A 60,948-nucleotide genomic window follows, 5' to 3' on the forward strand; every position below is an offset into this window, starting at 1 on the left:
TTGTGTGCTTTAACTGTTTATGTGGTACGTTGCTTTGAATGAGGACATTCTTAGCCCACTCCTTTTCAAAAATTTCCAAAAATTCCTACAATATCAAATACAAGTCACTACCAAAATATCCGACCAAAATTTCATGAGTCTTGAGTTTCTCAGCCATAAATAAAATCCTACTACCAAATCCTAAAACATTACTCTATCATCTCAGGAAAGGTAAAATTGCTTCTAGGATGGAAAAAGGCAAGAATGTCGAGACGGAGATGACCGAGTAGAGTCTAAGGATGAAACTGTGTCGATTCAAACAAGAAATTCGAGAGATTGGAGAAAGAAGAATAGAAGTAAAACTAGTCACTGCAGCTGCGCATGCCAAAAGTGCAGTACTAGATGTATAGTTGGCGGCTAAGAAGGCAAGATATGCTATCATAAACGAGGAGACGGTTGATATGCGGAAGGAACATGACATCTTCAAGAATGATATAACTATGAGATTTTAGAAGACACGCGGAAAATGCTCTTTCTTCAGTCAAGAAGCCAATAGTGGTCCCAAAGACACTCACCCTGGAGCTACTGAAGAAAATGCCGATGAGGAAATCATCTATATGCCTCCCTTCCTGGGACGTCTGAAAGGAGGAGACAAAAAGATCACTCTCCCGACTTATGAGCGGACACATAGCGTGGGAGCAAGAGTCGTGCCGTGTGCTCTCATTTACGAGCATCTTAAGGCGTCAGGTATGCTGAAGCCTCTCGAAGGAACCACTTTTGGGTTTGGGCATGAAAGCTCTCAAAAGACATGTGCCTACCTGTCACGACCCGAGAGCACCCCCAAGTCGTAACATGCGTATTCGACCTCTCGGAGGTCTCATACAAGCCCTTAACATTCATCACATTAGATATGTAAAATAGTGCGGAATTAAAAACTCTTTAAATAAAATCCCATAAGACTCAAAGGTCACTTTTAAAAACATCATTCAAAGTACACAAACGGAATACTAAGTCTCTTAGCCATCTTAGACATAAACGTGAAAACATACTAGGGACACGGCCCTTTACAATCAAAAGAAGTCTATTAAGTCTATTACAAGAATCTTATCATAGAACTAAAATAGAAAAGTCTTGCCCTCGACATATGAGGACATACCACAAAATCTAGGAAGAACTTCAAATCCCAAGTTACTACAAAACCCGCTCACTTGCCGGAACCTACACTTGTAGAAAATAGAGAAATATGGAATTAGCACAATTAAGTACTAAGTATGATGACCATGCAAAAACATGCCAAAACGGATATTTACAAGGAATAAATGCTTTCATATTATTTTGATAAAACCTTCACTTCACAAGTATAAGAGACATAATACAAGTCAATGTTCACATATAAAACCATAGCCAACAATATACATACTCAACATATATTCATATACAACCCATGCTTAACTTTAAAAGAGCACACACCATTTCATTACCGTAGGACCTCTACCTAATATAACCTTAAGACACACTTGAGTGAGACAAGAAGTGACCGCCCATACAACCTCTTCAAGCACACTTAAGTGTTCCTCAAGATTACCTTAGATAAAGACATTTCCTTTATAACATAACATCAATAGACCAACATTCTTTAAGGAACCATTTAGGAGACATTCAAGCACATAAGGGGACTTTCACATAATAGTCGTTAGACTTAGGGAATTCACTTTAGTATTTTCAAAGCCTACTCGTGCCATGTGTAGATAGCATCCCATACTACTACCTCCACGTTGTAGAACCTATCCAATAACTAGATTGCACATCCCACATGATGGGAATATGCATAACCGACATAGACCATACTAGCTAGGCATGGAATCCGGAGTCTATCCTACTCCGTAGAGGTTGTTCTACTTGCCAAAGGTAGAACTAGTAAGCAACCCATGTAGGCACATGGTTTAGGGGATGTCCAAGGAAGTTCATTGTGCCTAATCTCATACTCAACTAGGCCACCTTCCTAACCACATCCACTCGATGCTAGCCTTGTTTCCCATAGAGTATTCAATCACATATGTACTTAGAGAGGGTTCCTTTTCTAGTTCAACCAACTCATAGTACCTCTTCCCAAGAAAGGCCCCATCTCTAAGTCATGGCCAATCAAGGTTCATAAGGATAGCTCATTTGACTTTCTTCGATAAGGATTTTCATGCCGTTCCGGCTCCATCCATCTCTAAGTCTATCATTTCACTCAAGAAGGTAACTTCGCCCTAAGGCCCATCCTTCAAGGGTATACATTTACTTAGGAAAGCTAGACTTATGAAAGGGTACCATTTCTTAGTTTTTCCGATTCAAGTCTTGGCCTAGAATTCCTCTTTTAGCATTTATAGAAATGGCACCATTTCTTAGTTCTAGCCCACTTCACACATTCATGCATTTAAGACTTTAAGTAACAAGGAGAGACACTTTAGTCTACCAACCAAGTCACAACATTATCATCTAAGGATACTTCATAATCCAACATCATTTCATATATACATCATGAGAAAAATCATACTTTAAATCACAATGCTATCCACTTTACATAGGATCATCACAAGATCACATAAACTCATTCACATCATACCTTCACACACAAAGATTCACATAAAACTTTACATATAGCTTCATATAGGACTTTACATATAGCCTCATTTATATATATAATATACAATACAATAACACTTTGTACAAGATCACCTTATAACCATAAGAATACCTTCACATAGTACAATAACATTTCATAACTTGATAACACTTTAATTCAATAGATAATGCATTCAAGTCCATGTTCATAATACATTCCATAATTAAACACCTCCACCATACGTGGATCAAACTAAGCAAGAACAATTTTATCCATAATAAGAGATTAAGCCAACTTACCATCCTCCAAAGCCATAATCAACAACACTCAAGTCCCAACCATTTTACTTACCACAAGAGAATTCATCCATAACTTGCCCATAAGGCCACAACTTTCAATTCATCCATACATCATCAATTCATCATAGATAGATGTAGAAAATCATAAGAGTCACTAATACAATCCAATCCAAATACAATTTCATAAACTTTGAATCATTAGCAAAAGACCCACTTCATAAGCAAATTTAGGAATTTAGGGAAAGCATGGGTTCTTCAAGGAAGTCCATACGAAATCATCTTTAAAAAAATATTAATTCATCAATATAATGGCTTAGAAAACGTTTTGCCAATGAACCCATGCTTAGATTAGAATTTGAGATTTTGTTCTTTGAAACCCTTTTGATTGGACTCCTTGAAAGAAAGATTGATCAAGGATCAAGGGTCACCATACCTCTAAGTTGAAAGCCCATGAAAAATTGAAGAAGAAAGAACTCAAAATCTTCAACCCTAGCTCCAACTTCTTGTTCTTCTTCTTCCTCTCTTCTTCTCTTCTTCACTCAAGAACCCTTACTCTTACTCTTTTAAAATGGAACAAAAATGATCCACAATCAGCCTAACACAATAATATAACCTCAAAAGAAAAGATTTGTGAAATGACCAAAATGCCCTTAAATTTTCGGACGGACTCCTTGCCAACTGCCCAACTTTCAAAGGGCCTAACTCACTCATATGAACTCGGAATCGAGCAAACTCGGTGGCGTTGGAAAGATCGTTCCAAGGGCTTTCCAAACATAACTGGAACTACTCCTGGATCATCCTGAGCTAGGAGTTATGACTGCTCAAAGTTGGCCAAAAACTCACTGATTTCCCATACTTAACCAAATTTCCAGATTCAGAACTTTTTTTTCCAAAAGTGACTACTTCCAATTTATGCTTAAACTTTAAAAATTCATACGTTAGGCTCTAGTTTCACCTATCTATTTTTAGGGTCGCTACACTACCACCCGAACCAAAGAGGATATACTATAGAAGAATGTGTGGAGCTTAAGGCAGCAATCCGCAACCTGATCAACGTTGGGGAGATCTCGTATATGTGGGGTGGGAACACCGTCCTTACCTGTGACCAACATGAGCCTAGTATGCTGGTCACTGAGCACACTTTGTTTTATTGTCACTACTTCACGACTTTCAAGAAAACGTTAATGAATATCTACAGGTTGTTAGTTCGAAAAGGAGTCTTGGCCTCTATCGGAAAGGATGACGAAACAATCGATCCAGTTGGAATTGAGATCTGGAAACCCTGTGTTGACACCCAATTTTGACCCTTTACAATATAAATTAATCATATCGAGCTTCTCCAATTTCAAACGATTTAAAATAACTAGTTTTATAAAAATTCCAAAAAAATAATAATATAGTTTGCTAGATATTTAAATAGTTTTGTCACTTTTCATAATTTTTAGATGATATATATGTTTTACATAATTATGTATATAATTAGTATATTTTATGATTATTCGAAAATCGTCTCAAAAAAGATTTTATATTTTAAATATTAGGGATGGTTATAATTTTGAATTAATGAGTTTTATGAAATTCAAAATACTTTCAAGTTATTTTTAAAGCAATTTTATCATTTTTTAATAATAAATATGTATATTTTTGCAATCACACTATTTTATGAATATTTGAAAATCATCACAAAAGATTTTACATGTTAGTTAAATATTTTATTAATTTACTTTAAGTTATAGTTATAATTTCGAGTTAATTAGTTTTGTAATTGAATTAATTAGTTTATAATTAAGTTAATTATTTTTTTTACTTCGTTAAAATTCAGAAGCTCATTAATTAATTTATGCTAATTCATCTTATTTAGTTTTAACCACCAATTAAATTTAATTTGGCTAACTACTTAATTCCCATTGGCCAAGTTTGAGATCCATTTATTTATTTCTTAAAATCCAAATATAACCAAACTTTGCTCCTTGATTGGGCCAAATTTAATATCAAATTTGGCCCAAATTCCACTCTATTCTCAAAGCCTACTCAGTAGCCCACCTAAAGAAACCCATTTCAATAATATTCTACATACATTACAATGATCCAAACATACGAACAGCAGCCCAAACAAAATGACCCCTGCGTTCTCTTTCTTCTTCACCAACACGTGAATGCACTGAAAAACCCAGAAGCGTCAACAACAACTTGCAAACGTCAACAATAGTTGCCCTCACCAAACCGTTCCAGCAGCTCCCACATCCTTTATCTACAACAGCCGCCCACTCTGCCTGTCGTTTGGATTTTGTGGGATTTGGGTTGATTTCTTGTACAAACGAGTAGCTCTTTGGTTCTTGGGAAATTTCGAATTGAGGATAGAGTGAGAGAATTCCGATTCTACCCTCGTTCTCACTTGAACTTTTGTCCCTTTCCCCCCAAGAACGAACCCCATTTTTTCCGTCTATATAAACCTCTTCTTATTCACCGTGGAGGAGGGGGCCTGTTGAAAAAAAATATAGATATATTCTCGAGGACTAGTGTTCAAAATACAAGAAAAATATACTTCGAAAGCAGGGGATACAATAGTTTTCAACGTTTGGGTTCGATTTTCTGCCCAGATCTCTTGACCATCGTTTGTAATCGAGTTCTCGTGGTGTGGAATCGCTGCTCCCCTGCTTGTGTCGTCCCCGTTTCGCTGCTTGAAAAAAGGTACCGTCTTCTTTTCATAATGTTCTTTCCACCTTTTCTTCTATTTCAAAATGACTTGTTAATGTTTGAAAAACTTTTATTTTATGTTTATTGGCTGTTAGTTACCATTTAGTTTATAATATTTCGATATGATGTATATGTGCTTAGTTGTTTCATCGAATTAGTCGCAATATCGAATTAAAGCTTTGTGAATTTGTACTGATACCATTTTTCGGTGCGGAACTGGTAGTTGGGGGATTCATGGAAGTGGTAGTGTGGTAGGTGGTATGCGGTAGGTGAGTAATTTATTTTAAAGATTTTATTATAATATTCTTTTGCTAGGTGTCTTAAGCTTGATATTTCTTTAATGTTATAGTGCGAAATTCATGGTAAAATATAATATTTATTGTAATATTCTTCTGATAGTTGTTGTAATCTGAATATTTCATTAATATTATTTATGATATATTCTAGGTATAACATATCTTGGGTTCTTTGGTACATATATAAATTTTCTTCCATTAATTGTTCCAATAGTTTTATATTTTCCATAGATTCTGTCCAATATTGTAAATATTCGTAGTTCATTTTAGTCTGAATTTATTTCTAAATCGTACCATTCTATTCTTTCGTAGTCTAAATCATGTAAGTCTATTTCATACCATTGTTTGTTTAATATATCTTTCGATTCTTTATCATTAAATATTTTTTCCCATATGATCCTCCTTAATTCAATTATTTTTATATCTTTAAGTATATATAATATTAAAGTTTCGTAGTTTTTTATCATTTCATTATGAACGTAAGTAGTCATGTTCTTTATCATGCAGATTTTTTATTTCAAATTATTCCTTCCTATCATATTTTCAATTGATTAAATTCATATTAGATCATTATGAACTAGATTATCTTTATCATGTTTTCCTGTCACTACTAGCATCGTACTTTAGCGGATACTTCCTTCTTATCAGCGCCTCAACTTTGTTTACTCCCTAAACGGCTTCCTCGCCTACCGGTTTCAACATTAGGATGACACAGTATATAAGTTTTCTCTCTGTTTCCAGTGTGCTAATAAACTAGAAATCATGATTCAAATAATTTTAATACATAATAACTAACATAAATTTATTCAATCATATATATGATATTCAGGAATATATGAAATTAGTTTCGCATATTTTTTTAACAATATACATTTGCCTCTTGATTAGCCATGCTATCTAAAATATCTGATTGGATTTCAGATTTATCCATTAACTTTTAAGTATTTAGTATCTTAAGAGAGTTTTTGAAAGGAGAGTTTTTATTTAGGCGTTGCCTGCCTTTCAAAGTTTTACAACTGCGTCTATATATAGACATACACACTCTAATACACTTTTTACATCTGTCCACTACTATTCATGACTGCTATTCATGAATAGTTCTTATTTTGTCTACCACTATCCTATATACGACATATTAATAATGTATACACACTTGTCTTCTTAATAATACACACTACCTACCATACTTTACACTTGTCAACATATCTTTAATAATGCACATGCATATGTTGACTAAGTTTTTCTACTAACTTGTACCTAATAATGTGACTACTATATATTTCAAGACTTTTACATATCTACTGTTGGCTTTGTGTAGCACGTTTTTGTGTTTCCTTTTATCTTCATCTTTATCTTCTCATCATCTTCCGTTTTTATCTCTTATTCCAGCTAGACGTCTGAGATTATATTATCTTCTCCGTTGCATTTTGAACATATGTGGTCAGGGTATTTGTGACCAATTAGCTTGCAATATCTCGTTAATAACTCTGTCGAAATAAATCCTACTTTTAGTGCTCGTGTTGTAGGTTGTTCTTCTGGCTTAAGTAATGATAAAATCCATCTCTGGACTTCATCCATATCTGCTTTCCTTAGCTCCCTTGAATTGGAATAAATCACTAACTGATCTCTTGCATAGTAGCTCCGTATAGCGTTTCCGTTTAAATAATTATTTGCTAGCTTCTGTATGATAGTTGATATACCAATTATTCTTTTGTTAGCATAAAAGCTTGGTATCTCTATTTTACATATCTCTTCTTGTTGTCCGATGTCCTCGGGTATAATCATATATTTAGTTAGTCCTATCTTGATAACTTGTATTGGAGGTTTTATTTCCTTGTATAATATCTCCGCTGGTGCTGTATAGAATTTTTTATAAAATAAATTTCCTTTTGTAACTCTCTTGTATGTGACGAATGCCTTGTGTAGTTCTGGTGTTCCACTAACTTTTTCTCCGTCGTATGTGTATATGGTATTTAACAGTCCGTAGTTGTAACATGTTCTTACTAAATTAGCGTTAGTTTTTGGCCGTGCAATTAACTTGTTATATCCTTGTAACTTTTGTGTCAAATAATCTTGGTTTGGTTCTTTTGTAGTTGATCTGTGGTTGAGGTTTAAATAAGTTTGGATTTTGTGTATATTTTCGATATAGGTTCGTGTGATGTAGTTATATGTCTTTTTCTCATTTTGGTTTTGCAAACTATCTGCGTATGTAGATGTTTGTGATTCTACGGACATATGTCTAGGTGTCTTTTGGGTAAATGGTTTTTCGAATAGCTGGTTTAAGTTCGCATTTTTATGTTGTTTATCGCTAACTTGTTTGCTTGTACCTGCAGCTGTATTTAAACAAACATTATAGGTTTTAAGGAGTTTCCCATCGTCTCCTTTTAGCTCTGGGTTTTTTCCGTCTTCCGATCGACGTAGCTCCGCATTTTTACAGTCATGCTGCTGACTAGCTTTAGACTTCAGATTATCTTCATTAGTCTTTCGCTTTTGTATCTCGTTGTCCATACTATCCACTTTTGTACAAATGTAGTAATGACTTTGAGTATCTTTTCAATTGTATCTTCTTCCTCAGTCTCAGTCTGAGTAGCTTTGTCGTGATAGGTAATCTGCAATAACATTCTTATCAGTTTTTATTACTTCAATTGTAAATGTGAAATTTAATATATTTAATACCAATCTTGTTATTTCTTTTGTTGTTACCGAATCTTGTATTTTTCTTGTTAACCACCATTTTACTTGTGTATTATCTGTTCTTATAATAAATTCGTTATATACAATATATGGTTCAAATGATAATAAACACTTATACACTGAATATAATTCTTTTCTATTTATTTTCCATTTTATTTCTGTATTATTAAATGTTCCTGAATAATACCTATAATGATGTTCTATCGTATTGCCATCATATCTGTATTTTAATATTCCTCCATAACTTTTTTCACTCGCATCTGATTCTACTATATAAGTAATTTTTTTTTTCATCCGAAAAATATAGTTTAGGTAAGTTTTTACATAATAATTTTACCTTTTGTATTTGTATTTGTATTTGGTCTTTTTTTATCAAACTGATATTCTATATCTTTCTTTAAATTTTGTTGTAATGGTTTTAAATTCTCTGCTGATTTTGGTATGTATTCTCTTACTTGATTTACTAGTCCTAAGAACGATTGTAATTTCTTTTTTGTGTCTAGTTGTTCATTTGAGTTAATTATTTTTTGTACTATATGTGTTTGCATTTTATTCCGTTTTTATCAATTTGTATTCCTAAGAGTTCTATTTGATTTTTCATTATATCTGCTTTCTTTTTACTTAGACTTATACCTGAATATTCTATGATGTGTATAAATTTTTCTAATAATCTTATATGTTCATCTTGTGTTTTGGAATATAATAATATATCATCAATGTACAGTACACAATTTTCTATTTGTTTAAAGTAATTGTCCATAAAGTGTTGATATCTACCTGGTGCGTTTTTATATCAAAATGGTAATACATTCCATTCAAAAAATCCTTGTGGTACAGTGAATGTTGTTAGTTTTTTAGATTCTTCTTCTAGTTTTTAGTGATAAAATCCTGATTTACAATCAAATTTGCTAAAATAATTATATCCTTGTATTTGTCTTATCTTTAGTATTTTATTTGGTATCGGATAATTATATGTTTTAGTTTTTGCATTTAAATTTCTATAATCAATAATCATTCTGCTTTTTCCTCTTTTTTGTTCACTATGTTTATTTACGATAAATGTCGGGCTTGTGTGCTTACTATTGCTTTCTTGTATATATCCTTTTTCTAATAATTCATTTATGTGTATCTTAAATTCAGTTAAATCATTAAAATTATACTTTAATGGTTTTTGGGTTATTATACTATTATTATCAATTAACTCAATTTTTACTTTTGTTTTATGTTTCTCCCATCCTTGTAGAGGATCCTCACTATATAATAATTCCAAGTTATCTTGAATTATTTTTACTTTATCTATAGAGAATATAATTAATTCTATTTTAGGGTCTTCTTCTTTTATATTTTCTATTTTTTGTGTAATTTTTTCACTTCCTTTTATCCATTCAGTTGTTTTTCGTTTTTTATTATTTACTCTTTTTGCTCCTATTTTTTGTTTACACGGTATCGTGAACCACCAGTGTTATTTTGTTATTATATGTGGGTATAATTTTTCTAAAAATGACATTCCTAATAGCATATCTTTTGTAGTCAATTCAAAGTTATATATTTCTTCTATAGTTAATATCTTATCCCATATTTGTATTTTTATATTTTTTGCCTTATATGTGATCATGCTTCCTTCATTATTAAATTCTGTTACTACTATCGGTGTTTTTAATTTTTCCCACTTATCTTCTGGTAAACAATTATATTTACATATATTAGCTTCTGCTCCCGTATCTATCATTGGTGTATAATATCGGTTGTAATATCCTTCTATTATTATCTTTGAAAGTATATATATTTTCATATTTTTATCATACTAAAGTCCTTTTTATTATTACTCTTTTATTTTCATAATTTATTGTTAACTGTTTGTCTTCTAGATTATATGGTTTTACTTGTTCTAGCCATTTTATTCCTAAAATGATATTTTCATTTCCTTGATATATTTTGAATTTTATCACTATTGGTACTCCTCCAATGATTATTTTCTTTTCTATAGTTTCTTCGGTATACATTAATGCTTTTGGTAGTTCGGGGCATGATTGTTCAATAGTTATTATTTCATCTTCCATCACTAATTCTCTTGTAATATAGTTTTCTTCTCATCCTGTATCTATTAATATTAAATATTTTCGTTGTTCCATTATTCCCGTTATGTAGTAATGATGTGGTTTTATTTCTTCTTCCATTGATTTTTGTGGGGTTTTATCTATTCTCCTTGAGGTACTCATTTTTGATGATATTTGGGGTATCTCATTGTTTATTCTTTTCGATGTGCTTAGTCTTTCTTTTACTATTTCTAAATCTTCTTCTATATCAATTTCATTATAACTATATTCATTTTTATCTCTGACTGTAACTATCCTTTCAAAGGGATCTTCTATTTTTATTTTATCTATTTTATTTTTTGCTGTTATTTTATGTTTTGTTGTTAGAACATATAAGTTTTTATATTTAGTTGTAAATATTTTACTTCCTGGGGCTAGTTCTATCCCTGACATTCGCCAGTATAATACTAGTGATTTATCTATATTTTTGTCATTTATTGCTACTGAGTAGTTAGCACTTATTATAAATTTAAATTTTTGATATATGAGGTTACCTCTTACTGCGCATATTATACTTTTTTCTATGAGTTGCATAATTCTATCATCCGCTAAGTATATTTCTATGGGTGTATCTATTCCTTTTATTTGTTCAAATATACTATTATCAAATATTATTTTTTGTTCTAAAGATTCTTCGTCTTGATGTTCTTCTTTATTTATTATTTGTATATCTGCTTCAGTCATTTGTTATATTATAGAATTCATTGTCTGATTTTATTTCTATATCATTATCTATTTCATCTTCTGATATTTCATATATGCTGTCTTCACTTTCTAATTCAAAATCTATGTATTCTATTTGCGTATATTTTTCATCGCCTATTATTATTTCTGATATTTGTTTTTTCTTTGGATTTTTAGATAATTTACAATCTCTAGGTATGTGTCCTAATTTTCCACAATTATAAGTACATTTTGTTAGTTTTCTTTTTGGTCTATACGGTCTTTTAGTTTTGTAGTTTTTTGCATAGTACCTTCTTCTTGGTTTTTTATATTTATATTTTGATCTATATTTTTTATTATATTTCTTTCTATTTTTATAATACCTATCCGTACAACCAAATTGAGGTGCTCTTTTATTTTTGCAACATGCTAAGTTTTTTAGTAATATTTTTTTCATTTTTATTTCTTCTTTATGTTTTCACATAGTTCTATAAACCATCATTGCAAGAATTTCATTCTAGCTCCTAAGGTGTCCGTTAATTCTGTTTCATTCCAACTTTTTATTATTTTTGAATTAAAAGGTTCTGGTAATTTTGTAAAATATAATTTTCTTATTTCTTTACTTTCTTCTGTGCTATATGTTCCTTTATAATAGTATTCTCTAAATGCACATATATATTCATCTATGTAACACATATTACATATTGTTAATTTTGTCATTAGATTCCGATTTATGATTTTTTCTTTATTTTGTTCTTCTACCTCTGTTGTCATACTACTAAATTAATTTCTTATAGCTATTTCATATTTATATAATATTTCCATAGTAGTAGTGGCTATTCCACCATCAAATTTTTTATTATTTCTTAAAGTTGTTAAGCTTTCACTTGTTAGATTTTGTAGCCATAATTTTACTGTTCCTATAAGTGTTCTTTCTATGTATCATGGTGCCTCTGCTATTATTATCATGTTATCTATTAATTGTTTTGATATGTATCTTATCCATAATTGGATTGTTTTATTTATATCTGCTACACAGTCTAAATCTAAAAAATTATATTGTCCAGTTATTGGTTTAGGCGTCCATTTTTTACTTAATCTTTTATCCCATGTAGTTTTTTCTTTATCATATTGTTCATAATTTTCATTATAATATTTTGGATTACAATTTTTTGGGTTTTTTACTCCTGATGTGCTAGGTTTTTCGTCCATGTCTACGTCTTCTGTATTTATTTCTAAATTCTTTGTATTATCTATGTTTGCTAAAAGTTCCGTATATGTTTCGCTTGTTTTCGAATGTTGTTCTAGATCATCGTCGTTTATTTCATCAATTCTTATTTCGGGTAGATTATCTTGACTATTTTATTTTTCTTGTAATTCTTCTTGTAATTGCAATTTTTCTTTAAATTTAATTATCTCATTTGCTAATTTTGTTTTTTGTTCTTTTTCTTTTTGTTTAATTTCATACATTTCTTTTAATATTGCTAGCTCTTTTTCTAGCTCTATTATTTTAGTATTTTTTACTTCTTCTAATTGTTGTACTTCCTTTTTTGCTTGTTGTTTTGTTTTTTTCAATTTTTGTTTTTCTATCTATTTCTTCATTTTCTTTTGTTATTCTTATCATAGCAGTTAAACTATCTTCTAGTTTTACCGTTTCTTTTTCTAACATTAAACTTATATTGTCACCTATTTTCTTATATCTTCTTCCTAGATTTGAAAATATTATCTTTATTTTTAATCCGTCATAATTTTCATATGTTTTTTCGTCTATTGCGTATTCTTCTTTATTCATTTATAAAATATATTGTAGTTTATATTCTAAGTTATTTATTTGTATTTCTAGATATAAAATAGTCTTTCTTTGTGCTATTATAGATTTGTGACAAATTTCTACGAATATATTATTGTTAAGTCTATTTTGCCTATGTTTTAATTCTTGTCGTTTTTCTATAATTATTGCATTAAGTTTTTGTCTATATTCGTTTTTCTCGTTATTCATTGTATTTTTAAATATTGAATATATTTATATTCTATTTTAGATATATTATCTATTAATTGATCTAATTTTTTGTTATCAGTCTTTGTGATATTAAGTTGTTTATATTCCGGATATAATTTGTTTAATTTTCTTCTTATTTTTCTTAATTTTCTACTCGTATGTTTCTTACCATGTTTCTTATTATCCATAGCTCTGATACTATGGTTTCCTCGCCTACCGGTTTCAACATTAGGATAGCATAGTATAAAAGTTTTCTCCCTGTTTCCAGTGTGCTAATAAACTAGAAATCATGATTCAAATAATTCTAATACATAATAACTAACATAAATTTATTCAATCATATATATGATATTCAGAAATATATGAAATTAGTTCTGCATATTTTTTGAACAATATACCTTTGCCTCTTGCTTATTCATGCTATCTGAAATATCTGATTGGATTCCTCTCGTGTGTTCGTTCGGTTATGTCGAATCCCTTCTCGTATCTTGTTGGCTATAAACCTCAAAAGCTCCATTCTTTTTTTTTTTTACTGTTAATGCTCTTCTCTTTTGAGAAACGTCGCAAATTTTGAAAACAGGTTGTTTTTTTTGAAGCGTGATTGTTTTTTCTTGTATCACTTTTCTTGAAGTCGTAAAATGTTGAAGTCTTTATCTCATCCATGTATGTGAATTCTTGTCTTACCTTTTAATACCTTTTTTTTTGTGATTCGCGCATGAACAAAGTTTTTAACTTCATTTTTAGTATCACATAGTCTGTTTTCCATTGTCTTAACCGTGTCAATCATGATATGCATCATTCATTATTATTTAGAGTTCATTGGTGTCTATATTGGTTGTTCAAATTTTGGTCTTTACCGTTTCCAAGTCATTCCCAAAAGCTATTCAATATGCATATAATCACCTCCTTTCTTTCAGTGAAAAGTAATCAAATCCATATTTCCATACTTTAACTTTATGCAATATTTGTCATATGTGGGTCATGTTATTTTTTTTTTTATATATATAATAGTTTGGTAGAGTTTTCTTCTTCTTATTTGTTTGAAATTTGGCAGTGTATTGGTTCTACATGTTTTTTTTTTCTTTCTATATAATGCATGTGATCTGATCCTTTTGTTATGTTTATGGTATCCCATATCATGCTTTAAATATTACAAGTGGAGCTCCATTGATCTCAATATTTGGATAAGTATGGAGTAGTCAATGATTTTTAAGTGATATGTTGGCACCCATTGTTTTTTGTTTTGCTTAGAATTCTAGTTTTATGTCAATGATATGAGTTAATTCGGCTAAAATGGTTGTTTAGTTTTAGTATTTTACCTTGCTTGGGTGCTACTGCCTAGTAATGTTATCCTCCAAGATTTTTTTTTTTTTTTTTTCTTTTGCTTATTTATGTTTATAATTGCTCCATATTTCACCATTTTGTATTCCTCTTTTAGCTTAAGCTTGGATAAGACTTTTCTCTCGTGTTTAAATTATTTATTTATTATTATTTTTTATTTTAGCAACATAGAATTAATTTTAACAGCTTAATTTCTCTACTTCTCAAATTTTTCGTTGTCTGACTGCCTAACATGATATGCTTTGATCAAGTATTTGCCCTTTTTTTAAGCTAAGGATCACGTTTAGAGTAGTATGCCATGTTTAGTTAAGTTGCTGCTAATTGTTCGCTATTGATAAGTTGTGTTCCTTTTTTTTATACATATGTTATTTAGGGATTGGTTCTGAGATATTATTGTTGGTTACTAATCCCTATTCTTTTTTTTCCGTTGTATGTGAAAACCATCCGAGTCTTCTTGGACTCCTACTTCCTTCCCCTTGCATTTCGAGAGAGCCATAAAGGCCCAACTTTGCCTCTTATTGAGTCAGCCCCCCTGTATATTCGGAAGCTATTATAGGTCCCGGAGACCCAACACTGCTGGAAATTAGTTCATAAATGGTCAAAAGCCCAAGAAATGGGCTGTATACATATTGTATACAGCAGTATACACTCATTATACAGTGAATTACAGGTCAAGAATGTGAAAATACGGAGATGAGGTAAAATACAGGGGTTTGGAAGTAAGAGATACACGGAAAGAGCTGATATACATGCCGATATACATCAGCTATATATCAAAAACGGGTTTTGATTAAACCCCAAAAAGTAGCAACGAATTTGGCCCAAGAAAGGCCCAAATTCAACTTCTCTCCGTTACTCTTAAATTATTTAATTATAATTATTTATTGTTTGTTGTTTATTACCTCTAACTTTAGAATTGTTAATTAACTTAATCGAATTTCCCAAAAGACAAACTATTTCTCTGTGTTGTTTTATTTATAGCAAATCTCATTTGATCAACTCTTGCATTATCATTTATAATCTTTAGTCAAAACTTTTTTTATTTAGTTTAAAATAGTTTTTTCATAAACCAAAAAATGACTCAAATTAATTACTTGTCTCTAATTCAAATGTTTCAATTAAGGTCCCATTTTCTTAAAAAATAAAAATTGTTATTTGTTTAACTATTTTCTCAAAGTTAATCTAATAATGTTAATTATTATTATAAAATACTTACTTAGTCATTTTCTCAAGAAGGTTAGCCAAAACTTTTATTCTTCAATTAATTTTAAAATGATTTTCATGCTTTAATGTATTAAATTGGTTTAAGTTATTTTAAAATGAATTAAATAAATTCTAATTAATCTAGTTTTATTAATATTCTAATCACTTATATTTCAAGTCAAAAATTTCATTTTAGATCCCTTTTCTCTATAAATAAAATAAAATAAAATGTGTCATTTATTTAATTTTTTTTTTTAAGTTAACCAAATATTGTAAGTTATTCTTCTTATGCTAAATCACCTTTTCTAAAAATTATTCAAAAATATATTTTAGTCAAGTCGCAAGTCAACCGCATGTTAGCGGACACTTCAAATGCTTAAATCCTTCTCGAAGTGTAAATTGAACCCCGAACCTTCTGTGGTATTTTCAAATGAATTTTTTTTCTGTTTAAATCTTTGAAAATTATAAGTCTTCTTAATTTCTTTAAAAAATTAAGTGGCGACTCTTTCTAAGTATTTCTCAAATTGTTTTTTGGAACATTTAAAAAAAAAATGATTTTTCTAAAGATAGAAAATTACGGTACAACACCCTGCCCTTATCATGATGCCATAGATCACAACATTGGAAGGTGCCTCAGGTTTCGCTATGACGTGAAATCCCTCGTCAACATGGGAAAAATTCAAGTTGAGTTTGTCCCTCGTGGCTAATACGGCAGTCAGAGGAAGGAGATTTGGTGAAGGCACCATCTATCTTTTAGGAGCTTTATTATTTGTTTCTCACTTTCCTTGTAATCACCAGAAATGAATGAATGAAAATGAAAATTTCCTTTGTATTCGAACTACGTAGGGCCTGAATTCTCCTTGGGAGATACGTAGGCAGCCTTTCAAGGCCCGACCCCTATATTTTTCAAATTTTCTCTCTTTCATTCTACCAGGAAACATTGAGTTCAGATCAACAGATGCTAGAAGATGCAGCAAGAAGACCTTAGCTCAACGCAATTTAGCCTTTTTGAGTCACTAGCCCCAAAATAAAACGAGCAAATTTCTGCTTGTTCAAAAAATCATTTCCCATTACTCGTGGGTTAACGCATCCTCAAACAAAGAAACTCTTATGTGTTTATATGCCTCCTATGTGATATCTTGCATTATTCATCCGGAACTAATACTAACAGATTTGCCTTTGAGTTGTTTTCTCTACAGGTAGTTAGAACTGATCTGTGTTTATACACTGGCCAATCATCCTTATTTCACTAGATCTAAAGGTCCTACAGATTCCTTCCCTAGTCAAAGTTCACAAAAAGGAAAAGCAACAATGGGTGATAACAACAAAGAAACCGGCCTTACTGATGTCGTGGTGGCTCAGCCCGTCCTTGCCGATCAGAATGAACTGATCCTACATTTGATGCAACAAATTGCTGAGATGAGGGTTGAGATGCAGAGAAAATAAGATTTGCCTCCTCCGATTTTGCTGTCAACGCTCAACCAGACGGAAGACCTCCAGCTCAAATTCCCCCTCCTAACGTGGAACAAGCTCAAAACCCGCATTCAAGTCCTGCTCATAATCCCTCCATCATTGACCTTACCACCCCAAACACTCGTTACGCCTCAGCCTCTTATCAAACACCACCCCCTCCTCAAAATACCAACCTTCAAGCACCACTCTCTCTCCCTAATGCAAACCACCAAACTGGTCTACCCTCTCACAGCCAAAACACTAATAACCCATGCACTTCCCTCATTCACCAAAACCAATTTACCAGCCCCCAGACTTTTCCCCAAAACTATCACGCCCCTTTAAATTGACAGAGTCCCTCTGTTGCTCCCCACTACCGCAAAAAGCCACTTTCCAAATACCACTCCCCAGCGAGCATGATGCCCATGATTCGAAGCTCGACCACTATGAGGAGAGAGAGAGAGTGGATGTCAAAGGAAGAGACCGCCAAGATAGATATGAAGGAGAAAATTAGAAAAGTCATGAAAGAGTTAAACTGCATTCCTGAGGTCGCCGGGTTGAGCTACGAAAACTTGTATATTCATCCCAATTTGGACCTCCTGGAAGGGTTCAAGGTGCCAAAATTCGATATCTTCGGAGGAACGAGGAACCCCTTAGCACACCTGAGGACCTACTGTGAACAACTCGTGGGAGTTAGGAGAGACGAAACTTTGTTAATGCAACTTTTTAGCCGAAGTTTGAGCGGAGAGGCTTTAGAATGGTTTACGTCTCATGAAATGAGACAGTAGTCTAGCTGGAACGCTCTGGCTAAGAATTTCATCGAACAATTCGCCTACAATGTGGAGATAGTTCTTGATCGTTACTACTTGGAGAAGATGAAGCAGAAGTCGACCGAAAGTTATATAGAATTCGCATATAGATGGCGAAAGGAGGCAACTAGAGTTAGACCTCCTATGTCAGAGAAGGAAATTGTCGAAGTATTTGTGTGGGTGCAAGATCCCAAATATTATGACAGAATCATGTTGCTCGTTGGAGCAAAAATTGCTGAGATAGTCAAGGTAGGTGATACTATCGAAGATGGATTGAGAACCGGGAAGATTGCCCGTGTTGCTGCCTCGCCCGGATCTTCGGGCTTGTTGAAGAAGAAAAGAGAGGATGTGTCCTCTATCTCTTATGAGGGGAAGCAGAAAAGACACCAGCTCAGATTTCTGTATGGGCTTTGTTGATGAGTTCACAACTGCATAGGCAAGCGTTGATAAAGGCTCTGGATGATACTTATGTGCCCGTGGGTACCAACAATGACAATCTAGCAGCCATGATAAACCAGGTTATCCGAGAACACCGAATTAGTTTTTGTGACGAAGAGCTACCCTTTGAAGGCAGGATAAACAACAAAGCTCTACACGTCACCACTATGTGTCGAGACAAGATAATAAATCGCGTCCTGGTCAATGATGGATCCGGTCTTAATATTTGCCCACTTTCGACTCTGAGGCAGCTAAAATTTGATTTGGGAAAGCTTCACCAGAACCAAGTCAATGTGAGGGCTTTTGATGGAGTGCAAAGAGACACATTGGGTGCGGTGAACTTGGATATTTAAGTGGGTCCTGCGGAATTCAACGTTGAGTTCCAGGTGTTAGATATCAACACCAGTTACAACCTACTTCTGGGAAGACCGCTCATTCATATGGCCGGGGCTGTGCCGTCTACCATTCACCAACTAATAAAGTTTATTTGGAAGGACCAGGAATTGGTCATTTATGGTGAAGGGATCCATTCCAATGGGTCTGCATCGATCGTTGATAATGTCTCTCGAGGTTGTGATTTCTACACGGTGGAGATGGTAAATGCCACCGGTGATGACTTGGCTCCACAGCCTCCTATGCCCTCCGTGTACAAGATGATTGCTACTGTCATGCTCCAGAGCGGTTTCAAACCAGGTTTCGGAAAGGGGAAGCACTTTCAAGAAATTGTCGAAACTATTCAGATCCCCACCAAAGGAGCAAAGTTTGGTTTGGGGTATGTCCCCACAGATGCTGACAAAGCAGAGATGAAGAACAAGAATGTTGATCAAGCATTAGCCAGGCCAATTCCTCATCTGTACCAGTCATTTCTAGTACGAGTAAATGTCAACGATGGTGGTCTCGGGGAAAGAATTTGGGGCCTTTTTGAGGAGATTGATGCGGTCATCGAGGAAGAGGCTGGGACATCAGACTTCTGTGATGCAGAACCTGAGGAGCGATTACAGAACTGGACCTCCACACCACTCCTGATTTCCCGCTCATTTGTGTAGAAAAGACATGCGTTTTGTTTGTTTTAAAATTGGTAGTAGTCCGGAAGAGGCCTGAGACCCACCCTTTATGCAATTGTTAATTGTTTGAAGCTTTTAAATTCCCTTGTTATGTTTAAAAAGGCAAGATGGCCCTCGGCCATGGCCAAAGTTTGTGCTTGTCTTTCAATTTAAATGAAAAGCCTCTTCTTTATCAAAATTGGTTTACTTTCTTATCTGTTACATTTACTTCCCTAACTTTGTTTGTTTATGATTTCAGTAATATTAATTTAAAACCTGTCAATGTCATGTCATGTCACGAGCCGAATGAACAAAATGAGGCATGTGATGATGAGTGCGAGGAATATGAAGAATAAAATGAGGTACCCAACATGTTGCTGAGGAGTTTCGACAATTCGAGAATCAACACAAGCCAAATTTGGAAGAAACCAAAACTGTGAATCTCGGAGAAGAGGAATGTGTTAAAGAAACCGAAACAGTGTCCATCTAACTGAAGCTCAAAGGAAAGACCTGGTCCGTTTGCTCAGGGATTACGTTGATGTGTTTGCCTGGTCTTACAGAGATATGCCAGGATTGAGTACGAATATGGTGTCTCATAAGTTGCCGATTAACCCAGATTTCAGTCCAGTAAAACAAAAGACTCGGAAGTTCAAGCCTGAGTTGAGTTTGAAGATCAAAGAGGAGATTACAAAGCAGATCGAGTCCCAAGTAGTCGAAGTGATGCAGTATCCGACTTGGTTAGCCAACGTTGTTCCGATTGCCAAGAAAGATGGACAAATCAAAATTTGTGTTGACTACAGAGATCTCAATAAAGCTAGCCTGAAAGATAATTTTCCATTGCCAAACATTCAAATTCTCATTGATAATTGTGCTAAGCATGAGATGCAGTCGTTTGTGGATTGTTATGCGGGTTATCACCAGATCCTGATGGATGAAGAAGATGCAGAAAATACAGATTTCATCACGCCCTAGGGTGTATATCATTATTGAGTGATGCCTTTTGGTCTCAAGAATGCTGGTGCTACTTACATGAGGGCTATGACGACCATCTTTCACGATATGATTCACAATCAAATCGAGGTGTATGTAGATGATGTCATAATCAAGTCCCGCGAGAGTTCGGATCACTTGACTCACTTGAGGAAATTCTTTGATCGTCTACGCCGATACAATTTGAAGTTAAATCCCGCCAAATGTGCTTTTGGAGTGCCAGCTGGCAAGTTGTTGGGATTTATAGTTAGCATGAGGGGCATTGAGCTTGACCCTTCCAAGATCAAGGCGACCCAAAAATTACCTCCTCCAAAGACCAAGAAAGAGGTGATGAGTTTTTTGGGAAGGTTGAACTACATCAGCAGGTTCATAGCTCAATCCACCGTGGTATGTGAGCCCATCTTTAAGTTATTGAAAAAAGATGTCTCGACCAAGTGGACCGAAGAATGTCAAACTGCTTTTGATGCTATCAAGAACTATTTGTCCAATCCACCGGTGTTGGTCCCTCCGCAAGAAGGGAATCCGTTATTGCTATATTTGTCGATCTTGGATAATGCATTGGGATGCGTGCTTGATCAACATGGCGAAATCGGGAAGAAAGAGCAAGCCATATATTACCTGAGCAAGAAATTCACTCCATATGAAGCTCGTTACACTTTGTTAGAGAGAACATGTTGTGCTTTGACCTGGATTACTCAGAAATTGAGACATTATTTGTCCTTTTATACCACATACCTTATTTCCAGGATGGACCCGTTGAAGTATATTTTCCAGAAAGCAATGCCGACCGGGAAGTTGGCTAAATGGCAAATGTTTTTGAGTGAGTTTGACATTGTGTACGTGACACAAAAGGCGATAAAAACACAAGTCTTAGCTGATCATCTTGCGGAGAATCCAGTTGATGAGGACTATGAACCGCTCAAGACTTAATTTCCTGACGAGGAAGTTTCATTTGTGGGTGAAGATATTTTTGAAGCCTACCCTGGTTGGAGAGAATTCTTTGATGGAGCGGGAAATCACCAAGGGAAAGGGATCAGAGCGGTCTTAGTATCAGAATCCGGTCAACACTATCCTATGGCAGCTAAACTCCGATTTGATTACACGAACAACATGGCAGAATACGAATCTTGAATCCTTGGTTTAAAAATGGCCATCGACATGAATGTTCATGAGCTTCTGGTTATTGGAGACTCAGATTTGTTGATTCATCAGGTTCAAGGAGAATGGGTCGTGAAGAACCCAAAGATCACACCATACATGCAGTATATACAGAAGTTGTGCAAATGATTCCGGCAAAATCGAGTTCAGACATACTCCCAGAACACAAAATGAGTTAGCCGATGCTCTTGCCACCATCGCATCAATGATTAAGCATCCGGATACAAGTTATATTGATCCAGTGGATATAGAGGTAAAAGAGCAGTCTGTCCATTGTTCACATGTTGAGGCAGAATCAGATGGTTTACCTTGGTATTTTGACATCAAGAAGTACTTGGAGACCAGAATTTATCCTGAGAATGCAACGTTCAACTAGAAGAAGTTGATACGCCGTATGACCCTCAATTTCTTTGCAAGTGGGGACATCCTTTACAGAAGGATTCCAGATTTAGGTCTTCTCAGATGTGTTGATGCTAGTGAAGCTGCAAAACTTCTGGAACAAATACATGCTGGAGTTTGTGGTACTCACATGAATGGACTCACTTCGACAAGGAAGGTCCTTCGAGCCGGTTATTTTTGGATGACTATGGAACATGATTATTGCAAGTTTGTGCTTATCGCCCCCAAATGAATGGAGCTGTAGAAGCCGTCAACAATAACATAAAAAAGATTTTGAGGAAAATGATTGATAATCGCAGAGATTGACATAAGATGTTGTCATATGCTTTGTTGGGTTACCGAACGACAGTCAGAACATCAGTTGGAGCTACTCCATATTTGCTAGTATATGGAATACAAGCAGTTATACCTCCAGAAGTTGAAATACCTTCGTTGAGAATCATCCAAGAAGCTGAATTGGGTGATGCTGAATGGGTTCGCAAGCAGATTGATCAATTAACATTGATTGATGAGAAAATAATGGTTGTTGTTTGTCATGGACAACTATATCGATAGAGAATGATTCGTGCTTTCCACAAGAAAGTAAGAGCCAGGATATTTGAAATCGGCCAATTGGTTCTCAAACGCATTTTTCCTCATCAAGTTGAGTACAAAGGAAAATTTGCACCAAAATGGCAAGGACCCTACATGGTTTGCAAAGTGTTATCTGGAGGTGCCTTGGTTCTATCAAAGATGGATGGCACCGAATGGCCGAAACCGATCAACTCAGATGCTGTCAAGAGATACTATGTGTGAAATTTCAGTTTGTATTTCTGTCTTTTCTTTGTAATCGTCCTATTTGCTTGTAATCGCTTTGTTTAGAATTTTATCCCTTTTGAAATGAACTACGTCTTACCTGAATTCTCAAGAATGAGATACGTAGGCGGCCTATGTCGGCCTTGGTCACCCATTTATCCTCTATAATGTTTCCTTTTGTACTTGAACTACGTTCGACCTGAATTCTCAAGAATGAGATACGTAGGCGGCCTATGTCGGCCTCGATCGGTTTCTTTGTAAATTTCCTATTTTTCTTAATCCCAATGGGAGAACTACGTTTGACCTGATTCTTGCCTCAACGGGATACGTAGGCGCCACAAGGGCTTGGTCATATTTCCCGTAAGATTTCTATTTCTCTTCACAATAGAAACTGGGACAGAATTTTTGAGAGGGACTAAAAAATTCTCGAGAAGAATATTTTTCCAACAAAGTCAAGACTGAAGTTACTTTGAGATTTGCAACTGGGACATAAATTTTGAGAAGATCTCAAAATTCCGTGATTGCTCACCAACGGTTAAAGATAAGCCAATACAGTTAACTGGGACAGAAATTTTGATATGGACTCAAATTTTCAACAGGGTTTATCGACAGTTTAGAACAACTTTGAATACTTCCCAACAAGTAATCAGATGGACATCGATACATCAACTCCAAATGGCGCTCATTAAGCTTGACGTGACATGACACTTGGCAGTGACTTTTTCCAAACATTATTTTTGAAAATCTATTTTTCCTTTGAGAACTTTTCCCTCACCTTTTAATTATTTTTGCATAAAAATATTTTGTCTTATCTATCAAGAGGCAAGAGATCAGAGAAATCAACCGGAGATAGCAAGACAAGGAGCAGACAATTGAAGAGATCAACACAGATCAGTTCATTTTTAAACTAACAATTTTTCTGTGGATGCAAGTCTATAGGTTGCCTCAAAATCAGCATATTCTTCCATTCAATGAATATGGAGAAGTCAAAAGGGAAAGGGGCTCCCCAAAATTGACAATTTTTCCGTGGATGCGAGAAATATTTTATGTTGCTTATATCAAAGGTTTTGAAATATGAATAACACTATGTCATTCAAATCCCAACAAAGTGAGGTCCATAATGAATATGCAATTATGTTCAGAGATGGAATAAATGAAAACCTCGAAGAGAGAAATTTTATTTTGTTTTCCAGCAATTAAAGTCCCATGGAGGGTGTTTATCTGCGTCATATTATCAGACATGATAGTATTCTTACCCAGAGAGTCATTTTTATTATATTGTCAAATGAGATGATACCACTACTCCGAGGGTCATTTCATTTATATTGTCGATTGAGACGATACCGACATCCAAAAGATACCCAGAAGATCACATATGTTGCTCAGTGAAGCATTATCTTCGTTCGGTATCTGGGAGACATCATCATCAAAGGAAGTCATGCATTGCAAGAGAAGAAAATCATGCATAGTAAGAGAAAGAAGGCATGCATAGCAAGAGAAGGAAGTCATGCATTGCAAGAGAAGGAAATCATGCATAGCAAGAGAAGAGTCATGCATTGCAAGAAAGAGATTCATGTATTGCAAAAGAAGATTCATGCATTGCAGGAGAAAGAATTCATGCATCGCGAGAAAAGATTCATGCATTGCAATAGAAAAATGCATGCATCGCGGGATGAGACTCAGGCATTGCAAGAGAAGATTCATGCATTGCGGGAGAAGGAATTCATGAATCGCGAGAAAATATTTATGCATTGCAAGTGAAGGATTCATGCATTGCGGGGAAAATGTCATGCATTGCGAGAAAAAGATTTATACATCCCGGGAAAAGGGTCATGCATCGCGTGACAGGGATTCATGCATTGCGGAAAAAAAAGTCATGCATCACGAAAATGGGTCATGCATCGCAAGAGAAAGATTTACCTATCATAAGAAGATCAACATCGACTGTATCATTTTTTTTTTGCAAAAACGACATCAAGAGAATCATCAACAACGACATCAAGAAAACTGTCAACAACAGCCTATTTTATTACTTCAACATCAAAGAAAGAGTACATTGAAGATTATATTGCAAATATAATTCATAGGCTTTATTTGCTTTACGTCAAACTCGATGGAGTTGACGTCAAATGTTCAGGGAGAGCAATTAAGTGTCAACACGGTAACAGACGCTATCTCCCCATTTGAATTGCATTTTATGCTAATGAATTTTATCTCAGTCTTTATCTCAAAACAAAACCACAGGTGCCGACGACATAAAAAAGAATATAGCACAATGTGGAACTTTTTCTCAGCAGCGAACTAGGACATAGTCCAAAGAGGAGTGCCAAACTCTTAGGAAGCGAGCAAAAGAGCGACTTCCACCACAATCAAACTACACCCCTATCAAAAGGCATGTGGGTTTTTCTTAGATTTATCAGCTCCAGTTTCGCATTCGGGAAATTTTGGGTTCACCGGAACTAATTTTCCAATCTGAGTGACAATGCACCAAGATCTTTGGGAATTATGTCCGTGTAAGTTCTTAATTATGGGTGTAAAGTGCACCACATTCATGGCTAAGAGGTTACAAGTCTCTTTTTCATACTCGACTTACTTGTCACTCCTCCAGAACCAAAGGATATCTTGCGTAATAGATTTCCTTGTCAACAGATAGAGTCAAACTACAAGCAGCCTGATTCCCTGAGTTGAGGATATGTAGGTGGGATCATTGTTGAAAACTCTGTTGTGTTCCAACATTCTCCCTTAAATCTTATTCTCAAGTGTTTCGGTCTCTTCATAATTCGATATCGAAATAACTTTTGAATTCTTTCAGAGTCGTGCGGTAAATCAAACATATCAAACTACAAGTGGCCTGAATTCTCATATAGACTGAGATATGTAGGAAACCCACTTTCGGGGCTCAACCATAATTTCTAAAGTCCGTACCAAAATCCTTTTTTCAGAAAGGATGTGGTCAGCAAAAATTGGATTTTGTCAATTTCATTTGCCTCGAATTTCTTTCATCAATCCAAGTCAAACGAGGGACAATTGTTGATGCCCAATTTTGGACCTCCATATTATAAATTAATCATCGAGCTTGTTCAAATTCAAACGATTTAAATAATATATATCTTTTATATAATTACACATATAACTAGTACATTTTATGAATATTCAAAAATCACCTCAAAAAGATTTTAATTCTACTCAAATATTTGGTTAATTAGTTTAGTAGTTTATATTTTAAATAATTTAGTTTATAATTAAGTTGATTATTTTATTTTGTTAATATTAAGAAGCTCATTAATTAATTTGTACTAATTCATCTTATTTAAATTTTGGCCGAATTCATCAATTAAATTCAAATCGGCTAAGTTTTTTAACTTCAATTGGTTCTAATTATATTTCTTTACTCACCTTAAACCCGTTTGAGACCAAGTTTTGGGCTATTTTCTCAATAATTTTCGGCCCAATTCCATTCCCAACCCACCCAACTCTTACTTTCAATTCCCAGCCCACAGATTTGCAAACAAAACAAGCCCAACCAACTTCCTTTTCCCACAATATCATGCAATACATAACCCAACATTACACACATACAACAAAACCAATCACCCTTGGCCCACCTATATTTCCAATTCAATACAACAACAATACCAACATTACGTACAACAGCAATTCAAAAAAAAAAAAAAGAAAAAAAAAAGAGACCCACCAGCTGTACACCGACAATACATACCATACGTACAACATACAACCCCAACGACCCCTGCGTCTTTTTCTTCTCCTTTCTCTACGCGAAATAACCCAGTACTGTTACAGGCTTCTAACAGTCCGTTTCCAGCCATCCAGCACGCGTTTTCGTCCTTGCCAATGTGAGATCGCTCTATGTGGCATTTCAAGGACATTAGAGTCGATTTGAGGCGTCGATTCGCCCTTTCCCCTTCCGGAATAGGGCAAATTTTTTAGAAAAAGTATGCCTCCCTTCAATGGTGAAAGAAATTGATGGCATTTGAATTTCGAATGGACCCTTTCCTATCCGTTTTTCACCCTTTCCCCCCTTTTTTTCTGAACCGGATTCCCTTCTATTTATATTGTTCATTATTTACTGTAAAGGGGGGGAAGAAAAGAAATTTTGGGAGTTGGAAAATTTTATATTGGAAAGAAGTTGGGAAAAAATATAAGAATCGGTCAGCCTTTGAGATAAACCTACACTAAAAACTCCAGCTATACTATTATATATAGATATTTAGATTAGTCTTCGAAAGGGGATTTTGGCTTAATCTTTTGTTCTCGCTGCTTCCTGCTGCTCATTGGATTTTTGGGAATCGTATTTTGGTGGTGAAAGATTGTTTTCGCTCAGTTCGTCCTGTCCCAGTTCCTGCTCGACCAAAAGGTAAACTTCTTTCTCTTTTATACTCTTTTCCGTCTCTGAAATGAGACTCTCGTGTATCGTATGCTTAATGTTGGTTGTGAATGTGTTAGTTGTACTGTTTGGCTCCTTCATCGTTTGTTCTTGTTTTTTCATCAATACAATATAAAGATCGTTGTTGTCTTGATGGCTTGCTTTTGTTCTTCCTCTTGTCTATAATGTCTTGTTAAGCGGTAGCTTAATTTTGCATAATAGATGTTCCTAATCTTAGTTTCATAGGGTCTGAGTGACAATCCATGCTTATTTTTAGTTGAATATTTCTAAGTCTGTTTGCTTATGTCCATGCCTATTTCTTTACAGATTTTATTTTCATATATATATATGTGTCTGGGAATGTGTCTACATCTGGAGTTTTAATAGTTTAGTGTTCAGTTTTCCGTATTTTTCCTAGCTTTATTTCATTTTCTCTTTGTTCACCTTTTTTTTAAGTCCTGAGTGTTCGTTTGCTGATATATATATAGTTAGTTAGTTCATTTTGCCTTCTTAATGTCATGTGTTGCCCAAAACAGTAACTTTGGTGGCCCCCTTTGAATTTTGAGACACTTAAATTATTCTTGTTTTAATTAGAATCATGTCTCATTTGTTTGTCTTTCTTCATTTCAAAATACTAATTTTTTGCTTTCTGTCATGTGGTGTATGAACCCCTTTGAGTCTGTGATGGACATATCTTCCTTGCATTTTCGAGTCGAGCCGTAAATGCTCTATTTTATCGCTTGAGCCAGCCGGTCCCTTTGAAACTGACGGATAGGTTGAAGCCAATAAATGAGGAGTAGAAATCAAATTTTTAGGTTCTGAAAAGTCAAAATACAGGGCTGAAACCAAGAAGTGTAGATTTTTGAAAGCCAAAACCAGGCTACATATATATGTGAGGAAAACGGCTCAAATACATACGAAAAAGGGTCCAAAATATGGCTCGTATACAATGGTATACGTGATGCGTGTACACAGATTTCTTGAAGGAAAATGGGGCCAAAAGCCCAAGAGAATTTCAGCAAGTCCAAGATCTGGGCCAAAGGCCCAAATTTAATATTCCTCTCCCTGCTCTTATTTATTTTGTTATATTTGACTAACCTTGTGATTATTTTATGGTTTAACTTAATTAAATTCCCCAAGAATGGTCATTTCATTTTATTTTCGAATTAAAGTATATATATTTTATTGCTTAGTTTTTATTTTTATATTTGTCTTGTTGACATTTTATGATCCATTCCCTTTTAGAAAATTCTCCTTTAGTTCATTCCCCCTTAAGATAAATAGAATGATAAAAAATAATAATAGTAATAAATGAATAAGTTAAAATAAATGAGTTCTTTTACTTCGTTAAATTTTTAAAATTAGTCAAAGTCGTGAGTTCTTTACTTAGTTAAATTTTAAAAAAAATTAGTTAAAATAAATGAATTCTTTTACTTAAGTTAAAATTTCAAAATTAGTCAAAATCATTTTGGTCAAATCGCCGGTCAACCGTGAGATAGCGGGCATTCCGAGGGCCTAACACCTTCTCGGAATGTACATTGAACTTCGAACCCTTTTATTTTCAATTGATTTTATCTGTTTAAATCTTTTTGAAAACCTTTAATTTTTTCTTGATTTTTACTAGAAATTAAGTGGCGACTCTGTTCTTTTGGAAATTCGATTTCTCTTAAATCATAAGTTTAATCGATTTTTCAAAAATCTAGTCATTTTTCTTTTGTTTATCTTTTCGAGTAAAACAATCTTTAGCAGCAATTAATTAACGACAATAGCTCAATTGCCGCTAAATATGTATTTTTTAGCGGCAATTAGCACTTTTTGTATATGTCCCTAAAACCATTAGTGAGATTGGATCTAATGACACTTAACTAATGCAAGTAAAGACTTTAACACTCTTTATTAATGTGTCTATTTATTATTGCTAAAAGTTGTTTTTGTTATAGTGTCTACTGGATATAAATATATACAAATATTTCATATTAGCACTTGAAAGAAAATCAATATGAAATCTGCCTTTTAAATTCTTCAATTCTTTTCCGAAACATTTAAAGTCGTTAGAACTTATCATAATATAATAGGGGTAAAATGATAAACTCACTAATTATTTTTTTTAATAGGTGTGTCAAATAAAAATAAACAAATTTATGAAGACATAAAAAACATATGTTTGTATGAATACTTTATCTGAAAAACCAGAGGCTCGGAATGGGTAACAATTTCATCCAAATTAGGCACCTCGATATTTTGAAAAGTATCTGAGTGGAACATATCATTCATATTTAATTAAATTGGACCAATAGAAATAGTGCATCAAAACTCCTTATTTGACTCACCAACTCATTGATAGTGGATCACAAAATTAACTTTGACACGTTCTTTTTAAAAAAAATTTATGGCAGATTAGTTTATCCAAATTAAAGAGAAATTTTCATCGTGTATGACTAAGAAACTAAAACAAAATATTATACAGATGAAACCAAGGCAAAAAGAGTAATATTTAATTGCTAAAAATGTAGAATATAATTGAAATGTATGTTAGATGTGCGTACCTGCATACCTCATTCATAAAGAACTTTCAATAGTTGGATAAATAATGGCATGCACCAATTTTATCTCTGAAATTAACGTGTGACTCACGAATATGTTTGGCTAATTATGATGGCTTCATTATCTCAATATTTCGTACTGATAATGTGTTATAAAATTTTACTAACTTAAAAGAGTAACAATATAAAACAAGAAAGTAGACAAGAAATGAGAGACACGAGAAGAGAGCTTTCTTATATTTTCAATAAGTGTTTCTCAAATCTTCAAATGCGTATACAATATGACTTATTATTCTTTATTTATAGTATTGCATAGAGGCATGTAGACAAAAAATAATATTATATACATGACATTAAGGAGAAAAATCATGGACAAGTGGGAGTTGCTTGGATGATAAGCGCAAAATAAAAGCTTCTAGGGGCGGGGTAAAAATAAATACTTCCTCTGTTCAATAATAGTTGTTCACTATTGACTTGACACACGTCTTAAGAAACAATAAATAATAGGGATAATATTACTATTTTATCCTTTGACTTTATTAAATTTAATATTTTTAAAAAGTGTGTTGGATGAGAAATGTGGGAGGGAGGTGAGACGTAAGTCCCTCAGCATGAGGCGTACACCTCATGAATCTTTAATTTTTTTTAACTTATGATATAGTAAATTAAAATTGTATAAATCCATAAAAAATATAGAAACTCTTAGGCGAGCACTGGACATTAAGCATGTTTAGAGGTTTACCGTCGACACTTAAAGGCATAAGCCTCACATAACTAATCCCCACACGTAAACCTCAAAGCGTTTTGTCAATACCTCACCCTAGATGAGTCCCAAAATTACCTTTTAAAACACTAATTAAATTTCTTGGATAATCCTTTATTTATTTCATCAATCAATATCAAGAGGAAAAGTGTAAAATTACCCCTAGTTTTTTCTCCCAACAACCCAAAGCAACTCCAAACACTATCCTAAATCCACCAACCCCACCAAAATCTTCTCTTTTTTCAATAAAAAATAAATTAATCCAATGTTGCATGAATTAATCACGTTATCCTCAAATCTCAACCGTTAATTACACTTAAAATTCACCACTTTTAATCTTTACGTACCAACATTTGTTCCTCTATTTATACTCACCACACGTGCCTTCTATCACAACCAAAAAAAGAAAAAAAATCAAAACATTTTTTTTGTTATAAGTAAATTCCATTTTTCTCTTAAGTTTTTCAATTACAATTCTAGCCATTTTCTTGATCCAATGGCCTCATCAATTGCGCAAAATGTACATGTCAATGTTCATGATCCATTAAATTGGGAAATGGCTGCTGAATCTTTAAGAGGGAGTCATTTGGATGAAGTGAAAAAGATGGTGTATGAATTTAGGAAGCCAATTGTGAAACTTGAGGGTGATAATTTGACTATTGGACAAGTTGCATCCATTGCAAATGCTAATAACAAAACTAGTGGGGTCAAAGTGGAACTTTCTGAAAGTTCAAGGGCTTGTGTGAAAGTTAGTAGTGATTGGATTATGGATAGTGTCAGTAAAGGAAGAGATATTAATGGTATTACTACTGGTTTTGGTGCTAATTCTAAAAGAAGAACAAAAAATGGAGGTGGTCTTCAAAAGGAACTTATTAGGTAAATTAAACAACTTAATTTTCATCTAAATTTTTTGATATATATACTGATAGTGTAAATATTTTTTTTTTACATTTTTCGAAATAGCTTGTCGACTACCTTGTTTTTTCGGATCATTGATGATTATGACGGTACTTGTAGAATTTTAGTTATTCTTCGTGTGATCTAATAGTGTAAAGACTTTTATAACTCTCTGTGTTATGTCGATTATCTTATTTTTTGTGTTTTTGTCAGTACATACTTTATAATTATTTTTCATATGATCTGATAACATAAAAATAAAATTATATTTTCTGCTGTCAGTTTGATTCAAATAATAGGGTGCTCTTCCCCGAAGTATCGACATATGCTCTATTGATGACACTTGTTATATTTTGTATATAGTTAGTAGAATTCAGTTCAAAATCTAATCTTGATGACACTAATTTTACAGGTTCTTGAATGCTGGAGTATTTGGCAATGGAACAGAAACTTCTCATACATTGCCACATTCAGCAACAAGGGCTGCTATGCTTGTTAGGATCAACACTCTGCTTCAAGGCTACTCTGGCATTAGATTTGAAATCTTGGAAGCAATTACAAAGTTGATCAATAGTAACATCACCCCGTGTTTGCCCCTCCGTGGCACGCTCACTGCCTCGGGTGATCTTGTCCCTCTATCATACATTGCTGGTTTGCTCATTGGTAGGCCTAATTCCAAGGCTGTTGGACCCAATGGTGAGATCCTTAATGCTGAAGAAGCGTTCCGCGTTGCTGGTATTAGTGGTGGATTTTTCGAGTTCCAGCCTAAGGAAGGACTTGCAATTACAAATAGCACAGCAGTTGGTTCTGGTATGGCATCAATTGTCCTGTTTGAGTCCAACATTCTTGTTGTAATGTCTGAAGTTTTGTCAGCGATTTTCGCTGAAGTGATGAATGGAAAGCCTGAATTCACTGACCATTTGACACACAAGTTGAAGTATCATCCTGGTCAAATTGAGGCTGCTGCTATTATGGAACACATTTTGGATGGCAGCTCTTATGTGAAGGCAGCTCAAAAGCTTCATGAAATGGATCCTCTTCAAAAACCAAAGCAAGATCGTTATGCTCTCCGAACATCTCCACAATGGCTTGGTCCTCAAATTGAAGTCATTCGCGCTGCAACTAAGATGATTGAGAGGGAGATTAACTCAGTGAACGACAATCCATTGATCGATGTTTCAAGAAACAAGGCATTGCATGGTGGTAACTTCCAAGGCACCCCTGTTGGTGTCTCTATGGATAATACAAGATTGGCTCTTGCATCAATTGGGAAATTGATGTTTGCTCAGTTCTCGGAACTTGTCAACGACTATTACAACAATGGGTTGCCATCTAATCTCACAGGAGGAAGGGATCCAAGCTTGGACTATGGTTTCAAGGGAGCTGAAATCGCGATGGCTTCTTACTGCTCAGAACTTCAGTTCTTGGCAAATCCAGTGACTACCCATGTCCAAAGTGCTGAGCAACACAACCAGGATGTGAATTCCTTGGGCTTAATCTCAGCTAGGAAAACAGCTGAGGCTGTCGATATCTTGAAGCTAATGTCATCAACCTATGTAGTGGCACTTTGCCAATCTATAGACTTGAGGCATTTAGAGGAGAACTTGAAGAATGCAGTTAAGGACACAGTTAGTCAAGTATCTAAGAGAACTTTGACAATGGATGCTAATGGTGAGCTTCATCCAGCAAGATTCTGTGAAAAGGAATTGCTTCTAGTCGTGGACAGGGAATACTTGTTTGCCTATGCTGATGATCCTTGCAGTTCCAACTACCCTTTGATGCAGAAGCTGAGACAAGTCCTTGTTGATTATGCAATGAAGAATGGTGAAATTGAGAAGAATGTGAATAGCTCAATCTTCCAAAAGATTAGAGCTTTCGAGGACGAATTAAAGGTTGTGTTGCCTAATGAAGTTGAGAATGCAAGAGTTGTTCTTGAAAGTGGCAACCCTTCAGTTCCTAACAGGATCACAGAATGCAGATCATATCCATTGTACAGGTTTGTAAGGAAAGAACTTGGAACAGAATTGTTGACAGGAGAAAGAGTCCGATCTCCCGGCGAGGATGTTGACAAGGTGTTCACAACATTGTGCAATGGACAAATCATTGATCCATTGTTGGAGTGTCTCAAGAGCTGGAATGGTGCTCCTCTTCCAATCTGCTAAGTGTTTGCTTGCAAAAAATGGACCTTCTTTTTGGAAGTAATGGTGAAAAAGATGTCTTGTATTTGGATTTGTCTTTGTTTTTTTCTTGCATATGTTTGTTTCAGGTTGTATAGACATCTCTTTTAACACAAGACAACAATAAATATGTTTCAGTTTCAAATAAGTTGGGTCGGTTATATGAATCTTCATTTCTCCATTAAAGTTCAATTCATGTCATCTCCATTTTGTGTTAGGAGGATTCATCAAATGAATTGACAAGTTTTACAATGGTTGCCAACCTACCGCTTGATACCGGCAATGCGAGCGCTCACATAGGTTGAGTTTCATTTTAGTGTAACACAACAATAACCACGCTTCAGTCCCAAACAAGTCAATATCAGCTATATGAATCATTATTTTTCAAAGTTTCACTCATATCATCATCATTTTGTATTAGGAAGATTTATTATGAATTGACAATGCTTGTTGCCAACCCTACCACAACCTTCCTTCTATACTCACGTAATTTCATTTTAGCACAAGAAATTAAACAAAAATAATGAACAGTTCAGAAAAAAAAGAATGGCAATGGGTACCAAAAGCTGAATGTTTATTGGTTGACATCTGAACCTGTAACAAATATCAGGTTTTCCTCACATATGAAATTAAGATACTTTCAACTGGCTGTAAACATCGAGTGTGAATAAGATTTTTTCGTGCTCAAATGATCGTGATATAGTCAATGGCATAAAAGACCATGAAGCTAGCGCTCATATCGACATACAAGAAATAAGACATTGTTTCAACAAAGCTACTGTTTTCTCTGACAGCATATCTTCAAAAAAACTGTAAAAAAATTATAGGCAATTTCATTCCTGTTAGATCAAATATTCAATAGGTATGAAGCCAAAAGTTTCAAAATAAATGGGTGAAAGGAATCATTACCTGTACACTAGTACTATATTCAGTGCCTAGAATTCCTAGAAATTTGACAAGCCTGATCTGTAACTCAACATTCTAGAGACCAGCAAAAACCCCGAACTTCAGAGCAAAGTGACCAAATTTAGCTTCCTGTGCCAAGCTAAGACTGGTATTGTAATTCACCACTATAGGTCACATCAAAAGATGAGAGAGTCCAGCTATCAACTCGAGCTAGACCTAATATATGATGCCCTGGATATCGAAGCAAATTTCTGCTGGCAGTGCACCATTCATTGGAAAATCGGTCCTCTTTGATCATCGAATGAGAAGTTTCATCACCTTCATTGTGGACTATATTGTTGGTATTTCCACGAGGTGACTAAAAGTGTGGTGTAAGCGCTACAACAGGCTGGAATTCAAAGAATTCATTATTGGCAGTGGTCTAAAATGTAGCAGATGTGGAGCTGGTCTCCGTTGTACATAGCCTGCTCCAGGCCTCGCTGCATACCTCGAAGTTTGGATCGAGAGTTGACTTGGTGTAAGGATGACAGACTGATAGTTTGGTGTTGGGGTCAGACGTGAACCACTTGTTGGCAGATCAGCAGCGGATGTTGTTTGCAAGGTGGCCCTTGCACTTGTCCGTCGAACTACAACTAACTCTTCAACTCTAGGCAATTCAGCATTCAGAGATGGAATGGCAGCCATTGGAAAATTCTCAGAGTATATTTGAGGATCAGCAGCTCGTTGCTCGGAGTTGACAGGTTCTGAGATGGATGCAGCAACTGCTGGGACACTACTTGGTCTGTTTGGTAATGATTCTCCAGATCCGTTAATAGTCCTCCCAACAACATCTGGAGAAAAGCACACACTATAGACATCATTTATAAAACTAGACAAAGTATCCGAGAGACAGGAAATGTTTAAAGTTAATAGAATCCGAAAGTAATAGAGCTTGAGATGTTATTTATCCTAATTATATTTCACATTTATATCCCAAAGTTATATCAAAAGACTAGACAAGTTCAGGCTCTGTGGATAGACAGAATCAGAACAGAGAAAAAGGAGAAATATGAGACTATAGTTTTATATTTGAACATTTTGTCCACTGCTAACAATAGGATTTCTAAAATGCTTGGCTCCACTAACAGATTGATTGAAGTGCTTTCTTTTAAAGCATATGCAACTGCAGATACCATAGTTATAATCAAGAGATGAATCATTAGGAATGCATACCTACAGTCATCTCCAGTGGCCCAACTGAATCAGCAGTATCTTGTACTTGTGTCATGGCTTCGGCTAGTAACTTATGCACATGCACTTTGTTGAAGATCGTATCAAGATCTTCTTGCTTTTGAGATAATTCCATTTCAGCAATCTGAAGCAGCAAATCATACTTCTTCATAATTGAATCTAGCTCTTTTTCAAATTCAGATTGCAGGAGCAATTTCTGCATAACAATTATAAATGAACCTTAAGTTGTCTTTGCACTGTGAAGCATTGCCATAATTAAATTTAAAAAATAAACAATAAATGATAAGGCACAAATGAACAAGAAAAGGACAGAGGTCGGAAGGACAAACCACATCTTCATGCAATTTCGTAATTTGTTCTCTCTTCTTTTGTATCCTCTCCATCTCCATATGAGGATAGGTGTGTTTGGAGAGGCATCGGGGCGGCATTGATCTTCGTGGCTGTTTCTGCTTTTCATACTTGTACCATTCACTGCACCAATACTCGCATGTTGTTGCAGTGGCAAATTTCCTATAGACCGCTGAATAGAAGAGTCTATTGACCAATTCATGGAATCTAAAATCTGGTGACCGGAAGAATTAATACAAATCTCATGGCTCTGATGATTGTCTTTAGTTGGTTTATCACACTGAGGACTACGATTAGTTGCAAGACGCCTGCATTTATTCTTATCACCAGCAGAAAGATGAGATGTTCCTAGAAAATGGGATTGGCATCAAAAACCAAATATGTCAGTGCCTGATGATAAAAGAAAATTACCGGGAACAAAGACATAAATTAGGCACTACATACCAAGTTTACCCTGGACATGCAATTTCCATTTCTTCCTTAACTTGGGCTCTGGAGTAAGATGAACTTTATTGCCCTCTTTTTCAGAAACTTGTTCCCCTTTAGATGGCTGATTCAAATCACCCTGGAGTCTAACTTTCCTTCTATTCCCTCGTGTTGGACTAGGCGAGTGTTTCCACCTAGGAACCCTTCCATGCACCAGATTTGTCCAGAAAACGTGGGGAGATTCATTCTCCAGCAATCCTCTCACAAAAGAAGAATCATCCATTTGTTGCATTTCCAGTTCACCAAGTAGAGATTTTTTACTTGGATAAGTCCCACCATTCGGCTGTACTTTCAATATCTTTGAACAGCTGTTATAAACACTGTTCTCACAGTTACTAGACAGTAAGCCTAAGCATTCAGCAACGACATCATCTAAAGCAGCAACTTCAGATGATCTCTTTGAGATTGAAGATTGTACATGGAAACAATCAAGCATATTGAAAAGATAAGAGGCACCCCAAGTTAGCAGCACATGGCAAGCGGCTTGTTTCATATTCTCTATATTACTGTCAATTGTCAGACCTTGCTTTGCAAGAATTAGTGCTTTCTCTTCAACAGTAAAACATGAATATAGACGTAATACCTTTATATGCTCCGACTGTGAATAAACTGTAATCTTCTGCAGGGATCTTAAATCATTATTTGGGTCCCAGTCACTGTTAAACAAAATAATTATATCTATTCCCGAAAGCTTGACACTGGGAACACAAGCACGAGTTTCCATCAAAACAACAAATTTCCCACTTCCTCCCTTATTGTTGAACTTGTTCAAGGTAGCTTCCTTCATTTTACGAGTAACATTCCCACTAATGCTCGTATAAGAATCCCCACCAAACTTCCGATAAATAAAATCATCCAAGATATCCCCAATGGAAATAACACCAGAGCCACCAAGAGACTGTAACATTATCAACATAGAATCAGTTAACTTTACAAACATTGGCACTAGCCCTTATGCAAAGTATTAGGAGACAAATAAAACAAGATCACATGTGTATTAGAGCAAATCCAACAATTAACAATCAATTCAATCTTTTCGAAAGACCATTTCCTGACGGCTATATACATCTCCACAAATAAAAATAAGAAAGAACATACAAGAGAGCTCCAGGGGGGGGCTAATCATCATTTATATGGTCGCATGCAGTCACTTGGGGATATCAAAGTCACATATGGAAATCGGAAAAGAACTAGAATGAAAGAAAAAGTTGAAGTAAATGCAGATACCCGGAAAAGAACGAGGACTCTTTGTCCTTGCTGTTTGATCTCCTGAAGAATTTTATTGAGGAGTTCCAATTTGCCACTTAGTTTAATTTCAGCATCAAAGTGCTGATCTACAGGAATGCCATCCATAACTACGTCTTGCAGAGATCGATCTTCGAGGTAAGGGTGATCACAACACTAAAAACAAAGTGAAAGTCCACGTCAGAGATATGGTGATATGTTACACACAAAACCTAAAGGTATTACATTTTAAGACTGAATTACAGGAAGCTAAAAAAGTCGAACCAGACCGAACATTCCTGGTAGATACTAGAATATCGCAGAGGGAGCTTGGTGAGTCATTCTTCAGACATGAGCAAAGCCATGCTGAATTTGAAAAGAGGCAAGCGCAATATTGCTCAATTTGTTCATTGGAGAGTTTGACAGGAACCCTGTATTCAATGAACTAGGAAGCGGAGGACTTGCACTCATATGCAACAAAGTGTTTAAGCCTTTCCTTGAATTCAGTTAGATCTATGTCAGAATCAGTGTCTAACAGCTTATTGTTGGCCTCGTCATGTTTCGGATCAAGAAAAGAGAGAATGTTGCAACGATTGAACCTTCTATCAGATCTATCCTGATACATCTAAGAGACATAAGTTACTGTAGATACTTGGGAATCTATTCAGAATAGAAAAATGCAAACCTCTAGTTGACGAAAAATAAGTAATCTCATATCAGCAATGAGCACTTTAAGTTGTGAGTGATGCATTGACATGGAAGAACCCTGACACTGATCTATAATTACTGCTCCCCAACCTATTGGTCTAAGCATTTCAAGATCCTGCATGAGGATAAATGTTAAATATAGATCAGAAAAATATTACACTGTATCTGCACCCCCGACTAATGGGTTTAAGCATTTCAAGATTCTGCATATAAGTTAAGAAACTGGACCTTATCACAACCCCAAACGCTAGTCCATGAGGTGAGGATTGTCCAAAACCATATAAGGAGACCACAACTCATTCCATCAACCAATGTGAGACAATCTAACATCCCAGGCACGCCAAGTGCTAGACATCGGGAGGATGGACAATATAACATGGGTACCCAACATTAAGTAAACGAAAGATAGAAATGGGTCTAACTCTGATACCATGTAAAAAAATGAATCAAGAACCCAACTCAACCCAAAAGTTAGGCCAGATGAGGACTGCCTAAATCTATACAAGGAGACAACAACTCATTCGATCAACTAATGTGGGACAATCTAACAATAAGGATAGTGCTATATATAGGTCAGAAAAATTATCACCCAGTATCTGCTTCCCAGCTACGGGATTGGGCATTTCAAGATCCTACATAAGGATGAATGCTAATATAGATCAGAAAAACTATTATACCATACTGCAATGTGACTGAATACAATGTGGGGTAATCATTTAAGGTGGAGCACAACTTTCGAAAAAATCCATCTTGAGAAATAAGACATGAATACTTCATCTCTCATTGTAAGTCATATGGCAAACAAATGAAAACGAAAAAAAAAAAAGGTTTACCTCAACAATAGCATCATAACATGACAGGAGAACCTGAAACATAAGGGCACCTTGTTTGTTGTAAAAGGGCACCTTGTTTGTTGTAAAACTCGAGTGTCCTAATAATGGCCCGTATATCTCTATTACCTTTGTACACAACAATGTTAGCATAACCCCAACGTGAGAACTCAGCTTCCCACAGAAGAAGAGCAGCAGAAGTTGTGATTATGAGAAAAGGAAGACCAACATCCTTGGGCAAGGACAATAGAAATAAGACCACCTTCAAAATTCGTTCCTGTGAATTATAGACATTGAACAGTTCAGCTCCAGTTAATTTTTTAGACTCAAAAGAAGGAGCAGCAGGCATTTATAATAGGTAAAAATCTTGGAGGATCAGATTACAACAAAAGAGAAATTGGAGAATCATCAGCAAGCTTGAAACTCAATGTATCAGAATGTATGAATGACTTGAAAAGAAATGGAGGTTCAGCAAAATTCCAAAGGCTGAAACCTCTGTAGTGCAAAGGAACGAAATTCAGACAGCAGAGGCCACAAGCCTGCTACTGTGTTCATTGGAACTTTAGATAGAATTTGGCTGCATAGTTGTAGTTGCAAAGAGGATGTGTGCATAAGAAGGAGAATTGGAAAAGCATCCACCCACCTGGTCATCAATGATGACAACACTCTGACCCTTTTGCCAATATTTACGAAGACTGTTGATAAAAGAAAGATGATTGCTATAGACTTGAGGTGCACTTCCAAATAAAGGCGTCGGTAGTTCTGGAAAGTTGGCTTTCCTTTTCTGCAGGAATATTGGAAAAACATGACCTCATTTAGGCTACAGAATTACAAACACAATAAAAACGCGTTGGACAGTTAACATTTTTCCCTTTCATTGGTTACCTTAATAAGGAAGAAACTTCAGAAGCAAAATACTTTTGACAACAAGAAATTTGAAAATACTTTTTGTGGAATAAGATTATTGAATAATTTCATTCATTTCTTTCTATGTCATGTACATGGCTTTATATATACATAAAAGATTGTGGAATAGAATCACCTAAATCTTTACATTAAGAGAAAGAATCAGAGATGTGATATTCTAGATTACCACAATTATACTAAGATCTTAGAGGATCATATCTTGATATGAAGAATATCTTCTCATCTTAAAGGATCACATCTTTGATGACAAGAATATCTTCTTGGAAATCCTCCATCAGCCAACACTCCCCCTCAAGCGGGTGAATGGATATCTTCCATTCCTAGCTTGCTTATTAGATCTTGAAACATATTGTTTGGCAGTCCTTTTGTTAAAACATCAGCAACCTGATCTTTTGTAGATACAAATGGCGTACAAATGAGTCCGTTATCTAATTTCTCCTTAATGAAATGTCTGTCTATCTCAATATGCTTAGTGCGATCATGTTGTACAGGATTATGAGCTATACTTATTGCTGATTTATTGTCACAATATAGCCTCATAGGTCCTTCCCATCTTATCTTCAAATCATCAAGGATTATCTTTAGCCATAACAACTCACAAACTCCCATCGCCATGGATCTAAACTCAGATTCTACACTTGATCTAGCTACTACATTTTGTTTTTTACTCCTCCAAGTCACCAGATTTCCTCCTAAGAAGGTGCAATATCCAGAACTTGACCTTCGATCCACTAATGAACCAGCATAGTCCGCATCTGTATAAGCCTCTAAAACCATGTTTCCTCCTCTTTTGAATAATATTCCTTTTCCTGGACTTCCTTTAAGATATTGTAGAATCCGGTTGACAGCTTGAAGATGCATTTCTCTAGGATCATGCATAAATTGGCTAACAACACTTACAACAAATGTAATGTCCGGCCTTGTATGGGACAAGTAAATCAATTTCCCTACAAGCCTTTGATACAAGCCTTTATCTACCACTGAATCTTCTGGAGCATTGCACAATCTATGATTGTATTCAATTGGTGTAGCCACTGGTTTACACCCTAATTTTCCTGTTTCTTTCAACAAATCAAGCACATATTTTTGTTGGGAAATAAAGATTCCTTGTTTTGAGTGTGCCACTTCGATTCCCAAAAAATACTTTAATTTCCCAAGCTCTTTGATATCAAATTCCTTGAGTAAACACTTCTTCAAATTTTGTATCTCTTCTGAATCATCACCTGTTACTATGATGTCATCCACATAAACCAACAATGCTGTCACTTTTCCTGTTTTTGAGTGTCGTATGAACAAGGTGTGGTCTCCTTGACTTTGTCGGTACCCTCGCTTGATCATAACCTTTGTAAATCTTCCAAACCATGCACGAGGTGATTGCTTTAATCCATAGAGTGCCTTCTTCAGTCTACACACCATTCCCTTCTTGCTTTCAAAAGCAGGTGGCACCTCCATATAGATCTCCTCATCTAAGTCTCCATGTAAAAAGGCATTTTTTACATCAAATTGTTGTAGGTTCCAATTAAAAACTGCAGCCAATGATAACAAAATTCTCACTGTATTCATTTTTGCCACTGGGGCAAAAGTCTCCAAATAATCAATTCCATAGGTTTGTGTATAACCCTTTGCTACCAAACGTGCTTTATATCTTTCTATGGACCCATCTGACTTATATTTCACAGTAAACACCCATCTGCACCCGACCAACCTTTTTCCTTTTGGTAATTCCATAATATCCCAAGTTTTGTTTTTCTCCAATGCTTCCATTTCTACCTTCATAGCTTTCTCCCATTCTTTATTTCCTAATGCTTCAGACAAATTTCTGGGGATAGGAATTGTGTGGAGGTTACAGAGAATAGCTTTATGACTTGGGGATAGATTTTGATATGTCACGGAGAGGCTCAAAGGGTGTTGTGTGCAAGTTCTGGTTCCTTTTCTGATTGCAATGGGAAGGTCAAGGACATTAGGTTGGTTAAATTCTTCTTCATGATCAGTTTGGTTTGGTGTTTCTGACGGTTCAACAAGTTCAGGATGGGTATCAGGAGCAGTAACCTGAGGAGATGATTGCAACCGAGTAGTTTGATCAGTTAGTCTCTTTCTTCTGGAATATACCTGCAATGGTAGATTATTTTCTAGAATTCCATTATCTATATTTGGATTAGGAGACTCAATGGGTTCATTTGGATTTAGAGACTCAGGTGACTGTAGCAATGGTGACTCAGGCAAGAATTTGGCACGACTAGAAATGGACAAATCAAATAGTGACAAGTCTAGAGGTTCCTTTCCTTTCAGTGACTCCCCCTGATTGTAAGAATGATTAAAAAAGGATTCACTCTCATCAAATGTGACATCTGCGGAAATAAAGAATTTCTTTGATGATGGTTGATAACACTTGTAACCTTTTTGAGTAGGAGAATATCCTATGAAAACACACTTAAGAGCACGTGGGTCTAATTTGCCTCTATTTTGAGAATGAATATGAACATAGGCAACACTTCCGAAGATTCTAGGAACCAACTTATTGGAAATTTCAAAATTTGGAAAGAAATTCCTAAGAGTATCAAGCGGACTTTGAAAGTTCAGAATTCTTGATGGCATTCTGTTACTAAGATGTGCAGCAGTTAGGACAGCTTCCCCCCAATACTGTTTTGGCACCTTTTTGTGAAACAATAATGATCTAGTAATGTCAAGTAACAGACCATTTCTTCTCTCTACTATCCCATTTTGTTGAGGAGTATTGACACATGAAGATTCATGAATAATTCCCTCTTTTTGGAAGAAAACAGAGAGGTTTTGATTGAAGTAGTCCTTGGCATTATCGGATCGAAATCTTTTAATTGGCACATCATATTGGGTTTTGATCATATTAAAAAAGGTAGGAAGAATTTGACTGACATCTGATTTTTGCTTTAGCAAATAGATCCACGTAACTCTTGTACAATCATCAATGAATGATACAAACCATCTAGCACCAGAAATATTAGGAATGGAAGAGGGTCCCCAAATATCACTATGAATAAGAGAGAATGGAGTTTGACATCTTTTGTGACTAATTGGAAAGGAAGTACGTTTGTGTTTTGCAATTTCACAATCATCACAATGAAAAGACTCAACAATCAAATCTTTGAACAAAGATGGGAACATCCTTTTGATTACATAAAAGGAAGGGTGACCTAACCGACGATGATAAAGCCATACTTTCTCTTTATTGGACATGATAGATTCAGACAAGAATGAACTAGACAAGGAATTCTTAGATATATATTCACCATTGTGGAAATCCAAACAATAAAGACCACCTTTCTCACTAGCACGCCCAATCATCTCCTTCGTGTTCTGTTCCTGAAATAAGCAATATGAAGGGAAGAAAGTTACTTGGCATTTGGAATCTTTGGTGAGTTTCTGGATAGAAATGAGATTTGCAGATAACTTTGGGATATGAAGGACATCTTTAAGTATCAAGGATTTTCCAAGTGGTATGTCTCCTTGCCCAGCTACAGTAATAACTGAACCATCAGCTATAGTTATTTTTTTATAGCTAGGACAAGGGGAATATGATATGAAGAGATGAAAGAGACTGGTCATGTGATCAGTTGCCCCGGAATCAACCACCCACGTTGGAGAAAGTTTGTCTGAGACATTAGTAATAAAAGAGTAAGAAATACCTGTAAAGGCCAATGAACAACTACCTGTTGAAGCTGAATGTTGCAAATCTCCAATTGAAACTGTAGAGTTATTCTCTATGGTTGCAAAAACATTTTCAGAGACTGGAATATTTGCAGCAGTACCATTTTCAGACATGGTTTGGGCAGATAAAGATAGCAAAATGGGATTTTTCAAGATAGGATGAATAAAATTGGCCAGGAATAAGCCTAAAGCTCTGATACCATGTGGAATAAGATTATTGAATAATTTCATTCATTTCTTTCTATGTCATGTACATGGCTTTATATATACATAAAAGATTGTGGAATAGAATCACCTAAATCTTTACATTAAGAGAAAGAATCAGAGATGTGATATTCTAGATTACCACAATTATACTAAGATCTTAGAGGATCATATCTTGATATGAAGAATATCTTCTCATCTTAGAGGATCACATCTTTGATGACAAGAATATCTTCTTGGAAATCCTCCATCAGCCAACACTTTTAAATAAGAACAAAATATTAGATACTAGTTTGATCTCAAACTGAGTGTCAACTTCAACTGCGTTTCTGAGAAGCTGAAGGCAGGAAGATTGAAACTCCATAATAAACTCCATGAGTGATCTGAGGTTCAAGTTACACACTCATTAAAGTGCCAAGGGCCAAGCGAGTCTACAGAACTAGTGAGCAGGAAAGTTGTATGTAAAAGTTACCGTCTCAAAATATTTTTTTTGGGCGTGAATATTTTTATACATTTTTCCGGAGTTAAATTTCAGAAATCATGTTTGTCCATTAAATTCAGAAATTCTAAACACTAAAAGTTGTTTTCACTCCAAATCACTCGAAAAAATAAAAAACAACTCCGATTTGTATTCATAGCAAAACACAACTCCAATTTCCAAATATCATTGTTCACTTTGAAAAAAAAAGAAGTACTTTTTTCAAATTTCACAATTTTTATGGCCAAACGAGCTCAGAATAGATCAACCGATCAAGGTCGATATAATTCCTAGAATAATGAGGACATGTACACTAGTTTCTCTCTCCTTCACACACACTAGGTTCAGTTTAACTACTAAAGAATTATGCAGAATGGATCAAGGCCACTGCAACTTTTTTTAGAATTTTGAGGGCATGCAGAACTCTCCCGGTGAATAGGTGTATCATCTATCAAATGTAAGTGATTCCATGGAATTTCTAAACTTGTTCTAGCAATAAAAAGTTTAGCATCAGCTCAATACTTGACGAATTCCATAGCAACAACTGAGACTAAGATTAGCATGAAAAGTGGCAAGATTGCATAAATTTCGTTACGGGGAAATCAAGTCCTGATTTGCTCATAAATCTATGTAAATGAACTGAGAAGTGTCCAAGTCTTTTTAAAGATGAAGGTGACCACATTGAAATTCAAACATAAAACTAGAGAACAATAATTGATAGTTTTGACCAACTGCAGAACATCATCCAAAGATGTGTATCTTGACAAGGCAAACATGTAAATGATAGTTGCATATTAGCTAAAGAAACATCAAAATAACAACAGCATCAAAAGCAATTTCAGTAGAAGCATAAAGATAAATATTCAAAAGCCTTCTGTCAGCAGGTAATGACAGAATATTTTTGTGAAACAGGCTAAGGAGAAAAAACAAAAGGTGTGAACTTTTGCTCTATTCATTGAAACTGAGTAACTATGTTTTGTCAGTAGAAGGAAAAGGGATGTGAAATCAACAGTCTCATGTTTCTTGACAGGTTTCAGTCAAAAGAATGTTTTAAGTGGCATACTGCTCCTAGTACTCCATGAATTTGGTGTACACCCAAGGCAGGTTGAACCGTTGAAGAGAAAGGATCCTCCTGAATCTCAAGCTTAGCTTTACATCGATGATTGGGTGGAGTTTGTAAAGAATAATATTGTTTTGTAGATTATGTACCTTTTGGTATACCCCTGTATACGGCTATTTATGCCATGTTTATGAATGAAAATACTTTTACTTGATAAAAAAGAAAGAACTACCTCATCTTCCGTCAAAGGATGTGATTCTTTCTTAGCCTGCTGATGACGAATTTCATAATCTGTCATGAGTTTGACTGCCTCAAGCGACATTAGAAATGAAGCATTCGCCAATTCCCATGTGGCATGACTGTAGTCAAGATCTGTCCATTTCACAAGCCACTCATAATGGCAATCTGCATCATCATCCAGAACTGCTAACTTCCTCTTGTCTAGCAAACGATGAGGAAGACTCCACTCAGTTTTCCAACTTGCACTCTGGAGAAATCATCATAGAGCTTTCAAAGGTGACTTGCAGAAGAAAGAAGGCAAGAAAAGATTATGATAATCATTGTACCTTGTGATTTTTCTTGAATCTCGTAAGGGCTATTGGAGCCTCAAGACGCACCTGCTCCTCTGTAATCCAGCAATTATGAACATGAGCAAGACCTTTGTACTTCACTAAATACTCCCGCTTTTGCACCACTGGTTCCATATTAGAAAAGTACAAATAGACCAACCGATGTCACACTGTAGAACGTAATCAAAACAAGATATAAGAAAAATTGTAGATAGCATGTACCTTCATCACCCAAACTAAGCTGTCTGGCATCCAAAAGGGACTCTATTCCTTCAGATATAGCATGAACACCTAATTTCATCTTTTTTCTGATACACCAATAACAGTGCCATGGTCCAGGTGGAAAATAGGTCACAGGGGGGACAAGACAAGTAAGATGGAAGTTCCTTTTACATCCTCTTCCAGTACAGCATCTGGAAAAAAAAAAGGAGATGTGATGCTCAGGTACAAAACCAAGAAGTAGCTAGAGGCTATTATATCAGGTTTGTTACAGAATGTATATAGATCAATTTCTTGATAGTGTACAAAGATAGATAGATAGCATATCTTTAGGATTTCCTCTTTATTTCTTTCCTTAGTTAGCTTCTAATGTTATTGTATTTTACCTATTGAATAAGATACAAGTTATTCTCTCCAATTCCTTGCACAAAAAGCGCCCACGAGTTAGCTAGAGCCCTCTTCACTTTTTTCCGCTTCTCACTTCCCAAAACACTGGCATGGAAAGGTTTGTCATTTGAAGAAGTCCTTGTATGGCTTGAAACAGTGTCCTCGAGCTTGATGTGGAAAATTTAGCGAGGTAGTTTAGGAGTTTGGACTCAAAAAGGGCAAATGTGATTAGGGATGGCAATGGGGCGGGGCGGATGCGGGGCGGGCGGAGCGGGTTTAAGGTTGTGTGGGTGGGTCGGATGCGGGGTGGATTGAAGTGGGTTTTTAAAAAAATTAATGTGGGGTGGGGCGGGTTGCAGGAATATGTGATTTTATGTGGGTTCAAACATAATTTTAACTTTTTACATGTTATAAGAGTGATAGAGCATTATTTATTAAGATAATTTCATTAAAGCTACTAAAATATTCAACATAATAAATGAAAATGGTTCAATAAAAAATAATACAATTTCTTACTTGTTTCCCAATTGACCTCTAAAAAATAAAATTTTAAGTCACTATCCTATTAAATTAATATAACTTAATGAAAACTGAATTTATTTTTAGTATCAAACATAACTAGAAAAAGAAAATATTAAAAAAATTATGCGCGGCGGGTTGAAAATGAAAAGAGTTGTTATGCGGGGCGGGGCAGGGTGGATTAAAAATTTTTGCGGGTTAAGCACAACCCGCACCACCCCCGCCTTACAACACCCCATTGCCATCCCTAAATGTGATCATTCTGTCTTTTACAGGCAATCTGATGCTGGAACTATTCACCTTGTTGTATATGTCAATGACATTGTCACTACACAAAGTGATTTTGTAGGTATCTCTTCTCTCAAGTCTTTCTTACCTACTAAGTTTCATACAAAAGACTTGGGACAACTTAAATACTTCTTGGAAATAAAAGTATCTAGAAGCAAGAAAGGAATTTTTCTATCTCAGACTACCAGCAGAAACCGAAAAGTTGGCTGCCAAACCTTGTAGCTCCAATGGTTCCTAATGTGCATCTTATGAAAGATGATGACCATCCATTTGAAGATCCAGCGCTATACAGAATGTTGGTTGGGAAATTAAATTATATCATTATGACTTGTCCAGATATCGCCTTTGCAGGAAGTGTGATTAGTCAGTTCATGTCCACACCCACAGTCAGACATTGGGCAACTTTAGGACAGATCTTATGCTATTTAAAAGGAGCCCCTGAACTTGGCATATTGTATAGCAATCATGGACACTCTCACATTGAGTGTTTCACAGATGCAGATTGGACTGGATCCAAGATTGATCGAAGATCTACTATTGGTTATTGTGTTTTTGTAGGTGGAAATTTGGTGTCATGGAGAAGTAAGAAACAAAACATTGTATCTCGATGGTACGCACTCGAAGCCTATGTTCACTAGATAAATTGAAAAGGGTATGGTAGTGATCTCATTCCATGCATTGCACATTTTGTTCATCCAAGCTGCGTAGAGCTAGGTTCAAGATCGGAAATTCCTTTCTCTTTTTTACCATCTAAAATCGAAGAAAAGAAAAAAGGGCGAGATAAACAAATAAAGAGCTAACTAATCCGAGTATAGAAAAATGGCACATTCTACATGTGAAATCATGTGGATACATCATCGTTTAACTGAAATTGGATTGAAGCATTCTACTTCATCAAAAAATTGGTGTAATAATTAGGTTGCCCTTCATATTGCTTCAAATCTGGTATATCATGAAAGAACGAAACATATTGAGGTTGATTGTCATTTTATTTGTGAGAAGATTCAAGAAAACTTAATATCTATGGGCAACGTGAAGATAGGAGAACAAGTAGCTGATTTGTTCACGAAGGCATTGCATGGAGCTCGAGTTGATTACCTTTGCAACAAGCTAGGCATGATCAATATACATGCTCCAGCTTGAGGAAGAGTGTTACGGAATGTATATAGATCTATTTCTTGATATTGTACAAAGATATAGATAGATAGCATATCTTCAGGATTTTCTCTTTATTTCTTTCCTTAGTTAGCATCTAATGTTATTATATTTATACATGTTTACCTATTGAATAACATACAAGTTATTCTCTCCAATTCCTTACACATAACTTCTTTTATCCTTCTGGAAACAGACAGCACTTTCCCAAGCAGTTGTACCTTCTTCACTATAAGAATCCTTCAGCATTATAAGGTTCATGCCGAGAGATCCAATTCATTAAGGGACATCCAATTTCAAAGAACCAAACACAAAATAATTGAACATTGTCACCGACAAGTCATTGCTAAAAGTGTGGATGCTCAAGTTCTTTATGGTTTCTATTGGATGCTCAAGTTCTTTCACAATCATAATGACAAATAGTGCCAGAATTACATATAATCTCTTTCAGCAAACATTCCAAGTCTTTCAAAACCAAGGCAGCTAAAATAAAATGGTCTTAATGTGTTTCTGATTATTCTCCTTTTTCATTTATAGCCAAGACATCTGTTGTTCTCAGCTTCGAAAAACGGTGGGGTAATGGATCTACTCTCCTACCTTTCTCCACTAAACCACCAGACTTGGTTCAGAAGGCAGAATTCATACTGGTGACATGCTCTTAACGCATCTTGCTTTGTAATACCTTTCCCGTTAGACCAAGACCCTGGAAACATTGACTATTTTCCTACTTCAACTACAGCTTTTTGATGCATTGTGTAGATTTAAATTTTCAAAAGATTAAATAAGAAACTATGAGATAACTTTATAAAGATATTGGGTTACATGATATTTCCTCTGTTTAACTTTTGATATCTCTATATTGTGTGGATTATTTTTTTCTTTCTACTGAGTGAAGGTTGGGGGGACGAGGGGTGTCAAGAAAATTTAAAACCAACCACACCAATGGAAACAAGCCTAACTAAACCATATTTGTTTTCATAGGTTCCCGTATGAGCCTATAACCATACTGAATCATTAGGTTCATTTTTCATTTAGAGAACTTAATCATTAGGTTCAAATTTTACTTGCATAAAACATTAGTATTTTGAGCCTTCGCAGGTATCAAGACTTTTACATACCTATATTTTTTTTTGAGAAGGTAACATGCCTATATAGATTTACCAATTTAAGTTAACTATTGAATGATTCACATAATTTACTCTTCTTTTCTGTTATTTTTCTTATTGTTGTTAAGAAATAGAGTGGTATAGTTTCACTATTTGGAAAGTACAACAATTAAAGTAGTAGAGATATATTCCAAATGAAAATGTGCAACTTCGCATTACCTTTTCTTGTAAGGTAATGGTAATTTTATTCAAGCAAATACCAAGAAGGTACCAAAAGTACTTCCCATTACCTTTTTTATTTTACTTGTGCTCTATGCTATACAATATTGAATTAGCCCCTTATGACTGTGAATTGAAGGAATAAACGGATGAAATCAAGAAATAATTCAACTAATTCGTACCAACAAACTGAAGAATGGGGGAGTCGAACTCTTTTCAATATATTCTCCGGTTGTCTTTGTGAGAAATATATACGAAAAATATTATTGAATTGTGTATCTAAATAGTTACATTGAGACCCTATTTATAGACACTACATTGGAATCCTTTTCCAACTAGGATTCCTATTCTTATTCCTATTCCTATTCCTATTCTTATTTCTATTCTAAGTAGGAAATACTTATTTCTATTCTAACACTCCCCCTCAAGCTGGTGCATACAAATCATATGTACCTAGCTTGTTACAGATGTAATTAATACGAGGACATGTGAGGGACTTGGTGAAGATATCTGCAAGCTGATCATTTGACTTCACAAATTTCGTAACAATATCTCCCGAGAGTATCTTTTCTCTGACAAAGTGACAGTCAATCTCAATGTGCTTAGTCCTTTCATGAAACACTGGATTTGATGCGATATGAAGAGCCGCTTGATTATCACACACAAGTTCCATCTTATCAACTTTGCCAAATTTTAGTTCTCCCAGCAACTGTTTGATCCAAACTAGCTCACAAGTTGCTGTCGCCATTGCTCGATATTCTGATTCTGCACTAGATCGAGCAACCACATTCTGTTTCTTGCTCTTCCACGACACCAAATTACCTCCTACTAAAACACAATATCCGGATGTCGAACGTCTGTCAGAGGGTGATCCTGCCCAATCAGCGTCTGTATATCCAATGATATGCTCATGGCCTTGATCCTCAAAGAGTAGTCCTTTACCGGGAGCTAACTTTATATATCGCAGAATACGAACAACTGCTTCCCAATGACTATCACAAGGGGAAGTCATAAACTGACTTACAACACTCACAGGAAAAGAGATGTCAGGTCTAGTCACTGTGAGATAATTCAACTTTCCAACAAGTCGTCTATACCTTTCAGGATTACTAAGTGGCTCCCCCTGTCCTGGAAGAAGTTTAACATTCGGATCCATAGGAGTGTCAACAGGTCTACATCCCATCATCCCTGTCTCCTCAAGAATGTCTAAGGCATACTTGCGCTGAGAAATAACAATACCTGATCTAGACTGAGCAACCTCAATACCTAGAAAATACTTCAATCTGCCAAGGTCTTTAGTTTGGAAGTGCTTAAAGAGATGTTGCTTCAAATCGGTGATACCATCTTGATCATTACCGGTGATAACAATATCATCAACGTAAACAACCAAATAGATACATCGACTTGGTGCAGAATGCCGATAAAACACAGAGTGATCAGCTCCACTACGAGTCATGCCAAACTCCTGAATTACTGTGCTGAACTTCCAGAACCAAGCTCGAGGAGACTGTTTTAGACCATAGAGTGACCTGCGCAATCGACATACAAGGCTACTAGACTCCCCCTGAGCAACAAAACCAGGTGGTTGCTCCATATAGACTTCTTCCTCAAGATCACCATGCAGAAAAACATTCTTAATGTCCAACTGATGAAGAGGCCAATGACGAACGACAGCCATAGATAGAAAAAGACGAACAGATGCAATTTTAGCCACAGGAGCGAAAGTGTCACTATAATCTAGCCCAAATATCTGAGTATACCCTTTGGCAACAAGGCGAGCCTTAAGTCGATCAACCTGACCGTCTGGACCAATTTTGACTGCATAAACCCAACGACAACCAACAGTAGATTTACCTGCAGGAAGGGAGACAAGCTCCCAAGTACCACTCTTATGTAAAGCAGACATCTCATCAACCATAGCCTGCCTCCATCCAGAATGAGAAAGTGCTTCACCTGTAGTCTTAGGAATGGAAATAGAGGACAAAGACGACACAAATGCATAATGGGGTGATGATAGACGATGATAACTTAAGAAGGTATAATGTGGGTTAGTATTTCGAGTGGATCGTATACCTTTTTGAAGTGCAAGCGGTTGGCTAGGAGGAGGCAAGTCCGCAGTAGGAGCAGGGTCTGGCGCATGACATGAATCATCTGGGACTAGGGTTGGACGTGGACGGCGATGATAAGTTAGTAGTGGTGGCACTACAACTGGAGATGTAGAAGTAACCGTAGATTCCACAAAGGTTGGCACAGGTAAAACCTGAGGTATGGGTAAGACCATAGAGACATCAGGATGATCAGAAGATGTATAGTAAGGTTGAGACTCAAAAAATGTAACGTCAGCAGACATAAGGTATCGATGAAGATCATGTGAATAACAACGATACCCTTTTTGGACTCGAGAGTAACCAAGAAAGACACATTTGAGGGCACGAGGAGCTAATTTATCTTTTCCTGGGGCTAAGTTATGAACGAAGCATGTGCTCCCAAAGACACGAGGAGGGATAGGATAGAGATGTGACTGAGGAAACAGTATGGAATGGGGAACCTGATTCTGAATAGAAGAAGAGGGCATTCTATTTATCAAATAACAAGACGTAAGAACTGCATCTCCCCAAAAACGCAATGGAACATTGGATTCAAGGAGAAGAGTACGAGCGGTCTCAATAAGATGCCGATTTTTTCTTTCAGCTACACCATTTTGTTGAGGGGTGTATGGACAAGTAGTCTGGTGAATAATGCCTTGGTGAGTCATAAACTCCCGAAATTGGGAGGATAAGTATTCTAAGGCATTATCACTACGAAAAGTACGAATAGAAACACCAAATTGATTTTGTATTTCAGCAAAGAAACTTTTGAAAATAGAAAATAACTCAGAACGATCTTTCATTAAGAAAACCCAAGTACATTTTGAATAATCATCAATGAAACTAACAAAATAACGAAATCCTAAGGTGGAACTGACTCTACTAGGACCCCAAATATCAGAATGAACTAATGAAAAAATAGACTCTGAACGACCCTCAGTACTACGAGAAAACGTAGCACGAGTGTGTTTCCCAAGTTGACACGACTCACAATCTAATGTGGATAAACTAGATAAACTAGGCACCATCTTTTGCAGTTTGGATAGACTCGGATGTCCCAAACGTTTGTGAATTAAATCTGGGGAATCTGTAACGGAGCATGCTGCTAAGGAATTTGAAGAGGTAAGATAGTAAAGGCCTTGTGATTCATGTCCTGTTCCAATCATCTGTCCTGTACTGCGGTCCTGCATGAGAAAAAAATCATCGAAAAAAGTTATGCTACAATGTAGGGCTTTCGTCAAACGACTAACAGATGCTAGATTAAAAGGAGAACCAGGGACATAAAGAACAGAGTCTAGGGTGACAGAAGATAGGGGTTTGGCTTTTCCAACCCCTTTTGGTTTGGTTTGGATCCCATTGGCTAAAGTAATAGCTGGAAGAGATTGTGAATAAACAATATCGGATAAAAGTGATTTATTACCAGAGATATGATCAGAAGCCCCAGAGTCCATGACCCATGTTCCAAGAGTACTAGATTGCGACACACAAGCAAAAGAATTACCCGCAACAGAGACATCAGGTTGTGCAACCGAAACTACTTGTGGAGACGTTTGCTTATTTGCACGATACTGAATGAACTCATCATATTCTGTCTGAGCAATATGAGCATTATTGGATGGTTGATTAGGTTGAGCACCATATGCTACTGGTGGAGATGTCTGTTTACTTGCGCGATTTCGAAGGAACTCATTATATTCCTTTAGAACAATAGGATCATAACTGGGTGGTGGACCATGCAAAATATAACATATATCACGAGTGTGTCCAGGCTTATGACAATGACTACACTTGGATCGAGGTTTCCCAAAACGCCCTCCTCCTCGCCGATTCTCCATAGATTGATATGTACGCTTTTCAAAGGTTTGAGATGCAAGAATAGATGAGTCAACAGTGGGTGATGAAACTACCTTGTGACTGGGAGGTGCCGCAAGACGAAGGAGACGAGAGAATAATTCATCAATTGTAGGAACTGTAGGGCTAGCTAAAATCTGATCACGTACAGAATCATGATCAGGAGGAAGTCCAGCAAGAGTAAGAACTAGAAACAATGTTTGTCTGTGTTCTTGTTGTTTTTCCACATTCGTAGTAACTGGCATTAATGTGTCAAATTCCTCCATGACTGCCTGTACCTGTCCTAAGTAAGTAGACATATCGGATTCTTGTTTCTTTAAGTTGGTCAATCGAGATATCACATCATAGAATCGAGATATGTCATTAGTGTATAAAGCACGAGCCTTTTCCCAAACTGTATAACACGTCTGGAATGGGCGAAACAAGGGCATCAACTTGAAATCAATAGAACGCCATAGGAGACTACATAATTGAGCATCTACTTTCTCCCATTGTGCTTTGGCTTTTGCATCTTCCTCACTAGTCTTTGCCTTTACATCTACCTCATAAGCCTTGTTCGTTAAGTGATCTTGGACACCTTGACCCTTGCACCACAACTCAACCGAGGAAGCCCAAGATAAATAGTTTGAACTTCCCAATAAAAGTTCTGAAGTGATTATAGGGCTAGAACTTCCAATCCCCATATTTTTGGAACCAAAAACATCACACCCAAAAGACATTATGCTAAATTTGTCTCGGAAAATTCAAATCTCGAAGAAAAGTCGCCGGAAACTGCCTGGAAATAGCTGGAACTCTAATTCCGGCGATCGGATCTGGTCAAAAACAGTATGGGCCTGGTCGGATTGGCTGGACGACCCCAACTGTCAAAAAAATCTCAAAAAAATATGATCAGAAAAGCCCTCACGCGCCGGCGCGTGAGACAGATCTCGCCGGAAACTGCCACCTCCGATAGGCGCGTGAGAGCGCGTGGGGTGGTGTTTTTCGGTGGTTTTGGCTGGGGTTTGGTCGCGGGGGCTTTCCGAGCCTCGTGGTGGTGTTGGTTTTCGCACAACACCCACAGAAAGAAAAAAGTATAACAAAATCAGACCCAACAGTCACCGGAAATTGACATAGACATACGGTGACTTGTTTGTTCTCACCAATGCTCTGATACCATGTGAGAAATATATACGAAAAATATTATTGAATTGTGTATCTAAATAGTTACATTGAGACCCTATTTATAGACACTACATTGGAATCCTTTTCCAACTAGGATTCCTATTCTTATTCCTATTCCTATTCCTATTCTTATTTCTATTCTAAGTAGGAAATACTTATTTCTATTCTAACAGTCTTAAATGAGACAAAGATGAGTGAAAATAATTAATTTCATCAAAATCCATTACACTATCAGGTTTTTTTAATCCTTCTTTTCTTCAGTCACCTAATTTTAGTTTGACTTTTCTTAATGTATGTTCAACCGAATAACATCAATAAGAAGCAATACTTTCAAATGATGTAACCTTGATAGTTGAGGCATGATGCACCCTATAAAAATCATAAAAAACTTTAGAAAGTAGGTTTGTTTTAAAAGTAAATGTTACTCGGTTCATTTTTTTTCTTAAAAAGAGCATTGGAACTTTTTATATGTTATATTGAAGTTGATATGTATTTTGTAACAAATAGCAATCCCAGTAACATTTATATTCTTATTCAACTTAAATTTAAAGGACCAAAAATTATCCAAGCCGAATTGAAACCCAAGAGAAATCAGGATGATTGGAGTGGTTCGAAAAAGTTTAATTTTGGTTATACACATTAAGATACTTTTAAAATGGTATGATATAAATTTCTTGATATAATCGGTCGAACTAAAACCATTGACACCCTAGAAGAGTGAGAGAAATAGACGCAAAGCTTACAGTGGGCTATGGCTCATAGTTCTTTTTTTCTCAAACTTTTAGAACAATGATGTACCTGGATTTACAATGAAGTAACTAATGGTGTTTGATTAACTCACAATAGATTTCCTTTCTGCTTGCATATTGAACAGTCCTTAGATTCACCTCCACTCTTATCATCCTGTTTGGAGCCCACACAATTCGCATCATGAGTCCTGTCAACTTTAAGCTCTGCTTTAAAAGGCTCAGTGACCTTTTTGTCCTACAAAATATAGAAGACAAATTATCAGTTAGTTTATATTGTCCAAGATAAAAAAAAAAAACATGACAATCAGCCTCCCAAAAAAACATTTTGCATCACTTCCAGAAGGAAAGATTAGGCCAAAGATTAAAAGACCAATATAGCAGCAGCAACAAAACTTTTCAAAATGTCTGTTGTACAGGTTCTTATTAGTCTCCCTTAGAACCCTAAAATTTACATTCCAACTTCACATGGTGCCTTCCATAAAACCTGTTAACAGGAATATTTGTGTTCTCTTTAACAGGGGTGTTGTATTCTCCTTATGTCCGAAAGACCTTAGTATATCAGACCTCTTTGAGCACGAAAAACTCTATTAGTGTACATAATAGAAGGAGATATCTGAAGATGAAAGAGCATTCAGTGGTTAAAGTAAAGCTAAAAAGATTTTAAGAACTTCTCTCAGACTATAAAATGTTTAAAGACACTACCAATATTTGCTACATGAAAAACATAAAACTTGAGGGGAAATATATTTCTTGGAAAAGCAAGCAATCAAACAAAGAAACAACAGAAACAACTGCATCAAACATTTCACTTGTAGTCTAGAAAGGAGAATTGAAACAAGGATTTGAAAGACTGCAAACAAGAGTAAAACATTATCAGAAACCCGGTTGTATGCACTGCAATAAAATACCAAATAATAGGGATGCTTAAACCACTTCTGTGTGGGAAATAGAAGATTTAAAGTGTAAAGACTGCAATCATGAGATCAAAATTAATTGATATTTTCCATTACCTCATTGGAGATAAGAAATTATTTTTTGCAGCTCGAAAAGACCGTAAGAATATCTTCCATAGTATATGGCATGTAAGTATGTCCATAAACACAATGGAGTTGCACCAAATTTTCAAACTACCAAATTAACCTACCATTTTGACATTTTAAAGTTTCTGTCTAGTTCAGGTTACTTATTGTCCTAATTTAACAAAAAAATAAAAACTGCTTAAACGAGCAGCCAAGTATCATCATTTTGTCTCATTGGTACGTTTCCTTCATCATAGTTTACTAGGTAAATGTTGGTTAATGGTTTCTTTAAAAACAAAATGTGATAACAATAGTGTTCAGGCCAATTTGCACACTCCTCGATTATTAAACCAAATGTTTGCATCCTACAACAAATACAAATAGCAGTTAACTTTGCACACCAAGCTTAGGTAAATAGGAAGATATCACCAAACGGTTTTGCCTCTGCGAAGATATGTCCATTAATTACCATAATATATATTCCAAGTTTCATCGACCACTAGGCAACACCCTTGCATACCTAACTTTCTAAATTAATTTTAAAAAAATTCTGTAAAGTTCGAAGATAAAACTTCTGTCACCTACCATAGTTGAAGACACTTAACCTATCAAGAAATATAAATAGGAAGTACCTCCTTTGTTATCTATCGACTATCATGTAAATTTGATCTAAGGTACTTTAATCAAAAGATTTGGTTCACCTTAAAGATTTGATTGATATAGGTTCTATCATAATTGGGTTATATATTAAACCTAAAGCTACTAGTAAAGGTTCAGTCAAACATCACTTATGCATTTTTGGAAATACCAGCACTTGTGCGAACTTCATAATAAATTAACATGATTTTTTGACATTGCAACTGTAAGCACACCAAACGAAACCTTTCTATCCATTAAAACTGATTAAAAGAGGAAACAGTTGAAGATCAATCTTAGACATTTACTGACATTCTCCTTTGATGAACAAATTTGTTTCTCTCTTCGATCATCCACCCTGAAAAAGAATAAGAACACAATAGACTGGAATCACAACAATGAATATGGAAAAAAAAAAAGACAAACAGAGAAATACTCCATAACAACAACAATTGCGCCTCAATGCCAAACAAGCTGGGTCAGCTAGATGAAAGAGTTTCAAAATAGAAAAGTGAACTCACTAAGTAGTCGAAGGGGTTCAAAATACTGTTTTACAATATATAAACAGTATAATTTTTTTCCTAGGAGTCGGATAAACTCCTCAGCCCTACCTGGCTTCGTGCCTGGATGAATACCCATTTCTTCATTTACGCTCATTTATGACTGATTATGCATGAAGATTCTCGGATAATAGTGCGCAAGATAAGCTAGAGAATTACAAAACATGCAAAAAAAAACACATAAACTGCAGAATCAAAATCTCCCACAACAAATTAGCTACTTAATAACCAACTGTTCTGCAGCTTCATTTTGGTTGGTAACAAAAGCAAGAAGTACAAATATTAATATTTTGTTTGGCACATAACCCCAAATACTCCAAACCAAAAAAAATATTATTTTTATATTTATGTACAAAAAAAAAATTAGTAGGCATAAATAATTTATATAAAAATCATTTAAAAAAATTGATCCAAAATTCATAAACTAAAAATCTAACTCCTCCTCTAAAGCACATACCTGTGTGCATTTACTTCTTCCACCTTGTGTTCTTGCTCTTGAGCCGATTGATCCTCCTTTTTAGCAGCATTTTCTGAACAGGGTTTTTTTTAAAAAAAAAAAATGAAAAAATATATTATTCCACTGATTAGACCTTTTAAGAAAGTGATAAAATCTACTGTTTCATACATATATTTATTTATTAAAAAAAACAAGTACAGTGCTTTTCCAAAAAAAATAAAAAATCACCAGAGTGTTTGGATCTCTGTTGTGCTCGTTGTTTTAGCCTTTGTTTATAGCTGCGCCCAATCATTCTCTTCTTCAAATTACCCTCCTTGTTTTTCTCCATTGTTCTCAAATAAACTCAGCAGTTAACAGTCTCTATTGTTTGTTTGTTTAAGCGTCAATGGCGAAAACATTGGCTGTAGCCATAGCCAGATTTTCTCCTCCTCCGTACGCTTTTCTGCCACCTGCACAGTGCTGCCTACACTCCTTTCCGCCTTCAGATAGTGCTCTGCATCAACTGTGCATGCAGTTAATGGAGTGAGAGAGAAACTGTGTTAACTTTTTGAGAGATGGTTACTCAAATTTGTCTTTATTATATGAGTCACTAACACATTGTTTGAAGGATTGATATGCATTATATTGTATTGTTTAGTTTAAATTATATTTGTTTTTATTATGATTTAAATTTTATTATATATTTAAATTTATCATTAGGTAACAATAATCTTTAAAAATTGCTTATTATCTTAATATTTTCTTCGTATTTGTCTTTACTTATTATTTAATAATCATTTTTTATTCTTTACTTTACCTTAGCTCTAACTCATATTCTACTTTTTCTTTTAGATTTATCTTTCGAATTGTTAATATGTGACATTATATAACGACGAACAATAATACAATCCTTACAAACGTATATTTATTAAAATAATATAATACAATACATTATAACATAATACAATATATTATATATCGTATTGTATTATGTTAGTATTATTTGTTCATATTCAAAAGATAATATATATCTTAAATATTTAATTCAATATCATTTATAAAGCTTCTTATTTGTCTACTATAAATTTTAAATAACTAACTTTTATTTTTAAAATTTCATATAATCTTATGATTGCAATTGTGCGTACATGTGTAGTTACGCTGTAATTACATTATGGTAAATAAGCAAGTTAGTATAATTGTTAGATTATGTAATTATTAGGCTGATAATTACAGATTTGGCTACCCTCCATTACATTTTCCCTCCCTTTTTCCGTCAAGTACACTTCTAAATGACAGACATGTGTCCGATTTTTTAATTTTTAAAGGTTAAAATTACAGTATATTAATAAGTATTATAACCATAGTTAAATCAACAATTTTTTTTGGAAAACTATTCTCCAAATTTGCTAAAAACAAAATGTTCCTCACAAATTTAATATTTATTAATGTCATTAATTTCATCTTATATTTTTATATTCAAAAATTAAGAAGTAGAATATGAATCTAACAATATTTTTATTTAGTGTGATAAATACCAATCTTCAAAAATATTTTGGCTTTAATATGCTTTTAAAATTCACAAAAAATAACGAAGAAGATAAAAGAATATTTCTTAAGAATATTTTTTAAAAACATATATATTTCTTTTTTTTTCTTCTTCAAACACAGCAGCAACACTTTCTCCTAAACTTTAGAATTTTGATATTTCACATTTGTAATCTTGATAACATCTCAACTTTTTTATTATTATTTTTATTTCCCGTTCTTTTATTTTATAATTTTTGTCAACGTTGATAATTTTTCACCTTCTTTTTTTTTTCTCAACATAATATTTCAAAAATAAATTTTATTGGCACAATTTTTTTTTTGGATTCCCATCTTAAATATCACATAGTTTAATATTTAAATAAAAAAATATAAGATGAAAATAATGATATTAATGGATATTAAAATTTGTGTGGAATATTTTGTTCGTACTAAATTTGAAGAATAATTTACCAAAATTTGTTAACTTAATTATGGTTATAATGCTTATTAATATACTATAATCTTGACCTTTAAAAATTGAATAGGATACATGTCTCTCATCTAAAAGTGTACTTGACGAAATGGAGGGAAAGTGTAATGGGGAGCCAAGTACTACCCTAACAATTATACCAATTTCAATTATAGGTGA

The 60,948-nt window shown here is 35.1% G+C and overlaps 3 protein-coding genes across 3 annotated transcripts; 2 read left to right on the top strand and 1 right to left on the bottom strand.

The window, feature by feature from the left end:
* Positions 1 to 21,753: 21,753 nt before the first annotated feature.
* Positions 21,754 to 22,141, top strand: LOC125839005 (uncharacterized). Its single transcript, XM_049518003.1, has 2 exons — positions 21,754 to 21,869; positions 21,916 to 22,141. The coding sequence occupies exons 1-2, from the start codon at positions 21,754 to 21,756 to the stop codon at positions 22,139 to 22,141; spliced, it is 342 nt and encodes a 113-aa protein (XP_049373960.1).
* A 9,004-nt stretch (positions 22,142 to 31,145) lies between these two features.
* Positions 31,146 to 33,884, top strand: LOC125838922 (phenylalanine ammonia-lyase-like). The gene is made up of 2 exons (XM_049517923.1): positions 31,146 to 31,525; positions 31,959 to 33,884. Exons 1-2 carry the CDS (start codon positions 31,146 to 31,148, stop codon positions 33,706 to 33,708), a joined length of 2,130 nt encoding a protein of 709 aa, XP_049373880.1. The 3' UTR covers positions 33,709 to 33,884.
* A 1,023-nt stretch (positions 33,885 to 34,907) lies between these two features.
* Positions 34,908 to 59,118, bottom strand: LOC125839006 (protein CHROMATIN REMODELING 4-like). The gene is given in 18 exon segments (XM_049518004.1): positions 34,908 to 35,459; positions 35,842 to 36,055; positions 36,189 to 36,256; positions 36,259 to 36,555; positions 36,652 to 37,591; positions 37,921 to 38,094; positions 38,213 to 38,533; positions 38,603 to 38,740; positions 39,459 to 39,524; positions 39,526 to 39,732; positions 40,099 to 40,239; positions 46,041 to 46,295; positions 46,375 to 46,502; positions 46,600 to 46,790; positions 56,211 to 56,353; positions 58,086 to 58,131; positions 58,791 to 58,863; positions 59,019 to 59,118. Coding segments are annotated over 18 exon segments (3,954 nt in total). The 3' UTR covers positions 34,908 to 35,007.
* Positions 59,119 to 60,948: the final 1,830 nt, after the last annotated feature.

This window comes from Solanum verrucosum, unplaced genomic scaffold, assembly GCF_900185275.1.
Source record: "Solanum verrucosum unplaced genomic scaffold, falcon-dt-bn FXZP01000163.1, whole genome shotgun sequence".
Lineage (NCBI taxonomy): Eukaryota > Viridiplantae > Streptophyta > Magnoliopsida > Solanales > Solanaceae > Solanum > Solanum verrucosum.

What these genes read in the sequence shown, in the direction of transcription:
- LOC125838922 (XM_049517923.1), top strand. Translation starts at nt 31,146, where the DNA reads ATGGCCTCATCAATTGCGCAAAATGTACATGTCAATGTTCATGATCCA. An exon ending in CTTCAAAAGGAACTTATTAG is followed by an intron (nt 31,526 to 31,958) that starts GTAAATTAAACA and finishes CTAATTTTACAG; the next exon opens with GTTCTTGAATGCTGGAGTAT.
- LOC125839005 (XM_049518003.1), top strand. Translation starts at nt 21,754, where the DNA reads ATGGCCATCGACATGAATGTTCATGAGCTTCTGGTTATTGGAGACTCA. An exon ending in AAGATCACACCATACATGCA is followed by an intron (nt 21,870 to 21,915) that starts GTATATACAGAA and finishes AATCGAGTTCAG; the next exon opens with ACATACTCCCAGAACACAAA.